This window comes from Spermophilus citellus (genome assembly GCF_964194105.1).
Source record: "Spermophilus citellus genome assembly, contig: SCAFFOLD_122, whole genome shotgun sequence".
Classification (NCBI taxonomy): domain Eukaryota; kingdom Metazoa; phylum Chordata; class Mammalia; order Rodentia; family Sciuridae; genus Spermophilus; species Spermophilus citellus.
In genome coordinates, this window is record NW_027673113.1 from 34,448 (window position 1) to 106,536 (window position 72,089).

The window sequence follows — 72,089 nt, forward strand, 5'->3', positions numbered from 1 at the left end:
ACCTACTTCCTCCAGCCATACCCTTCATATCAGTGGATTAATTCACAGATTAGGTTATACCTCTTGTAATCTAATCATTTTACCTCTGAAAATTCTTGCCTTATCTCATACATGAGATTGTGAGGAGGACACCTCATATTTAAATCATAACAGGCAGGAAGTGCTATGGAAGGCACAGAGATAATTAAAGTCCAATTCCATAATGTAACCACCTCTTTTATGCCTGGTATCTGTGGTAAAGTGCCTTAAAACAAGGCTAACCACAGTTTTCAATTAACATGGCATAAATTCATATTTTTAATCCTATAAATACACATGTGTAATGGAAAAAATATGGAACAATGTATTCTGGTCAAAAATAGTCTCAGTAGCCAAAGAAGCACTGTTCACACTTTATTATCTTTCCTTCCTTTTATCTTTGCATGTTAGAGTTCCTAATTAGTGTAACAGAGCTTATGTTTTTCTGTGGCCTGATTTTCCCCTTCATATTTGTGAGCATTTTCTAGAATATCTTAATATCACCTGGTGATTTGCTTTCCTCCACAGTAGAAGCACAGCTTCTTTGTGTAGACTTTAGTCTTTGCCAGATCAAGATTCAGGGCAGTCTGACTTGGGAGAGGCAGCCATTCTTACCCAGCCTAACAGTAAGGACATCCAGGCCCATCTCAGGTAAACAGCTTGCCTAAGCAGAAAAAAGTCAACAGAAAGAAAAAAAAAAAACAAGCAAGCTCAGGTTATCTCCTCAAGTTGTTTGAAAACCTGGCTCTAAGAGAGTCCATCTAGGATTCCCTTCTATATAGTCTACACAAAACATATAGCATACCACAGCTTCAATATACCCAGCCCAATTTGCCAAGAATGTAAAAGAAAAGTTGTGCATTAAACACTTAATAAAAACAGCAATGAAAACTTTATTCAAGATTACTGCAACAGGGGTTAAGGCTTTTATAGTAGAGGAGAGAGATTGAATTCAACTCTGAGTACAACAGAGATTTAAGTAGAAATGTATAGCCATTGGGGAGGGTTAGGAAGTGGGTGGAAACTTACTACAGGAACTTTGGTATTGAGGTTGGAACTTGGTTAGAGATGAAGCATGGGTGAAGAGGAACTTGGTTAGAGATGAAGCATGGGTGAAGAGAAGCTTGATTGGCTGTCAAGGATGAAGGGGACTTTTCATAAACTGACTTAGCATTCTTAACTTAAATGGGCTCAGCACACCAAGGAGTAGACCTTGTTGAGAAAATGGATCAAAGGAATCTGAGTAGAGTTCACCGCTACGAAGTTGTTCATGGAAATTCCTAATCCTAGAGCCCTTTGGCTCTGCAACTGAGGGTAACTTAACTCCTTTTTCACATTCCTTTCTTTTGGACACTAAGGGAACCATCACTTTATTTGGCAGCTATTTCATGTCCTTGGTTTGATTCAAGGTCAGAGAGAAGGGGATTAGAAGAGGGAAAGGGGGATGCAGGTGGTTGATGGTGGCAAGAGGGAGGGGAAGATTAGCTGGGAACCTACACAGGTGGAGATTTTTGCCCCCCTGGGAAAATACTTTCTTAGTTCTGAATATCAGGGAACTTCCCAGAATTGAGAGCTGGCTTCACATCCTGGGATATCTGAAAATACAGACTGTGAAGTGATCCTACAGAAACTTTCCCCAAGTAAAGTCCTACCATGTTCACATGCATATTTATATAAAGCCATCACCCAGGAGAGAAACCCATTACTGTCCTGTAGAAATGTGGATTGTGTAGTTGATGGTGAAAATCTCTACCTCGGCTTCATTTGGGGATAATTACTGCAACTTTAAAATTCAAGATATATTACCTCCCCAGAACAGGAAGCCTGAGTGTAGACACCAAGTCTTCAGGTGATTAATGATTAGAATCCCCTCAGTTAGCTGTGAGGAGCCGGACGAAATGGAATTAAAATGCTGCATGTTACCTAACATTTACTCAGGTGACTCCTGTACCATTGCCACTTATCATATTCTTTTAGAAATTAGTTACATTTCCAAATATCTGGGAATTTAGGTTTTCCTAAATTGATTGAGTCAAAGTTTCTTTTCTTTTTTTTCCCATTTATCTTAATGATTAATGCTCTATTATTTCCGAGAGTCTGTTTGAACAGTAAGATACAGATACTCACCCATATACCATAATAATGTTGTAGAAATGAATAAAATAATGTAGGTGAGACTCTCAGTGCTGTGGTTAATGCAAAGTGTGCCCTCAGTAATGCTGGTCATGTTTGTCATTATTAGGTGGGATGGACCATTGTGGTTTGGGTCTATTTAGAATTCAGTTTCTGTGATTTTTCTGGCAACACCTCTCATAGTCTTTGGAGTTCTAGGTCTCCCTCACTCTGAGTTCATGTATTGCAGATTGTAATGGAAAGATCACACCTTGGCAAACATAAGTAAGTATAATTAATTACTCATAAGTAATTTAGTTATTTATCAAAATTTTACCTGACACCAGACATTGCTATAAGCACTTTTGTGGATTGTCACAAAATACACTATTGTCAGCCATCATCATGGAGTGCACTGGTGAGGGAGAGGAAAGGTTGCAAAATAATCGAAAATATCATGTTTTAGAGGATACCAAAGCTCATGCCCCTTACCTGGAACAGTCCTGATGCCAGGGCTGTCTGGGTCAGCTCTGCTTCATACCAGAGATACCATTCTCTGCATCTGGGCTCCTCAGTCATTTCCTGGACATCATCCCCATTCAAATAGATAAGGCTAGATTGCTACCATGTGTGTGTTTCAGCTGTCTAGATGGGGATGTAGAGCGTGGAGATTTGCCTTACCTGATATCTTAATTACCAGGTCTGAAAGAGGCCAGCAGAGCTCCCACTACATTCCCTTGGCCAGAATTTAGTCATGCAGACACACCAAATATCCAACACGGTTGGGAAAATGTAGTCCAGTTACCCACAGTCCTCTCCTATGGGTGAAGAAGAGAATAAATTTCCATACGTACTAGGAGTTAAAGGGCTAAAGGGAAAATAAGTAATACAGGTGACCAAGTACTCACTCTATTGCCCAGGATAGATAAAGGGGCTAGAGAGGTAAGGTCACTACAAGGGACATTCTCAATGTCCCATTCATGGACCTAACTCTACTAGAGAGTTCCTGTGTACAGGTCTTTCTCAAACACTCTGCCTGAGAGAGATTTCTAGTCATGGGAACAGGATTAGCCAGCTTGTGATGCCAATGGTTCCAGAGCAAGCATCAACCACAAAAGGACAAGAATTGTTGGATACATGACTCAGTGTTCTCTGGTCCTTAATTACATTGTTCTGAGATGTGTTCCACAAAGTCAGAAGAATCCCCTGGGAATGAGTCTCAATTTCCCACAGTGGAACCTGCTCCTCAATGTATCCTTTATTTTCTATTTTTCATTCTCCCTCTCACTTCTCTATTCCATCACCTACTTCATGGGACTATTTTCCAAATAAAGTGCTCACACCCAAATCCTTTTCTCAGGTTCTGTGTCTGGGCATTGACACTAATAAAGTCATATAGGTTGTAAATGGAGAAACCAGAATTTGAACTTGTCTGGCTGCATCCAAACCTCTCTCTCAACAACTCAGCAAAACTTTCAGCAAATTGGGTTTCATGGTCATCCTCTCTGCTGATGCTGGTTGCAGTGCATGGTGCACAGGGGAGGGAAAGGAAGGGCAGATGGTCAGCCTGGAACATGGGTTTTCTGTGCAACACGTCTGGTACTAGTTACTGTGCCTGCCTCCTTTCATTTAATCCTTCCCCTAACCCTCACATTTCAGCTTAGCTCTTCATCTCTGGATATCCAGAACTCTGTACAGTGCACATTCAGCAAATGATTGTTGAATGAATACATTAAATGGACTAATGATTCATATAAAGCTATTATTATCTCAAAATTTTTAGATGAAGGAAGTTAGTGGGAGAAAAAATTAATAGCATTTCAAGGTAACAGCTAAAAAGGAGCAAGTAGAGTCATTAAATACAATACTTCCTAGTGTTTGTTTTAATCCTGACACTGCTCTGGGAGCTGCACGTGCCATATCTTAGTTTATCATCACAACAACACAGCACAATGAGGTCAATGGTCAGCCTAGGTTTTCAGATAAAACATTGGGGATCAGAGAACCTAAATGACATAGAGAAGATCTCTTGCACCAGTGTGCAAGTCAGCTTTTTGTTGCTGTAACCAAATTACCTGATCAGAACCATTTAAGAGGAGGAAAAGTTTATATGGGCTCATGGTTTCAGAGCTTCTGTCCATGGTCAGCTGACTCTGGGCCTGAGGTGAGGTTGCACTATGGCAGAAGCAAGTGGTAGAGGAAGGCTGCTCACCTCTTGGTATCCAGGAAGCAGAGACCGAACAAGTGAGGCACCAGTGACCCACTTCCTTTAGCCACAGCCTCCCTGCTTATAGTTACTGTCCACTTACTCCATTTGGATTTTTAATACATCAAATGGACTAATCCCCCGATCAGATTACATCTCTCATAATCTAATCATTTCAACCATGATCATTTTGCATTAACACAGAAGCTTTGGGAGAGCATCTCAACTAATAAAAGAGGATTTTGATTTGTGAACAGATCTGTTCATCTCCAATTTCTCTTTCTTTCTTCTGTGATGTGTAATTATAGTCAATAAAAGTAAACACTTAAAAGGTATATTACGTGTCAAGTGCTGCAAATACTTGCTGTTTGTAGATAACTTACTCAACCCTTACTAACAATTCTAATGGCATTGGTACAATAATGTGCCAAATTTTCCACTGGGCTAATACAATATCTCTAATTTATTAATATTGAATTGGATTATCTCCTTAACCTAGGAAATTGATGTTAACTTCTAATCTCCCTTGTTGTCTTTGAGAAGTATATTGTCAGTAAAATTTTAATGAATTAATTATTGAAGTTAATCTTTTTTCTGCATCTGGTAGCTTTTATTATTTTAAGGGTTTTTGATGTTTTGTAGTTTGATTAATAAGATAAAGTTAATTTCTACTTATCTTGTTGAGATTTGTTGTGTTCTTCAGATCAAAAGAATCATAGTTTTGATCCTGTCTGGAAAATTACTAATAATTATTGCTTTTAATATTTGCTCTCTAAAATTCCATTTATCTTTTTCCCCCCTGGAAAATTGAATAGATATGGGCTAAAATTTCTCATTCTATCAGGCATTTAGCATTATCTCTTTTAAAAATTCTTTCTCTTGGTCTCTGTATATTGAGTTGTTGATAATTTCTTCAAATCTAGTTTCTGGTTCATGCATTCTCTTTCAGCTGTATCTATTATGCTATTAACTTAATAAGGTTCAAGTCCAGTGGTTATATTTTGTGTATTTCTTTGTTTCTCTTTTTAAACCTACCTGATTCTTGTTCCTGGCTCATGGTTTCATTTCCTCTTATTTTCTTAAATAGTTGACATATACTTTTTCTTACATTGTATGTGATAAATACCAGGAAATGCACAACAGATGGACTTAATTCTACTGATTCTGGTTTCTGTTGACCCTATCCACGGTAGCATATTATTCAGGTGTTTTATAATCTATAATTCTGGATTTTGAGATAATGTTTACATTGGTCTTCCAGAGTATATTTGCATTTGCCTCTGTCAGTTCTCTGAGAGCTATTAATTTAGGATACCTTTCAATCAATCTATTGAGAGGTAATGCAAATTTAAAGCTCAAACTCACATAAAGGCAAACTTGTTTTACAAATTCTTACCACTTCCTTTTTGTTTCTTCCACTTTCTTAAATACTTGGCTATGAATTTAAAAGAATAATTGCAACATTTTTCTATCATATTTAGGTATTCTGTGGCAAAAAGTATTGATGATACATTTTCTGACTTATGTCTGAAAGCAGTTGAATTCAATGTCATGTTCACTGTACCAGTTTCTCAGCCTACCTTACAGAAACTGAATGCATTTGCCAACTCCTTCAGGCAGCAGTGACAGGTGTATAGATAAGAACTTAGAGTCAGGTGAGGTCAATAGAAAGACAACAGTCCTCCCATTTATCAGTTTTGCCTGAGAAAAGTGGCCACTTTGGAAGCTTTGGAAGCCGCTCCTGGGGTGTATTCATCCATGTGGACAGACTTTACTGCAGCCCATGCAGTGGGTCTCCGTCTTCCCTAACCTGCCAGTCCCAACCCCAGCTGCCTATGACTGACTCTTCTTCTCAGTGCTAAAAAGGAATAATGGCTTGGGTCCTCTTTTCCCCATTATTTCTGCCAGATTAGATGCCATCTCCTTCAGGAAATCTGTCTTACTGTTTTTGACCCAATTGACATCTCTCACTCCTTTCTCTCTGCTTCTGCAACTGGTAATTATTTTACTTGTACCTATCATGCTGTGCCATTATTAATTTCCTTAAATACCTGTCTCTCTTCCCAAACTAGTAATTGTTTGATGACTGGTGTCCTGATATATTCATTTATGTTTACTTAGTCCCTAGTAAGGGTCCTTGAGATATTTCTTCATTAACTAATAACTTCATTAAACATTAATTTATTCATTTAATATTTATTGGACACTATGCCAGGAATCATGCTATGCCAGGGCTATCCAGTAAGATTTAGTGTCCAGAAGTTTTTACTGTGGCATAGAGAATTATTTTTCTAACCTTTTATAGTTCTTTGTTCACACTGCTGATGTAGGGATCATCACTTTATGGGGTGATTAATTGATCATGTGATCATGTCTACAACATGATTGCTATTTCTTTCAGAATAGAGGACAATTTGTTCATTTGTATTTCAATTTATCTAGCACAGGGGTCAGGAAACTATTGGCTGATGATTAAAATGTGTCTTGCTTCCAGCTTTTGAATGGCCTGGGAGCTAAGAATGTATTTTTTTATTTTTAAATGTTTAAAAGAAATCAAAAGAAAACTTCATGATACACTAAAATTAAAACTACATGAAATACAAATTTTACTGCCCATAAACAAAGTTTTATTGGGACATAGCTTCTCAGTCACTCATATATTCTCTATGGTTATCATTTGCACATTAACAGTGGCAGAATTGAGTGGATGCAAAAGAGACTGAGAAGCAAACCTAAAATAATTTTTCTCTTACTGTTTAGAGATAAACACTGCAGACACCTGATCTAGCACATTAACCTTTTTGAACAAATTATGCTGGCGGTGACTCTGGAGGGAATTAAAGTTTGTGGTAGAAGAAGAAGAGGAAATGCCTCATGTTATTGGGATACATAAACTTCACCACGGTACTAGGGGGTCTCTTTAGAGGAAAAGGAAACAATGTACTACCAACCTTTCATCCCCAAAGAAAGACAAGCTTTCTTCTGTTACCACCACCAAATCATTCCAGAAGTGCACTAAAATCATATGACTTGATCACAGAGTCATTTATCATAGCCAAGGGAAGGAAGGAGGCTCTCCTGGGCCAGAGAGCGGATGGCTGAGGTAGTTGGTAGGGAAGAGGAGAAGAGCAGGGCTGTAGAAGAGGGAGGTGGGAACTGACCAGGGGAAGGGAATGGGCGTCTTGGTAGCTGCTCTAGAAATGTGAATCCTGGGCGAGTAACTAGACTTTTAGTTAATATTCAATTTCTTGTTTCAAAAATATTCAGTGATTTTATATTTGATTTTGAAAAGAATTTCAAACTCTTGACCTGACAAAGTCCTTCAAGATCTACTACTTCTTTCAGGGATCCCAGCTGAGCCTTCGCCTCACTGCATCCTCCCTGTGCATGCTCTGAAGGTTGATTCTCCTTCCTGGCTTTTTCTTGAATGAGTCCATTGTCCTCTGTCAGGTCTCAATTCCAACTTCACCTCCCCACTGACAACATTTCCAATCCCCTTTATAGCAAAAAAAAATTGCTTCCTCGTTATTTTCTGCCCCAATAGCCCTTACAGAACTTATTATGGATTTTTAAATTTTATCATAATCTGTTGGCTTACTTGATTTTATAGCTTCCACACTATATAGCAAGTTACACACAAGGACAGAGGCCAACTTTCTTCTTTCAATATTTTATATGCAGCACCAAGCATATTCAGTTATTGAAAATTTATCAAATAACTATGTGTTGGGGAGTTTCCCTAACCTTTAGAATAAAAATATTGATATTGAATAGTACACAGTATATTGGGAAAGATGAGTATTGAGTAGTTGAGAGCAAGAAAATGACTCAGGTTAAGAAGGAGTGATCTGGAACTATATATTATGTGGGAAGATCCTACAGACAATTCTCTTTATTTCAAGTTAGGTCCTGGGTTTGTGGCTGGCCAGTGCTTTCTTTGGCTTTTTCCATGTAAGCAGTTAACTCTTATCTTTGATATGCTTCCTGGGAGTCAGACTTCAGGATGGCACCAGTGCCCCTCACTTTTAGTACTCATGCCCTCGTGCAATCCTAGGTTGAATCAGAATTGGACCTACAACTAACAGAATACTTCAGGGGTGCTGGTGTGTGACAGAAGGCTTTCAGTGTGGCATGTTGGCTTGCTTAATCTGGAGGAAGCCAGGTGGCATGCAATGGGGACATTGAGGCAGCTCTCTAAGAGGTCCACATGGAGAAGAACTGAGGCCTTGACTTTCAGAGAGACAAACTCAAAGTCCTCTTTCCCAAACTCTGAGCAAAAGAAACTGTGAATGATAAAAATGACTATTAAGTTTTTAAGCTCTAATGTTCTGGGGTAATTTGTCATTCAACAATCTGTAAATTGCTGCTCCTTCCCGTGTATATCTAGTTGCCAGGGCTCTAGCCATATAACTTCTTTCTTATCATTCCTCATTTCTTGCATTTCTCTGTAGTCAGCACAAACTACTGTAGTAGTGCCGCATAGGACTTGATTCCTGCCTTTGTTCTGATGAGAGATGCTGATGAATACTTTGTCTCAAAATTCAGATGTTGAGGGGCTGGGGATGTGGCTCAAGTGGTAGCGCGCTCGCCTGGCATGCGTGCGGCCCGGGTTCGAGCCACAGCACCACATACAAACAAAGATGTTGTGTCCGCCGAGAACTAAAAAATAAATGTTAAAATTCTCTCTCTCTCTCTCTCTCTCTCTCTCTCTCTCTCTCTCTCTCTCCCTCTCACTCTCTCTAAAAAAAAATCAGATGTTGAAGCCTGAACCCCTGTTATATGAAATATGAAAGAGATGGCATTTGGAGCTGAGGCCTTGGGAAGTAGTTAGGGATGGATCACATGATGAGGGTAGGGCTGTTATGATTGGCTCAGTGACCATATAAGAATAAGAAGAGAGCTATCACTCTCCAAGGGCAAACACTGAGTGATAACCAATTTGGACTTCTATAACAAAGTACCAGATTAGCAGCTGGCAGCGACAAAGACAGAAGAGACAAGAGACTTTTTACATTGCGATACAACAGTAGAGCACAGGAAGCCAATGGCAGCATTAACAGAGAAGCCAGGGTGAGGAGGCAAACAAAAGCGAAGCTTAGATTTCTTACCTACAGCTGGGCCAAAAGCATACACATGGAGGGAAAGGAGGCAAAAAGTAAATGCCATCACAGGAAGCTACAGGTCTGCATCTAGACCAGGGGAGGTGACACCGGTTGCTTGGCTATTTAAGATGCACAGTGAATGGTTTGTGTGTGGGCATTAGAGATTTGGAAAAAAAAAACGATATGGCATAAAATGGAGAAATTAAAATGTTCTGAATATTTTGCACAACATGGATTCTAAGACTTTATGAATAAATAAATTGCCTAATTCATTTAATATTAGTAAGCAATATGAGGGCCTAAAATCTGATCAGCATTGTGTCATAATTGTATGCGGTCCCATGAGAAATGAATTACTTAAGACACATTAGTTTTGACATAACAGATCCAGATCCAGGGTTTTTTTCTGTTGTGAAACATGAAAAAACACATTGTTCAATTCAACACTATCTAGCTCTAGAGCCCAAGAAAAGGTGTCCATATTTCATGTTTTTGTTGGTTTTGAACTTGGCCAGTTTAAGAAATTTCTTGAATATTTTTGTCAAAAAAGGGGCTTGTTTTCAGGAACAAGATATTGAGTTAGAAATATAAAAAAAACAAGCTCCAAATCCCAAGCTAAAATTAAAACTATAGAATCAATTCTTAAATTATTTAACAATTCCAAGTTCTACTTTCCCAATTCGTAGAACAGTGATTTTAATTTATAATTTAACCTTTCAAAAATTAATCTTTCCAGAAGAATACTCCTCAGTCATGCACTGTGCAATTAGCTGGACAGGGGATGGGCTGAAGTGAAGAACAGTTTTGATGATGAGGGTGAGGACAGAATGACAGCAGTGGCCCTTAAGATTTATGTTATAAATCTATTCCGGAAGAAAAAACAAGAGTTTTCTCTTCTAATAAACCATTAACTACTTACTGTGATATTTTGGTTACTCAGTATATAAATAACGTTTAATAAATCACCTAATGGTGGTCACTTTCCTTACAGTACTTCTTTTTTCTTTCTTCCTTTTTAATTTTTTTTTATTTTTTATTATTTATTTATTTATTTATTTATTTTTGTGGTGCTGGGGATTCAACCCAGGAACTTGTGCATGTGAGGCAAGCACTCTACCAAGTAAGCCATATTCCCAGCCCTCTTCTAATCCAGTTTATGGCCCACTCATCATGTCATCATTTCTCTGCATGATTATTTTCAGATCTCTGGATTTTCTCCATTGACAACATTATGCTCATTTTAACTTCACATAGGTGACAATGCAAACATTGACACCATAATAATTCATGAGCTTTTTCTATGAAGTTTTATTGGTAATACCTATTGGTACCTAAATAGAGTTTACTTTCTTATTGTATGTGTTTGGCATGCAGAGTGAAAAATCTTCAAAGCAAAAAGCAACTTGTGACTCAAATGATTTTTTTTTTAAAGAGAGAGTGAGAGAGGAGAGAGAGAGAGAGAGAGAGAGAGAGAATTTTTTTTAATATTTATTTTTTAGTTCTCGGCGGACACAACATCTTTGTTGGTATGTGGTGCTGGGGATCGAACCAGGGCCGCACGCATGCCAGGTGAGCGCGCTACCGCTTGAGCCACATCCCCAGCCCTCAAATGATTTTTAAACAATGACAACATTATTATATTCCCTGAGCATAGCAGGGTTTCTGTTCCCAGATCTCATGCTCATTAATCAGATTCCAAAATTAAATTTAACACAATATAGTTACATTATAAGAAAATTCCTCCCTAAATGAAGACTTGGATGAAACAGGATACAAAACTCTAGAGTCTGATTTATACTTTCCTATAATTAAAGGCCACTTATGTGCCACTGATTTCAAAATGCAGATGGTTGTTTGATATTTTTGAAATGAGCTCATTTCACATATGCACAAAAACACTACAGTTAAAAGATGAGTTATAAATTTTCCCCATTTAGATATCTTCTCTACTGCCAAACTGTCAAAGTTTCATGGCCCACAAGACCCTGTCCAAGGTTATAATGGTAATATCTTCATGTTTTGTATGTCATGCACTTTCTCTTGAGTTCAATATTTTTCTTGATCCTCTGCCCAAATTAAAGCAATCCAATATTTGTAGTAGTTATAAGTTAAAAAGTCTAAAGGGGTTTCAGTTCCTATGCAGAGACAAACCTCTTAATGGGTAGTAATGGTAGGTTCTTGCATGACAGCTTTCATAAATGTCACATTTTGACTAAGAAGTGGTTTTGCTAAGCTTTGGGTTATTATGATATGTTTTAAAGGAAGAGATCTGATGTAGTTGGGAAAGTCACATTTCTCAGAGGAAGGTGCACTGAATGGAGCCATTCAAGATGGGAGGACATGTGTCAAAGATGTTTAGGATGAGAGCCTGGGAAATAAAAGGTGAGCAGGTAAGACAAAGACAGAAAAAGAAAACAAAAGAATAAGGAATAGCAAAGCTAAAGCCAAAGCAGGGGGACCCCTTCAAACCAACTCAGTATTTACCACCTTATTTAAATTATCATAAGAAAGACATACAAGAACCTGAACATAGCTGTTCTCCAAGCCCAGATTTCATCAGGAAGGGAAAGTATTTATATATATTCATTCATCCATTCTTGGTTTCCATACATAAAAAGGCATAGATAGCAAAATTATGCTTGCAATGCTTGGATCTAATTTGTCTGGTGGAATCAGAGTAGGTTGGTTTATAGAGGTCTCCAAGATTAAGTGGGTTCTTAATCACTTTTCAAAATGATCAGAACAATGACAGAAAAAGAGACCTATTTTTGTCCTAAGACAGTATTAAGTAACAGATTTTAGTGCAAACATTGGGTTTTTACACATATCAAATTAGCCCTCAGGTTATCAGAGTAGCTGTAAGGGCTCCAGAATCTGTGGCCACAGGGTCATGCCAATTATGAGAGGTGTAAGTTTTATTGGTGGAAGGTGAAAGCTTTGTAGCACACCCCTGTACTATAGGTGCATGTTAGATCTATTTCCTATACTTATCCCGTGGTTAATGCAAAATATCAAAGAATGCTCAAATTTTGCCTGCTAAGCAGTATAAACCCTCTATCCATGTAATAGAACAATTAGTGATACAGCATTTCTTCTGAAAACAGTATAACTTTACATGACATAAGGTGCCTTACTCCTATTAAAAAGACCTGAATTACAGAAAATGCAGCGTCAGAGACCCTTAAACAGATCTGAGCTGTTAAAACTGAACTTCATTATTGTATTTAGCAGTTTTTCATCATGAAAGATACTTTCCCATCAAGAAAGGTATTGATAAAAATTTAAATTTCAGTGGTTTTCCAACAAACCCTATGAAAGTTAGCTATATAGAGGTGTGTGCATCTTCAATGTTTAGAGATGTTAGTCTTAGCCACATCTATAGATATTTCAGTCTCTGATTTTCTTAACTATGTATTGGATTTAATGGAAATATAATTAATAAAAATATCCAGCTAAATGGAAATGGTAGCTTTCAACAGACTAGTAGAATCTACTTCTTTATTTTTTTAAAAAATATAATATGGAATTATTTTTCTCCATTAAATATAAGAGATTAAGGAACAAAAAGACAACTATGAATTTTCTTATTCATAGTCACAAATATCAGTCAAACAGATGCTCTGTCAAAATATATAGACCATAAACTTGATGTTGATTTTATAGCAAATTGGTTTAAATTGAGTGGAAGTTTAGCAATTTGGATAGTCATATGAGATTTATCACCCACAGAGACAAAATGTCAGAAAAAGGGTGATGGCTTTGTAAGAGTATCCCAAATGCTCAGTCTCTTCCTGATTTTCATCTTGAAGGACATGGGTCACTAGAAGCAAATACTTGCTGGTAAAAAAATAAACATAGATGAAGTATCTCAAATGTTTAATTACATTTTGGCTATTTAAAAAATTCTCTCTTTTCACATATGTTTTGGTGAGTTGGTTTGTATGGGGAAAATGATTTAAATGGAAATGCTATTGAATTGTGGGATAAGAACTTTCTACATGAAAAATTCTTTTTTGCTGCAGAGCAATGACTTTATAATGGACTCACTTTGCACTGAGCTTGCTGGGTCTTATACTTGATTGTCTGAAACCATCTTAGTTCCTTCCATTATTTACATTACATCTAATTGACAAAACACCTACCAGTTATAGAATAATAGAATGGATTAGTAAATAAATAGGAGCATAGTGCCAATGATGCTTTCAAAGAGACACAGTGATTGATGGCATAATGTTTCCCAGTGTTCATACCTGTGTACTCAGGTGGGCAAAGGCATGTGTAGTTATTGATCCCATCAACACATGTAGAATTATTTTCACAGTCATTGTCTTCACAATCATCAATATTGACTTCACAATTTTCTCCTTCAAAACCATCAGCACAGATACACCTGAATATCAGGGCAGAAAGGCAAAATAAACACAAAAGCAATTCACATCTTTTTGCTGCATTTTAAATCCATGTGATCTAAATATTGAAAAAAAACCATAAATACATTTGTAAATTATAGAGCTCATAAAATTATAAGAATTTGTTTTTTAAAAGTTTTGAAATGCCATGTTGTAAGTATTGATTTAGTGTAATATCAAACAAACCAGAAAACATTAAAAAATAAAACTTATGTTGGCTTCAAGATGGTAAGTGGCTTCAGGGTCTTAAAAACCAATATTTCCAGGTATGATACAGAAATAAAGTTTGACTCCACAATCATAGATATCTTAATCCCAAGTTTTTCTCTAATAGAGTAATTTATGCTTCTTTACTCAGAAATGAGGAGGAACTAATTCTGATTCTTAAAATCATATCATCTCCTACTCTATGTGAAATGTTTAAGATGTCTGGCAACAAAAAAGAAATGTAAAAATTAAGTTTTGTCTTCCTTGCAATTACAAAATATGAACATTTTCTCTAAGACAATAAATGCAATTTACCACATAAAATATTGTATATTTAATCTCAAGTAATATCAGTATGAGCTTTGAGTAAAGTGTAGATGGATAAGAGAAAATTTTGTAACAGAAATGAAGTATTTTTCTTCTATAACATGACAATTCTAACAAGTGTTAGTAGTAGATTAGCATTCTAAAGTGAAATTCTTAATGCCACTTAATGGACTCTTTCATAATTCATGAAGTACATCTGAAGTAATTGTACTGTATGATTAAATAATTCCAGATTTAAAATGTTCACAGCATGATTGTCTATGTATATTGTGGCCTGGAAATGAATCATTAATTTTCTGTTTCAGTGGGACCTACATCTCATCATTGCACACTGTCTGTTAAAGCAATAAGCAAATCATCAGATGAATGCAGGACTTGCATTAAGGGAAGAGTTGGCTATTAATTAGCATAATTGAGCCAACACTTTGTCTTGCCCTAATCTGACTTGATTAATCATATGTGTATGTGCATGTTTTTAAATTTTTGATTTGTAACATCCTAAGCTGAGAACCCTGTGGAGTCTCCATTTGTTTTTAATATTGCAGTATACCTCTGGGAGGGACCAATACATATTGTCCTTATTCTGTTTTTCTTTTTTAAAAGAATGCCCTTGGGTTTGAAAAGGAAAATGCCTGTTTTCTTAGTTATTCTTGCTCCAATACTTCAGACAAAGGAAATCACAGCCTCATTACTTACCAGAATCCATCTTTTTCCCCTTCTTTCAAATGGCAAGTTCCTCCATGTTTACATGGGTTACTGATGCATGCATGAATTGGGACATCACAATCCTGCCCCTGTAGAAGGAATGGCCAAGTTAGGTTGAATACAAATGAGGACATCCACTGCGCACAGAGAAAGCATAGTAGAATTATGAAAAAAAAAGATATGTTTCCAGACTGTGGCTCTCACAACAGCATCTACTTACCTTGAAGCCATAGGGGCAGGTACATCGATAAAAGTCAACTGGATCATTGTTACAGGTGCCATCATTTTTACAGGGATTTGATAAGCAGGGATTACACTTAGCTAGAATGTTGACATCGACAGGACCTAAAAATTAATTGAAAAATATGAGAAAGAGATTTTTTTCAATGTTAGTTCATTTAAAATAATTTCTACTCTTTAATGTAACAGTAAATTTTGGATACGATTATAGGTCATGTATCTATATGTGTTTCCCCAACAAAATGAAACAAGGAATCAGCATAATCAGGTGTTCAAACATGCAACGCATGGCTGTGATAGTTTTGGGTCATATCTGGACTCTGGATTGATAGTTTAGGGGGTTTGTGTCTAATGCTAATGACATCAACATCACAGGGTAAATTCCCTTATGAGTTCAAAGTTTATGTGGATGCATTTCATGGTAACTGCCTACATTTCAGTTTTAGCCAGTTTCATGGAAATGCATACTATTAGTCTCAGAGAGGACCACAAATGTAGTGATGGGATATGAGAGTTTTATGAAAAAGTAGAAATCTATCACTATAATTAAAAGCATAATAGAACACACATTCCCAGATAGCACTAGCTTGGTATTGTTACTTTCACACAGGAGATACAATCTGCGTTCTGTGATCTTGGTGAGGTGTTTGGGTTTTTTGGTTTTGTTTTGTATTGTTTTATGTGTGTGCTAGAGGTTGAAATTTGGGCCTCACACATGCTAAGCCATGCTTTATCACTGGCTATACCCCCAGCCTCACTGCTACTATTATACATATAGAAATAAAGTAAAAATGTAGTCTCCATTACATTCTCCCTTGCATCCTTTTAATTCAGTTTGTTAGTTCTTTAGCACAATAGATGATGGCTGAGATTCACATTTTCTTCTCCAAGAAAAGTAAATATCATTAAAATGACCTGTACTTGCAGTCTCACATTTTTAAGTTTCATGATCCATAGTAGGCCTAGATCAAATGCAACTAGTTTCCCATTATTTGCACTTATTTGATAAATGGCTAATAATGCTGAAAATGAACTGTTCTCCATAAAATTATGTTCCACTGATGCTACTTTTTTACATTTGTAAAAGCTCATTAGCTTTATTTTAAGAAGCTGTTTCTGACTAGGATGATGGAAAAGTAACATCTCTATATATAAAATAGAAATATTTTATAAAAAATTCACTGTATTGTTGTTACCAACAATCTCTTTGTAGCTCTTTATCTTCATTGGAACGAGCAACAGTAAATTCAGTCCTGCATGTTATTACACACTATTCCTAACAAAATGGTTTGGATAATTATTGTGAATATATGTTGAGCATGCCCCCAATCCTTATTATCACTGACATAACCTTCTAATGTAACTTTACCCAAAATACTGTATGACTTCTGCTTATATAAGCTACCTTTCATGAAATTACTCTACAGATTAGGGCATATGTTTGTGAGTTATGCAAATTTACATAGTGGTTGTGGAGTTCATCACCATGGGAAATACCAGTATTTATTCAAATAACATTTTTTTAATTAAAACCCATGAAAAAGAGAGTGCTTTGTGTTGTTTTTCTATTAGCAACACTGAACTGAAAAGGGAAACCTTGAGTTATATTTGCATTGAAATTCCTGTTTCTTTTCAACATTTGGAAATGGATGACAGTTATTGGGATGACAGTGTTAATGGAAAGGGTGGTAACTGCTTCTAGTGATACCTCACTCACTAGGGACCACCATATCAATACCAGTATCCCTTCCACTTTTTTCTTGATAACCAAAACAACTTAGTTCAGTCTCTGTATCAAAATATAGTTTGGAAATTACTGGAATTAATTCTGAAGTGGGCCTCAAGAAGTTCAATTTCTTAATTTCTTACCTCCCCCATTACTTATCAACTAAAGAACAAAAAATTTCACTAATCAGCATATTGGAGAAATTAAAGGTGGGAATTAGTTCAAACAGTTAATTAAATTAGCATAACATCTCACAATAAATGGCTTTGTGTTTGCTAAAATTCTATTTAGAGTCAGTAATAGCAAAAAATTTTCTAATTATTTGGGAGAGAAGAAAGAATGGAACTCAGAACAAAGGTAGGGGATGAAACCTTTGTGAAATGCAAGCAAAACATCAGGTCAGAATGTGCAAGCATGTGAACATTCATCTGGCTGTATCCCAAGACCTTGAGGAAAAATGTTTTTTGGTCTTACTGTGCTTTCAAACTTGGTAAGTCTATGACTGAGTAGAAGAATTGAGGGCTGGCAGTTTTCAAGTTCATCCTGTGCAATGAGATGCCTTTCAAAAGTTAAATTTAAGTATTTAGATAAGAAGCTAGAGATAGTGTTGGGAGGGGGATATGGATATACCTTGAAGAACTTAATAAGTCAATAGGTAACAAAACTGCTGGGATGAAGGAATCTTTGTCCATTTTACCAGAGAATCAATAATTTTCTTTCGTAGATGTCCACTGAACCAAATGACTAATAAGCAATATCTAATTTGTCCATTTTTTCCTAGGAACAAATTTAATTTCCTACGTTACAAATTAAGCTGAATTATTTTCATATTGAGAATTTGTACATGTATATGAAAGAAGATTTTTGTCTCTTTGTATAAATATTCAGTGTAGTTGAAAAATCAGGGTAATAAGCATTTTCACATTGAAAGGCTACTCTGAGAATTTGTTAAACATGCTGAACTGTTTTGGGGGCACTGGTTTGGGGAACACAGTAAAATTTTGAGTTCTAACTTCAGTTAGTAAAACAGACTTCTAGAGCTGGCATTCTATTTGCTCCTCCTTTCTGATAGTTTTCTTTAAAATCAGTTCTTCAAAGATAATTTATTTCTATTACTTGAATTTGAATTGAGGAATGCAAAAGATGTTTGTAGGTTGTATAAATTCCAAATGTACATAGCAGAATTCTTTTGTATCTCCAAATACTTACAATGATGTGTGTGGTTTTTTTGTGTATATATATATATATATATGTATATGTATACACACACACACACACACACACACACACACACACACACACAAACACAAGGACTCCAGGGATGGTTGAAATATTTGAAAACTATAGGAACTATTAAGAACATCATAGGAATGGAAGTGGTTATCAAGACATAATTAACTTCTGGTGTACCAGAACCCAGGGTTAATGATTTTCATATTGTTTAGGAATATGATCATGATTTGGAAATTGGAAATTTGGTGTGAACAGCCATTAAAAGTAACAGAATAACTTGAGGAAGCAGGGGAGGTTCTTTTGGTTCTGGCATTGCTGCTTGGAAAGGAAATGTAATTTTCAAGCCTTTTCCCTTTATAAAGCTAACTGTTTCCAAGAACTGTTCAAATATTGTCAACAAATTAGTTCTTGTGCAATGGGCACCATGGAGAAGAAATCTCATTTCCAGAAGATGGTTGTGTACTAGTGTTGCTGAAATGAATACGGCTGGAGTAGGGTACCTGGATTGATGTAATAGTTGGTCCTGACTTAAGAAAGCATGTAACATCAGCTCCATGGATATAAGTGTGCTTAGTTTAATAATTCAAAGGGAAATGAGAAGAAGGTTTGGTTCACAGTCTGTTTCTGCCAATTACTTTAATCTTTAATGAATGAACTGCTGGACTTCAAATCCATTAAGGTTTGTGGGCAGACTTGCTTACTTGACTCAAATCACTAGCTATGCACCTAACACCAATATTGCTACCCACTGAGAGTTGTATATCACTATGATTTATTGCTAAAAGCTCCAAACAAAAATTTCTAACCATGCTCCTGACTCTCCCTTAATTCTGGCATCCCCCAGAAACATGAATCCAACAACATAATTCTCTAGCTTTGCCCTTAGTGCAGTCTGATGTAGAACAAAGACAAAAAGACATATGTAGAGAATATTTGATGTTGGTCATAATGAGCCAAAAGGAGACTTTTATTCAAGACCAGTGAGTCTATGTTTCACTTGCTATTACTGCATTTCTTAAGCATTAACAGCAGAGATATATTTGTTAACATTCCATTGTTATTTATCAAATAATTATTGAGGATCTACTTTTTGCCAGGCACCAGGTTATGTTTGGGAGGATCAAGGCCAAAAAAAATGCCTGAGTTCCTGGAAAAACTTACTGTTCAGCAGTCAAGACACACATGTATCAATTAGAGAAAGAATGTGGAAAATGAGAAGGCAATCTTACAATACGTGTTTTTAGATTCTACAGACCATTAAGGCAAAGGAATCCACAAAGTGAATGGAAGGATGCGTTTGAAGTTCATAATGAAAGTCATGGCTAGATAGTTGAGCAACAGACTGAATTCAATCAAGAATGTAATAGGGCCAAGGACAGAATTACACATGTCTACATTAAAGACTGTGTTAAAAAGGAGATGTTGGCAATCGGAACAAAGAAAGAGGAAACTATAATGTATATAAAGGAGCTGTAGCCACCATTGCCTAAAATGAAGAGAGAGCCAATGGTAACTGAAAAGAAGCCATTGAATTTAGAAACATGGAAGTTGTTGGTGTCCTCATAATAGCTTCAGTTGAGAGATACAGATGGGCACCAGATGATGGGGGTTAAAATTCTGTGAATTTGCATTGCATAAAAGGTTACATGTGACTCCTTTAGGATTACTGGGCTTGATCATTAACTCCAGTTTAAATGTGATCTTAGACCAATAAATGAACTTCTTATGTTTAAACATAAAAGAACAATACTTATTTTATGGAATTATATCAAAGAGAATATGGATGTGAAATGTTCAAAACTGAATGTATAATTGTTGGTTTTCTTGACCCTATTAAAACAAACGTCAGTTAAAAATTTCCCAGTTCAAAATCTTAAAACATATAATAAAAAATAGTCCCTGTTTATTTTTTAAAGAGTGGTGCTTTTGATATATAACTATATAACTATATACTTTTGATAGATAATTATATATATAAAACTATATACTATATATATAATCTGAATTTAGCTAATGTATACATTATAATCCCCCCAAAATAATGCTATTTAAAAATTAAAACAATATATTAATGATCCTAAATCTGAAACTGTAAAATTCTAAATAATGTTTCAAAATAGTGAATTTCCCATTACTTCTAGTTTGGGGTAAATTAGTTAATCATCTTCATACTTAGTTAATAACTAAAGATAATATCAATCAACAATTTTGAGACACAAACCAAGTTTGTAAAAAATCCCCCCAAAAGGAAGAAGTTGCCCTTGCTTAAAATTAGTAGTATTTCAATGTTGTTGCTGAGGGGTGGTCAAATTTCTACTAGGAGTTCCCAAATCTACAGGATTCTTAATGTATATAATTAGGACAAGAGATCAGCCAGTGGGTGGCAAAATGTTAATTATTTTAGGATTTCAAAAGTTTCCAGGTTCTTGACACTCAAGCTGACTCCTACAAATGAAGTAATTACATTTTTTAGCAGCGTTTCTGTGTGTTTATTCGATCCCATAGCTGTCAGACACCTGTCTACCTGGGTCTCCACCTCTGTTCCATTTCTAATTTCACTTCTACTTGGCTTCCTGTGACAATGTCCTGATGGCTTCATGGACACGGCAATGTCACTACCATTTCATATTTGTGTGGTTCAAGTAGATATCACTAATATATAATATGTATTTCTATCACCAAAATTCCAAATTATTTTAGAATTATCTACTTAAACATATATACTAATAAAATATAAACTCCAAGAAGATAGAGGTTTATATTCTATGTTGCATAATGCTGTATTCTTACAACCTCAGAACTGTGTTTGGCATATAGTAGGAACTGTAATATTTATTAAATGAATGAAGGTATATATCATTAATTTCAAATAGAATGCTCACTCCCAAGCATGCTTAAGTGTTCAAGAAATGTTTATAAATGAAAAACAAACAAACAAACAAACAAAACCACCTGGAGTTTAGTTAAAGTGTAGCTAAATCATCCTAAACTAGGAGTCTTAACAGGAATATTGGAAATTAGCAAATTTCAAGTTGCATGATAAATTTGTTAATGAAAATCAGGAGAGACAAAAACTTCTATTTTCTTATAGAATGACCGATCGCTCTAATGTCATCTGAAGGTGAAGAGAAGAGGTGGTCATCTGGGATACAGAGGTAATGACCACCTATTTTCCACTCAAGAATGCTCTTGTCTGGGTATTAATTAAATATGCTCTGATCATCTGTTTCATTCTGTTCCTTATTTTTGTTGTATATCAAAAAATATGGCATTGTACAAAAAAGAAAGTACTCTGAAAAACTGAATAAGTTCTTATTGAAATAATTCCTCAAAATAATTGCATAGATTTTTATTGCAGAATAAAATTACTATTTTAAAATTTAGTTTTATAAACTTGGCTTCAAATAAAGAATATTATCTTTATGCTGTAATTTAAAATTGTATACTGACAAACCTTAATATTGGGAGATTTTGTACTTACATGCATTCCATGAATAAAATAAAAAAGATTCACACTGCTCTAACAATAGGAAAATTAAATTAAAATATGAAAACATTCTATTATAAAATAGATAAAGGAACATCACTTTATTGCTCTCAAGTTCCTAAAGCATGCATGTTCAACAGCACAGGACTCAGGAGACATCCCTGAGTGAATTATTTTGATTAATAGATTTGAATACCTTGCGTTCTACTAACCCATTTCTTATAAGTAAATATTTCTAGCAAACATCTGAGAATAGTTCATAATTTTCATTTTCTCAGTATGATTCCATAGTAGGCATCAATCTTATTGAGACTGATACACTGTTCTGAACATATTTTTTATAGAAAATTACAAAGTAAATTTCAACAACATGCTGTGAGTCAGAGATTCAGGGTTCAAAGTCTGTCTTCCTTTACTCAGATTTTGATATATTATTAGTCACCCTACATGCAATATTTTCCTCTCTAAAATGGGGAAATGACAGTTCTCACATAGGAATAATGTCAAGATTAAATGATAAAAATGTAGGTAACGTGCTCAGCATAATGCAATAACTGAGAAAGGAAGTGATCATTTATTATTAGTATCAGTAGTGATAGCAGTAGTAATATTGGCAAAGATCCAGTCTAAATTGTCATAATTCTTGAGCTAGCAGAGAAATAATAAGAAAAGGAAATTTCACAATATTTTGACAAATATTGAGACAAATGCAAAAAACATTTTTTCAGTGCTTGCTATCACTCTAAAATTATATTAAGGTATAGAAAATTGAATTAAATTCTTGTCTGCTAAATGCAATTGCATGACATGTGTTGAGTTTTGAATGTTTGCACTGTTGCAAACTGTCCTGTATCCATGCTTTTAGCTATTTAACAGATAACTTCAAATATGCATAAATTATTGATTTGGTAATATAGTGAATATTAAACTAATCTGCCAAAGTTCAGCTGAGAGACCTAGGACTTTCTATTATCTGTCAATTAACAAATCCCAGCTCTGTTTCCTGGGGGCACTGAAACAGGTACAAAACTTTCCCACAATGCAGCTCTGCTCCTGCAGTTCTGCCCACCAGGTGCACCATCCTCACAATGGTCTATCTGTCCCAACTACTGGTTTATACATCTTTGCATCATGAAATCTTCTACAGCCTGGACATTACCATGATTTATTCCTTTGAGCATTTACAGCAATTACTACTATAATTTTGTAGCCATGAGTCATATGTGGATAGTTAAGTTTAGATTTAAATGAAATGAAAACTTCAATTCACCAATCACATTAGCCACATGTTAATTTTCTCAATAACCACATGTGGCTGGGGGCTACCATACTAGCTAGTGCAGATGGAGAACATTTTCACATCTGCAGAAAGTTGTAGTGAATAGTACAGATAAGAATTTATCTTCTGCAAGGCTATTTCCACTCAGGCTATACTAAGTATGTGAGATGCTACAGTCATGAAATGAAGAACGAAAAGGTCAAATAAATTAAATAAACATTTAGTTAAATTTGCATATATATTAAGCATGTACTGAATGTCTGAGATCATTTAATAAATTAATGCAAACTATAACGTTCCAGGGTGGACTATAAGTATATAGCTCTTCAAAATTGTGTTATAACATCCCCCAACTCATCCCACAAAAATAACAACAGAAACATCTGCAGGGAATTATCAACTTAAGAAAGAATAAGCACCAGGATTCTTCAAAAAGAAATGTGGGTTCACCTGAGCAGAGAGGTGTAACAGAACTAGGTTGCAATTTCTCAACTTCCCCATGTAATCTGCCCCATAATATTCCCTCAAACAAGATTTCATGTTTCACCTTCAATAGTAATTTCTGCCTCACATTGCCAAAGAATGGTATACCTCTCTGTTCACCGGAAACTAACCTTGGCCATTGCCACAAAGAAACATCTGGGATTACAAAAGAACAATTTAAACAGTTCAAAATCATTGTCACTTGTAAAGTTTCTTGCAATCAATGCACCTAACCTCTTAAGAGGCATTGCAATAAGATTTACCTTGTTTTTCATAATGATATTAAAGCATATATAAATAATTATATCATTTCAATTAATGGTGCACCAGTATTAATGACAACAACTCAATTCAGAGGAAAATGTAAGCATTTATAGACTTTTGATGGTGGGAAACTTAAAAACTTGAAATCATATTGTACCAAAGTGTCAGAATTTTCTGAGGTACTGGAATAGAAATTCAAAGAGAATTTCTAGTTCTAGGAAGAAGAACAATAAAATATGCGAATGGTTATCTTGCTTTTATTTCTTTTAGACTTAGTTGTGGCACTTACATTCTACCCAATACATTTAAAAAGAACACCCAAAGAGGTTTGTTTTAAAATGCTAACATTTGGAATGTTCTGCAAGTTATGATGGTTTTGCAAACATATTTAGGTATGAAAAAAGCATTAGATGCTAATTTTAAAATGTTAGGTGGGTGTGATTTTTGAAAATTCCTTCTTTATCAATAAACCATTTTTTTTGTTGGAGTTCTGAAATCTTGGAATACATGCATCACTAACCCATATTGTGTGTTTACTGTGAGATATGTAACCTGAACATATCCAAACATTTAATCCTATCAAAACTTTTTAAGGCTGATACTGTCATCTTTGCTTACTCATGAGGAAACCGAGGCACAGATTTGTTAAGTGATTAAACTAAGGTTTTCTAACTGTTGGGAAATGAAGCCAGGATTTACCCCTGACCAGGCTGAGGTTCAAACGTATGCTGTTATCTACTTACAGCACAATGTTTACTCCCCAAACATTCTTTTCCTGCATAAATGTTCAAGTGTTAAAAAATTATTTTCCCAGCTAGGTTTGCAAGACTTGGAAGTGAATACCATACCATAAACTTCTTCATGTTTCATAATACAAGGATTTAGTTTTAAACATAAAACAAGCTTATTCAATGTTTGCTGACTATAGATTTAGAAGTTTCAAGAATTTTTATCCTCTATATAATAATTTCAAGCAGTCCTCTTAAAACATCTACAATTTGTGAATAATAGCTACCTTCTATCCCATTTTTGGTAAGGAACCTAAGCTCATATATAAGATTGTCAAAAATCAAAATACATGAAACAAATTTATAGTAGTTGTCTCTAAGACTTGTGATAATGGTTAATCTTATTTCTGTTTCTCATTGTAGTTTTCTATTTAGAGTTTAAAGTGTTCCTACTTAGATTTGAATTTGTTCATATATTACTTTTGTAATAATGGAATAAAGTAATATTTGTTATGAAGACACTATTTGGAACTCACAAATACATCAAAGGGAAAAGAACGAACAGAATGCGAAGGATCAAGACGTGGGAACATCCACACAGGGAGTCTGTGGCACATGAGGTGGGTCAGAAGGTTTGGCTGACCCCTTGAGGGGTTTCTTCTTACCTGGTATCAGGAAGCCACAGGGCCCTGGCAACCCTAAGAGCAGGGCACATGCTCAAACAAGGCAAAGGCAGAACATTTTACTTGTTAGAGACTATGAAAGGAATTTCCAGAAATTGTGCTTCTATCTAAATCCTCTAGAAAACTTAGTCATTTCTGCAATGTATCTGAAAATGCTAGTTCTTTAGTTGGGCATTTGAGTAACAGTTCTTTCTTGTCCAAGAACAGAGATAGAAAAAGTCATCATTTACTGGGCTTATCAACTAGAACTTAGAAGTCTAGCTGAATTTTTCTTTTTGAATTAAAAGTGATTTTAAAAAAAGATGTGCAAATATTTAAAAACCATACCTTGACATGTAAATTTTTTGGAGGGAGTTGTGAGTAACAGTTTATCTGCCATTTCTCCAGGACCAGCACAGCGAGCAATTCCAGGTTCCTTATACTCTGACTTCACCCAGTTGGAGAGCCACTGCATGTTACAATCACAGTAAAGAGGGTTGGCTCCAATTGCTCTGGAAAAACAACACCACAAAAGCACACACATACACACAGTATGGAAGCATTGTTATTTCCTAAGGGAACAGAATTCAAAGTGATGCTCAGTAGAAAATCCCAATAGCCTTATTGATGATAACACTTTAGAATAAAATGGAGACTTTGGGGAGTCCCAATTTTCCTGAACCATGAGCATCTGGGGGATTTAGTGAGTAGTCACTAATGTTAACACTTACCTGAGCTTCACAAAGCCTCCCATACTTTCAGAGACAAGGTTGATGTTGGATATAAGTACACTCTAAAGGCATCCTGCATTTACTAATTATTTACTATGAACTCAAATCCCTATGAAAGGTTCCAAGGACTCAATGAATGAATAAGGCATCATTCTTAACTCCAAAGAACTCCTTGTGCTGAGGAGATGAGCAAATAGTCAGGCACAAATAATTTTCATTTGAAAATTATTTATCACTGCTATTGTAGAAGTATTCTCAAGAAGCCTACAAACAGAGACTACTATTTTTTTTTTGGGGGGGGGAGCTAATGGTTTGAGACAGTCTAACCTACTTGAGACAGATGGAGTTAAGTAGATGGGAAAGGTTGGAAGGATAATTCAGGTGAGGGTAAGTGTCAACACACAGAGGTACTAAATGGCATGAAATAATCAAGATACATAAAGCTAGTCTAACAGAGCTGGATTGGACCATCTGTCATTTCACAAAGTCTTTCATTTTAGGACTTTGGTTCTGACTCACATCAGGAGTTGTAGTGATAGAAAAGTAATTAAGATAATAGCTGATTTTTATTACACTATACTGTCTATAGGAGCTGGGTTATGCCATCTGTACCAATTGCACCATCTTATTTTAAGTGGTAATTTCTATTAAGTCAATAACATTGGAATTACTTCACAGGTTAAGAAACTGAATGAAAAGTTAATTAGTTTGTTCAAAGTTTTGCGAAACTTGGGCACAAGTAGAAGATACATAAAGCAGCATTTAAAAACTGATTAATTCTGATTTACAATTAATTTCTGATTATTGATATTTCTAGGTCTGGAGTTCAAGCATATTGATCTTATTCTTTTTGTCAGAATCTCTACGACATACTTAAAATCATCTTTTATATTATAGCAATTTTAATGCCCGACTTCAACCAAGAATTGGAATATAGTAACTCTTTTCTTCCTATATATGTCAGATGCAAGTCCTTCTAAATTAAAAATGAGCAAAATCATGTTTTTGAACCATTTCATCTCATTTTCACTGACATTCACCAAATCCTTGCTATGACAGGAGACGAAGCAGGAAAAGGGAATGGAGCAGAGGTTTTTATGATCTCAGCCAGAAAAGACAAATGCATGAATGAAATACAAGAGAGGATAGGGCACATGACAGAGAAGGCTCAAACTGCACTCCTTGTGGGAGGGAGAGGCTCACACAAAGACAAGGTTCTGCTCAGCTCAAGCAGCACACTGCCTGTGTAGCTATTTTTGATTCATGACCCTAACTCCAGCAGCAATGTCCACTTCCCCCTTTTTGATGTGTTCTCTGCCACACTGGGTGGCAATCCTATCCCCTGAGCTAAGGGATTCATTCATTATATCTCATGCAGATGGAAACCACGGAGTTTGTGATACTGACTTTGAGGTAGGTCTGAGGGCTTAAAGATTAAAAAAAAATAAAATAAAAATAATTTGGAGGTTTTGCCTCCTGGTACCTAATAGTCCAGTGGAAGGAATATGAACAGTAGAGAGCAGTCTGACAGATGGATTAAAAACTCACACTGATAACAGCCCCATAAAAGCAAAAAAAAAATATTGACTATTGGATCCTAATCTCCAAACATCCCTCTTTCCCAGTTTTCTAACTTTCTTATCTTATTGAAATTTTGGAGATTTGGAGGGTAGTGCAAAACTATGGGGGGGAACATGGTAGGCGAACTTCTAGGGAATTGAGGCCCAATTGACATCCATATTTAGATGGGAGTAGGTTGACTTACCAGGTGATATCAAATTCAACATCATCAAAGGACTTTCTGGAACCTTGCAGTGATCCCTGCACTTCTTAAGTTTGTCAAGTTATTATACCCACTAAAAATAGAACCCACTAAAAATAGAACACTGGAATTCTACACAAATGAGTTTTGTGAACCCTAGTTATCACATATGTTTTAATTGCTTTACTCTGCTTTCAAGAAACATGGACCTAAATATGGGCTGTTATGAATGTTAGCACAAAGAACAATTCAACATTAGCATGGTTATTTACCACTACCTGATTATAAAGTCAGTTTGAACCATGCCAACTTATTTATTTATTTATTTATCTATTTATTTTTTTTGGCATGATGCCATATTAAAAGCTAGGTAAAAAATGAGTTCAGTTTGGACAAACTAGGGAAGGCTTTTTGAAAGATGTAATGCTTGGGATGTGACTCAGAACAGTAGGGCTGGACCAGGCCAAGTTCAAGGGAAGCTAATACTCTAGAATCAGAAAGCAAAGGGAAGAGAAAAAAAGGCTCCTTGGGTTAGAGAGCCATGTCTGTAGAATACACACTTTAGGTAGCAAAGAAAACTCAACTAATTGAGGGTAAAAACCAAGGGTAAATTAAAGCTGTCTTGTAGTGGGCATCATATCCAGGTTGAAAATCTTTACATTTTCTTTAAAGATGAAACCAGTCACATTTTACAATGTTTCAATAAAAGTAGCGGTAAGAGGGCTGTTCCAAACTCAGGGGTAGTCTGAACCTTCACCCAAATTCATGAACTAGGTACTCACAAGTGTGATAATGCTGAAAGATCATTGAAAGCACCTTCAGGCACAACAGAAATGTCATTTCCATGTAGAGAACTGAAAGCAAGAGAAATTAAGATCAAATTTCCTACATTTCAGAAAGTTCAGATCCATGAATGTATGAGGCTTTGGTTTATAATAAGCATTTTAGCTTGTTGAAAAAATAGATTATCCTGCAACTGATTATCCATTTGGAAAAGCAAAGGTGGTTTCTACCTTACATCTTGTACACATTATAAATCCCAGATTGAAGACTTAAGCATACAAATAAAACTAACAATGCTGGGGCTGGGGATGTGGCTCAAGTGGTAGCGCGCTCGCCTGGCATGCGTGCGGCCCGGGTTCAATCCTCAGCACCACATACCAACAAAGATGTTGTGTCATCCGAGAACTAAAAAATAAATATTAAAAAAAAATTCAAAAAAAAAAAACTAACAATGCTTTAAAACAAATCACACTCCATTATACAATCATGGGACAGGAAAGGCTTTAAAAAATGATATATACCCCAAACCAGAAAGGAAATGAGTAGCAAATTTTTATAATATAAAAATACATCCCTGAGGTAAAAGATTCCATTTATAAAACAGAATGGGAAATATTTGCAAAATTATCAGATGCATGGTTAATTCCTTTATAAAAAGACCTAAAAAGTACAGTCTAAGTAGTAAGTACATAATGACATCTACATTAATACTGAAAAAACAAAGTACCTAGTGGGAAATGGGGAAATGATATGATCAGGCTTCATTAGAATAAGAAGCACAAATTCTCAGTAAACAAACAGAATATACTCAAATGCTTTAGTAATTAGAAATGCAAATTGAAACAGGAATGGAAAACAATTTTCAATCTGTCACATAGAGAAAAATAAAAGGATTAATAGTATTCAGTGTTTGCAAGAGTGCTTAGAATAAGGTACTCTACTAAGCAGTTGATGAAAACATAAATTTGTAAATCAAGATAATCTTGCATTGCAGACAGCTTGACAGTTACTTTTGATATTTTCTCTAACTACCTGACAGCACCTTCCCATCCTAAGTCATTGCTAAAATGCCACAATGCCTGCACCAAGGTGAATGCACAGAATGTTCACCAGAGTATTGTATAGAATAATGAAAATTCACAATTAAAACAAATGATAGTGAAGACGATGATGATTACCTAGGTTATGTTTCCTCAACCTATGGAATACTCAGTCCTAGTTAAACAGTCGAGTAATCTCTAGGTATTATAGAATAGAAACATTCTAAAGCACATGTTACATAAAAATAGCTAATGGCAGAACAAGAAAAGATCCTCTTCATGATTTTTAAAAGTTATATAGCTGTGGGGAGAAATATAATAAGACATAAAAACAAATGTTTATAAAGAAAGACCAGATGGGCACCTCAAGCTGTTTTAACTGTTAATTAGGAGGAAGGGGAGTGGGAGTGATGTTTTATTTTATATAAAGTACATTTTTGTAGTAAAAAAATGTATTCATGCACTATGAGATTTCTAAATAAAATAAGTTTATGGCTTCAGAAATTAATTGGAGCTATATAAAATGCCCATTTTAATGTTATTTCTTATCAAGCAAATGGCTATGTAGCAACAAGTATTACCAAAGAGAAAGTCATGCTGTTCCCATCAAAGGTATAGAAATTTTTCTTTCCAAACTTATGGTAAATCCTAATGCATCTATCCTGACATAGCCAAGTATCAATAAAACAGTAAAAATCATTAAGAAGACAGCTCAAACCTCAGACCATAGGGTAGAGAATTATTTGTTGAAGCCAGGATACTTACAGTAACCTAAGAGACTTCAATCCATCGAAGGTTCTCGAAGGAATACATCTCAGATGGTTGTAACTGAGAATTCTGAAAGTATACAAAAGCCTTTTTACTTTATCCAGGAATCCAATAATGCCCCAATGTCATATTTTAAATAAAGCAGTTAAGAAATTAATTCTTTGAGTATTTTATAAATCGAGGATATTTACACATGATATACATTATCTTTGTGTTGTCTCTCTAACATGACCTCAAATACTTCCCTCTGTCCGCCCTTCCCTCAACCATTATCTCCCTAAGATCATTCCAGAGGCTAGTGGTAAGGATCCCCACAACCCTCCCACAAGCATGCTAAATTACTCTTTTTTGTTCCCCTGAGACCCCAGCATTTTCTGTAAAATCTGCTCTTGTTTGAGGCGTGGCCTGTTTCTCAGAATGAAATTGATATTCCTTGAGTACAGAGATGCTTTCCATTCACGAGGATGGCCAGCATGGGGTAAATGTATTTTTGTCCCATGACATAATGAATACACAGTACCACACTTTCACACTCACAGGGTAAGAAGCTGGGTCATGTTGCTGAAGCTTTGATTGGAAAGGGTGCTTATTCTGTTGTTACTTAAGTCTCTAAAGGAAAAATAAAATAAAAAAGACACAGAGTCTTATGAACCAAGATAGAAATATTATTGATCTTAGACAAGGCTCTGCCTGTTAATAGTCATACCAGTATTGTTAGCATTTTAATACTATCTGAAAATCATAAAACACTGGATTACTCTCTGGGGTAAATTGCAACCTTATTTATATTTATTTGCATCCTGTACTGTTCAAATCAGTTGTGAATACATTTTGTGTCAGCCAATGAAGCATGAGCACAATGGCCAGTCTCATTTGGAACAGAAGCTTGAGAAGGAGTTTTTCCCACATTCCTCTGTGACTGTTTCCATAGACTTGGGCTGTTCTCTTCTACAGAGAGCTTTCTTGGAGGTGACACACAAGAGACGTACCTTACCAGTGAAGAATAAACCTTTGATCTTGAAAGTCCCATCAGATACACATACTACATCCTCACACATGTTCACTGATACAGATATTCAAATTTGATAACTAAAAGGACCCTAACTTCATCACATTCACAATATCATCATTAAAAACACCTGTGCTTCTGCTCGTATCTAAGTCACACACTAGTCCTCAATAAATATTTATTTAATGAATTATAAGTGAAAGAGAGTTGCTGAATTTTTACCAGTGATAAATGGCTATTTATAAGTATAGTTGGTACTATGCATCATAACTTATATGAATTTAATTTTATTCTCATTACATATTTATCTTTATTTATATATTCACTATATATCTAAACATTATGTGCATGCACTATTTTTTTTTTCTGAAGCAAAATCCAAAACATGAAAAAATGGAAGATTCAGAAAAAAGGAGGATGAACTTTTACTTTGTTAAAATATATAAATATCAATAAAATTTTGATATTGGATTTGACTTATATAATTTGAAAATGGTAGGAATCTTATAGGAGCCTTATAATCTGTATTTTCAGCTGCTTAAATACCACGCCTAAATTTAAAAACAAATGTATCTAATTTACCAAAAGATATTTGTATAATCAGTCACTGGTAAAGCCATTTCTGGGTTCATAAATCTAATTTCTCATTTCTAACTAGTTTAAAATAATTACATGCTGTCCCTCAAATGATCCGAATCTAGTAAAGTGATCCTTTGGAAATTGAAGCAAGTTTACTTTTTTTTTTTAAATAGAATAAAACACATGCAACTGGTTCTTGCTTTCAAATAAATAACTAGAAACAGAACAGGGCACATTAGAAGATGGTCTTTGATCTTTAACCATTTGTCATTGATATAGTCTATACTACATTTAGAATGTTTGATTTTGCATATTTTATAAAAAACTGAAAGAGATGTTCTGCATGTTAACTCACCTCAGTGTATCTAGATAAAGTCTACACTGGGATATGCAATGTTTTCTGCTCTTATAGATTCCTAGAAGTCACTAATTAGTAATAAACCTTCTTATTCCAGGAACACTAGCAGTCTTCCTCTGAAACTAGCTTTTATACTTGAAAATGAAATAGACTTGAACTAATAAGGTTTTTTCCATTAACAACTATTATCTTTCTTGCTGATTTTTCTGTGCTCCGAAAAACTCTATCCATTACCAAAAAGGCTACTACTCTAAAATGTGACATTATACAAGATTGTATATATTATAATATATATTGTGCATATAACCAGATCAAAATGATTATATATTTAAATATCTTCTTACGTTTATAATTATAGTTAGAAAAATTGTTTACATTAATGAATGAAAGACATTACTTTTGGAGGACAGCAAACTAAATTTAAAAAACTTTAATATTTTGAAATTTATTCTTAGAATCTCAGTATCTTTGTTCAGTTTTCTTAAATCTTACATAAATATATATGGGTTTTATAAATTAAATTTTAATACTTTTAACCTATAACTTACTTTACAATGCTTTACATAAGAAACTTAAACCTAATAAACTAAATTTATAATGTATTTTCATTAAAGTTATTATGTACCATCTTTTGCTCAAAGTCAAGACTAAAGACATTGTTTTACTTCTTTTTCTTTCAACTTGTCTTATAAAAAGCCATTACTATAAAAGAAGTATTCAGTTTTACTGTTTCTATAATATTTTGACTATTTATATTTTATTGTGTTCATGCTTCTTTGAATAGAAGGGAAAATTCTTCCAAGACATTCTATTTCCTGATTTATATTCAATGAAGATGTAGCTAGTGACCCAGGACCACAGTGATCAAGGAGGAGGGAAGCAGGTAACTGTAAACAATTTATGTTATCTGAAAGGTTCACTGAATCTTCTACCCATCCCCACTTTTATAAAATAGAATAAGTTAAAGATGGAGAAATTATGTTACTTACATAAGTGTTAAATGTTTGTAGTTAGAGAGTTCCTTGGGAACCAGTGTAAATTGATTCCCATCCAGATATCTACAAACAAAGACAAAATATTACCTTCTTATAAAGTAACAGGTGTGAATTATAAAATAAGTGAAGGGTATTTTAACAGAGGTAAGGAACCATTTGGCAGTCTTTTTCCCTTAATATGTTTACCCCATTCTGGAATCATTATTGAAGAGAAGTAAGGAGAAAAAAACACAGTTGTCCAATCTAACAGAATTCTCTGTGGATCATTTAGGCTAAATCATAAAACCAAGAACAACTTGTGCACCCAGTGCTTTGTGGCTAATCTAGCAAAGAAGGTGAGCATCCAATCAAGAGTTGGTAATAAGGTTCATGCAGTGCATTAGATTTTAATTGGCCTCCAGTTTACTTTCATTTATGTGGCAACAATGCCATGAAATTCAGCAACTAGTAACAAAACCCAGCTGCTGTGGCCAATATTACATTCTTCACTGCCTACTTATATATTAATGCACTTAAACACGTGAAAATAAAATGGGCAGTTTTAAGGAGCTATTTGAGTATTTGGAATTAATCATGCTTAAATTAGAAATATTTTTAGAATAGTTTTTACCACTATATATTTGCTTATTGATAATAATTTAGGTTTCTTAGAATATTGTGACACTGATTCAGTATATAAATACAGAAAATATATCTGAAAGTACAAGAGAAGTAATCAAATGTAAGTACATTTTCTCTTTCTTGTTAGAGCCAGAAGAAGAATCAGAAAATAGGCTTTCAGTTAAATGACAAGACACAAACATAAAATAATGCAGAAGTTATAACTATGATATCACAAAAAGAAAAGTACATTCATCTCCTCCTTTCCTAGAATTAAGATGGTGGAGGGTACAGTTGACTTCTACCAACTTGGGCCACTTGGCCATGATTCTGTCACATCAAATGTTTCTGTCACATCAGGAAAGTGGCCTTCCTATCCAGTGTAGTAGCCAGTCTTGAGATTCCATTTAAAAGTTGGAATTTTCCTGGATATACAATTTGAGAAGTTGCCTATGCTACCAATCCATCTTTAATATTTCAAAATGAAAACATTTATATAAAAGGGATGAGTTGTCTAAACATGTAATGGATGTGTGATTCACAGTTGGAACATGTTATGCCTCCTGATACTTGCTCAAATGACTTCATATTTTTGACTCCTTCCTTTCTGTCTTTTAGCTAAGTTTTCCTGGTGTCCACTAGAGGGAAGCATCGTTCCATTTACTTCATCATGCTGCTTTTACTCCAGGAAATGTCACAGCAGGACAAAAGGACTCAGAATATGAAAGTTTACATGTAAACAATCTAAGGAGAAGTTAAATGGAACTGATTAAAAGTGATGGATAACATTTGTTCAGGCTTGTCCACCAATATATACTTATTTTGCCAAGTTATTTAACAATTTAATAAAATAGACATATGAGCGATTTCTAATATATGCATATATGTGATTAGAATGAAGGGTCTTGCTGACTTGGCGAAGTTCTAAGGAGAAGCTCTCTGGGAGGTAAAAGTTGAATTCTAAGAGGTGAGTTAATATTCTCATCTCAATAACCAGCTTTGTCTAGAGAAAAAATACCACTTTTTAATAATTTGTTCACTTTTTAATAATACTGGTTCGCAGTTCCGTAAGGATAAAAATAAAACACAGGCAAAATGGCTCAACTGGAGTTATATCAAACAGACTGAAGATTCAACTTATGGCAGAAACATAGATGGTATAGACAGGGAGAATCAAGCAGGTTTTCAATGGAGCTTGATATAGAAATTAAAGAATATCTGAAACCATTTGATGGGATGGGGGCCAAAGGCCATTTAAAATTGTCTAAAGAAAGATCTAGCATCAAAAGTGATCTGAGTGTTATGCTCCTCCCTGGACTGTTCCTAAAATTGAGGCTTTGTGTACAGAACACTTTTTAGGCATGTAGCCCCCACCCGCCCCAGAGGGAGGTCTATGGGGCCCATGTGGTCTTTAGAAATAAAAACATACTAAAACAAGGGTGAAGTATTTAATTACACACATATAAAGCAGTGCTTACAGCTAATTAACTACTGTGGTTGGTAGTAAAAGAACACTCGACAGCAGTTCAAAGATAAAAAGGATGTTGTGAGCACATGTGCTCAGATCGTGCCTGTGTCCTCTAAATGTGCCACTCAAGACGAAAGTAGAATCCGTGAACAGGACATGATTCGAAAATAAGTTCCTTCTTTATGTTGTACGTTTCCAAAAGTTTATCAGAGCTGCCCATTTGTAATGCTCACATGCCTCTGCATGAATTTCCAGGTACAGTTCTACACTAATTATATGTACATTTAAATCATTACTGGTTCACAGTTCCATAAGGATAAAAATAAAAGAGGCAAAATGGCTCATTTGGATTTATATCAAGCATTTGCACACAAAATTTTAGTTTAGAGATAAAAAAATTGGAATGAAGGGAGCAGGCAGGCATCATTATTCCAGCAGCACAGTCCCTGGTTTATTCTATTCTGCATATGTAGCAAGGATGCAGCCAGGCAAGTATGGGCAGAAAGTCTGAAGTAGGAAGGTCTAGGTATGCGGAAATTAGACATGTAATTTGTATTTATATATTGATTATGGAAATGTCAGGGATAACTGGCCTTGCATCCTTTAGGATCTAACAGTCTTTGATTTAGGAACAAAACATCAAATGCCTCTTTTTATGGGCAAATGTTATGTCTGTTACTGCTACCTCTCAGATAATTATTTATCTTACATGTGAGATGCTGTTGCAGGGGTTATACAGGTGAAGAAGAATTAACCATATGGAATATCCTAGACACTGTAAATAAATTAACTTTAAGCATTTCCAAAAGTGCATTCAATGCAACATTTCTCCTGTAAAATGCTTAATGTATAAAGGATATAGGGCTGGATAAATGTGGGAGTTACCCAATATTTTACCATTCTCACTTGGAGCTTAATGCTGAACCTCAGCATAATAAAGGCACTGAGACATTCTACTGTGGAAAAGGGAAAACACATCCAACCAGCAATTCCCAATTACAGGTTTACAGTTTTGCATGATAATTATTAACCATTTTTAGAAATAATTTTCAAACAGGATTCTAAAGATTCTTGTTTGATCTTCATTTTCCTTGGTGTGTAAATCATTAATTGTGAGGGAAAGGGAAAGATGGGTGCTACTTACAACTCTGTGACATCTCTTGGAATACCTTTGGGCAAGACCTTCAAGCCCTTGTTGCTACATGGGACCACTGTATCCAAGCAAGTACATTCCGTAGGACAGCGAGAGAGTGGGGAACAGCTGTTGTCATCATTTCCTAAATGAACAGAGGAAAGAGCCAGATTTGTGGTTCTGGAGGCCTAAAAGGGCTTTTATGCCATTCAATTGACAAACACAAGGGTCTGGAGTCATATGATGACTTATGCATAGAGCAATAACTATTTACAAATTGATACCACACATTCTATATGCCATTGTGTTTAGATTGCCTAGGGCAGAAGTTCAGAAAATAGCTCACAATTTGTATTACTAATATAACCATATTTGTTCAGCTATTTGGACTTTATTTTTATAATTAGGGCATATAAATGGACTGAGTTATGGAAAAAAAAACTATACATAGACATTCGTGAAGAGACATAAAGGGGCAGCTTAACTTAAAATGATAAGGAAAAACTGCTTGGGTTCCTCACTTTGAAAAACAGAGCTCAAATTAGTTCTCTGTTCACTGGTAATAATAATAGAATCTGCTCTCCCTACCTTAAGTGCTATTACAAGAATCAATTGCAATAATAGAGCATTAAAAGTGAAAACTATTACTTTTGTCAGATTTACGAGAACTTCTACTTTATAAGTCAATTGCTTTTCTCATTTGAAAATGGTAGTTCCTAAAAGAGATGCCAAGGATAATAAAGAAAAGTTAAAATGAAGTTATATAAATAGTATCAATCACAAGTTGGAAAGTAGAAAATCTTCTAAAACACTCAGAAACTCACATCAAGAGAACTCAGATGTGAGAGGGCAAATCCGAGAAAAGAAGTATCCTGCTGCCAAAACAAAATAAACAACAAGCAAAGCAAAAGATGCACAGTCGTCACATGTTGCAGAGCCACGGTCTGCTGCACATTCAGGCACTGGTGCATGGATGGGCATGGGAATGCCCGGGACCAAAGATGGCAAGAGTCTCTTACCATCATCACAAGTGAAGTCCTGAATGGCCACGTCCTGAATGGGGATTTCTTTGAGGAAGTATGGTTTCTGGCACCGAGGATTTCCAGTTACAATTCTTTTCTTCCTGAGCCACTCTCCCAACCAAGCCAGGTAGCAGTTACAGTTAAAAGGATTGGCCAAGAGGTTTCTAAGCACCATACAAAAAATGCACAGTTTAATTTAGGATTTCATTGTCTTCTCAAAACCCCATGCCATATCTCCCTTCGGGTTTCTGCTGGAACAATTCCTTGTTAGTCTTGTTTTCACATCCCGCATTCACTCACAATACCATTTGACATATGCTATGCATATTTTTACTTAAATATTTATGTCTAAAATTTAAACAATAACAACACTTGCAGAAAAGAGAATTCTTCAAATAATTTTCATGTATAAAAGAGAGTGAAGGCAGCAATTTGGAGTTTATGCAGTGGGTCCTGATAGATATCTCATTTAGAAATAGTTTAAACTTGTCAGAAATCTGACTTACTGTCAAACTTCCCTGCACTGATAATGCAGTAATTTAATATAAAGATGAAGGCTGATTACCTTATATTATTGAGTTTAACCTGACAACAGCTATTTCATTAATTTGTCATCTCAAGATTCCCATCTCTTATTTGCTCCAGAGAATAGGTTTCCTATCTAAACTGACAGCTGAGTTGATTAAATGCCAGTTATAAAAATGAATTTACTTCTACAAATCTCAATACTTTTGGCATCTCACCACTTCAGCACAAACCTATTGACAATCCCATTATTTATAAACATGCCATCTTTAATATGCACAAATTAGTCACTCCATGTAAAATGTCAAGTTTTATGTGGAAAAAGGATTAAGTACTTTATTGATGGATGGATGTTTCCCTCAAATGACTTCTTCAGTGATTTGAGGTATGTTAAACCTCCTTCCCCATGCCCTCTGTCTTTATTCCCCTCCTATTGAGTTAGGTTAGCATATTTGGAGAACAGCATTTCCAGGAAATCATCAGGTATAATTCATAATTCCTAGCACTGTTTTTCAGACACTGATATACCAAAGGCCTGAAATATATTCTTTGGAGTTTTTTTTTTTTTTTTTTTTGACATTTTCCAAGTTCTGTGTATAGACCTACAATTTTTTTTTATTTTCAAACTGTCTACATAAAATACACTCTTGCACAGACTCAACCTATTTCTTCAATATTTTCCTAATATTATAGTAAATGTCCTCTAGTGAACAGGTTTTATTGTTGGTCTGGTTATCTTAATGTATCTCTTGTCATCATGAATGATTCTTTTGAGCACAGTTTGTTGGCAATAGCCTATCAATTCTGTTTTTATGAGACATATACTGAAAATACTTCAATGTGAGAAAAATGAGTGAAAATACTTCAACATGAGAACACTGAGAAAAAATATAAAATTTCATTTATTTGCAAATGTTGTCAAGTTGCAATATTTTTAAAGTTTAGAAATTAATTTTCATATTGATCCCATTATTTAAAAAAGGACAGAAAATATTGAATATGTTTTTAATTTAATGTAATATTTATAAAAATTAAATTTAACATGAACAAATGTGTCCTTTTTAAATATCTAAGTCCTTGATCACATTTTTATGAAATGTTTAATAATATGCTAAATGCTATTAATAAAAGTAAGAAATATAATATGCTGAGTTGATAACACATAAATAAAGATGCTCTTTTCATACTCACAGAGTAGATAAAGAATGGAGAGTATCGAATGCCCCTGGTGCAATCGTAGTAATCTGATTGTCATATAAAGAAAGCAAACGCACAGAACTGAGTCCTATGAAACTGTCGTTCCCCACACAGCTTATTCGTTTACTTCTCAACATCCTGAGGGAAAAAAGGAGGACATTGTTATGGAGATACAGCATCAGACAATCAATTTTGCCTAATTGAGAATCAAAATAATCTCTCTTTAAAAATATGTAGCATTCATTAGTATTTTTTGAATGTTCTCTTGCCATTAGAAATCGTGATGCACTGAGAACAACCAGCAAGAGTAAAATTTTCAGAGTCATCAATGATTAAATTCATTTGCAAAAGGCAGGTGAGCTTGTACAGATTTACTATTCCGTGATGAGGGTTGAAACATTTTCTTTTTGATGTTATAATTATGTTTGCATGATTACATAATGTCCTAATTCACCTACAGCTCTCTGAGTCCTTGAAGTGCTGTGATTTGTGTATTCATGGTAGTATGACATTTGAGGTTGAGCAGAAAGGAGGGAGAAAAGAATCAATAGCCATTGCAGATGAGGAACTGAGGGCATCCAGGGACTCAGATAGTGAGTCAATGTCAAACAGTGGCTGGGGAGCCAGACACCACTGAGTATCCATAATGCTTGCACAGACTGTTTTATTTATGAATATGTGTTCATTGTCTCAAGCTCAGAACTAAAAACGAGGCAAGAGTAACGACCCAGTTGTCCACAATGAAGTTTAAATAGGTTTACCCTGGAAAAACTATGACCATTTATTTTTAGGTATTTTCATTAATAGGATTAACACTGTTGTCATTTCCTCATCACTGCTAAAGACCTAGCTTATTTCAGAAATCTTTATTAAACTATTTATCTGTGGGGCTTCAAAAGGAGACATATTTTTTAAAGTTTTCTAAAAATCTTGGTTGAATATGCATAGTTGCTATAAATCAGATTCAGAATTCCTGTGCAATCAATGTATTCATTAATTTTTCTAAACATAAGTTAATCACTCTACTAGATGACCTCAGAAAATAAGAGAGGCAAAACCAAATGAACAACCAAAATTCCAGATCAACCTCTAATTAATAAGAATTACACACCTTTGCCTTGTGCTATGTCACTGATTATAATAAAGGATGATGCCTTCCTCATCAAAGCCTTGTCTTAAGTTAAGAAACAAATGCACAATGGAAAAGTATCCCCAGAAGCACTTTTCCTTGTCATATAAGAGAAAGCACTTGGTCTTAGTCTTATTCAGAGTCATGGACCCGAGGAGAAGTTGGAAAAAATTTTACTCTCTGTTGCTGGAAAAATCTGTAAGCACACATGTGCACCAAATTTAGCCCAAAATGTCAAGGAATTCAAAGATTTGCTGAAATAGGTACATGTATAACGAGTCCTAAAGAGCTGGGAAGTCTAGGATAAATTTGGATGTGTTGTCAAATCTTTAGAGCTCTAAGCTGAAAAAGCCCACAAGCAAGAATAGATTGTTGCAGATAAATGACTCTACTTTACTTTGTGCAGCATAGGTGGATTCAGGAAAGAGTCAGTGGGTGCCTGAATCAGGCACTGAAACATAAGAAGCACAAACACAGCCATAGAAGTAAAATGAAAGAAAAAAGGTGAATTTAGACAGCTCCTCTTAGGGAGAGTCCTGTGAATGTCACTAGACGGAAGAAATACCTTGATAAGCATTTTTTGAGAGGTGTTATGGACTGAATTTCTGCTTTTCATCCATAGCAACATGTATCCTCAGATTAGAAATTACTTGAGCTCTGCTCTAGTCATCGTCCCCATATTCAGTTCCCTGTGTTCTCCCCACTGCTGCTTTGCTTAAAGAAAAAAAATTGTCACATTTAATTTCTCATCTCATACACACACACACCACTGCACTTTGGTTTTTATCTTCCAATCTAATCAATATTTGAAATCAGACCTTGATCAGCCTCCTTCAAAAATTCTTTCTCAACACACCTTTACCTACTATTCTTCACCAAAACACAATATAAGCCATTTTTCTTAGATTGATTTATATTTCTTTCATGAACTCTTCCTCCAAACATTCACTGATGACTTCAAGCAATGCTTTTATCTTTTTTCTCTCAACCCCTATAGTACTTATTATCTTGTTTATAAATCAGAATACTGTGTATATTAATTCAGTACCTTCTAGCATACTTTTGTTTTTTCATTTTTAACTCTGTCTGATTGATTCATAATAGAATAATCATACCCACTTCTAACACCGCAATTCATCTGTACATTTTTTATGGATATCTTCTAGCAGTTATCAGTTGAATATCTGTAGAATGATATGCTATCTTCCCATAGCATGTTACTATTTTGAAATATCTTTCACATATCTTATTTTTCTAATAACAACAAATAAAACCAAGAGACTATCATATTTATTTTATAAAAATGAGAAGAAAAGCTCAGTGAAGTTGATGGATTCATTCATGTCCACAAATGCAAACAACAACAACAACAACAACAACAACTCCAAAAATACTCCAGAGACTCTAATTGTGAATTCATCTGAAGGCATGTATAATACAGTCTTTAAATTTGGGAAAACTCATGCATGCAAAAGGAAAATGACTTTAAATATTCTTTCCTCATAGCAATTGGCTACCATCTCACTTTTTCCCCTCTTAATCTTTTATCTTGTTTATAAGGCTAAATGAAGAGGACATATGAAAAGTCCCCCATGACTTTCTCTACTTCTAAATATATATATATATATATATATATATATATATATATATATATATATATGAAAGGCTTCTGTATATTTGGATTATCCGAACATTTTGACAAAGACTATTAAAAGCCACTGTTTTAAAAACTTAGACATAATATTCCTGTAAGATTGCAAAATACATTCCCAAGGGACAGCAACTCTAGCCACTGCTATATTTGACAATAACACAATGAAAGCATGAGTAGATGCTACCCAGTGCTTACATTGTTCTAACCAGACAGTGACAGATTTGAGCATCCTTCCTCACTGAATCTACCTCGAGTCCTCCAAGCCCTGACTGGCGAAGATAAAAAGAGGGCAAGTGAAATCCCTTTAACGTGAGTGCTCATAAAATCCTGGGGTCATGATTTTAATGGCTATATTCCTTTATACCTACAAGCTGTAGTTTTCTGTCTTTACCTGTACATTTAGAAAGTACAAGTTTAATACAAAACCCATTTATATCCAGGAGAAGATGTAAAGGCAGAAATCAGTAGCTTCGTAAACAGTCATCTTCCTTGACAGGGAAAAACATCTGTCTCACTTTTGCTACTGGAAAAATAGTACTGGATCACTCCAAGGAGAATTCTGAATATAAGTTCATTCTTGAAAAAGTGCCTGCCCTGTTTATTACTTGCTAAAAAATATTGGATTGCTGATAGTTAATCTCAGCACACAGGGGTTCCCCCCACTATAGTTCAAACTAGCGTAAAAGCTAAGAAGATATTTTATGTCCTAGCATTCATAGTCAACTGAAAACCATCATTTCAAAAGACTAATATGGCAATTTAAAATTTATAAAGATATATATCGACAATATTAGAATTGTGATTGAGATCTTAAATCTGATATATACCTTAAGAGCAATAAGCACTTAGAAAACATTTCAACACAAGAAACCAGATTAAAGATTTATCAAAGAAAAATACAGACATATACTCTTCTTTTTTTATTTTAAAAGAACATATACACGTTCTTTCATGAAACAAACAGGAAGACATAATTTTCTCATTTTCAAACTTTTGACATTTAATCGAAAAACTCTAGAAAACTTGTAGGTTATATGTATCTCTTACAAGAAAATATTATCTACTCCACCCTGAATAAAACAGTTCAGATTCTGAATTTCCAGTGAATACCAATACCAACTGCAAAAGAATTGGCTGTAGGTGGCTGGCAGAAAAGGGGAAGAAAATATGTTGTAAATATATTTTTATCAAATTGTTTCATTAGTTTTCAATGAATTTGATAATGACTTCAGTTTCCAGACATCTTCCAAATGAGAATCTTTTCAAATAGCAAGAATTCAACGTTTCCTGAGCTAGGATTTAGAAATTTATGTAATATATATTTAGCTTCAAAAACAGATGTTACTGAAAAAAATTTAAATATGTATACTTACAAATTTTTAATGTCAACTGCCCCACGGAAAGCCTTCCTCGGAATTGCCTGAATTTGGTTTTCACTCAGATCACTAAAAATAATGACAAAAAAGAGATAAAGAACAAATTATAAAATATAACTTTAAAATTATTTTCACCAAATGTTTGAGGAGTGATAGGATATCAGGGGGAAAAAAACGACTTGAAAATATCATTATTACATGCACAGCAATACTTTCCAATACAAATGTTTTACATTTCTAATACAAACTAAAGGTTAGACTAAGAGTAGTTTGTTGAGGTATACCTCCAGATCTTTAATTTTTATAATAAATTATAAAATATGATACTTTAATTGAAATCTTGCTTCAGTTATGAAAAATAAAATATTCCTTTAAAATAAATGATCAGGGCTGGGGATGTGGCTCAAGCGGTAGCGCGCTCGCCTGGCATGCGTGCGGCCCGGGTTCGATCCTCAGCACCACATACCAACAAAGATGTTGTGTCCGCCGAGAACTAAAAAATAAATATTAAAAAAAAATCTCTCTCTCTCTCCTCTCTCATTCTCTCTTTAAAAAAAATAAATAAATGATCAATTTTTTATAACTCAGTTTTTGGTGTTTGGAAGTTTTAGTACTTCCTAGTGCTCCAACATCAGTGATATAACTTACAAAGAACATAGGAAAGATGCTCACTTTTGCTTCCTCCATCCGGAAGGTGGATACCAAGTGATACACCCTGGACAGGATGATTAAGTTTTCATAGCACTTTAAGTAATCTTGCAAATGGAACATGGCAGCACCAGCCCAATGATAAAATGAAGTTGTACATGAAATATTTATAGTAGGTTGATTTAAAACCTTCTTTAAATAATTATAGCCATAAACATAGTCTGTCTATATTTGCATTTTAATTTAATTGAAAAATACATTTGAATCAAGGAAAAAAGCACTCTGTGAGTTGGAATGAGAACTTTGCAAAACTCACTCAAAAGCTCACAAGGTGGATCATTATTTTTCTTTAAAGAGTTCAGAGGCAATGTTAACAATTCCCATACTATTATTAGCCTTAATGAGTACGGTAAAAATACACATGCAAAAAAAAATGCCACTGAAAACAGAAAATTAACTTCTAGCTTTAAATAACATTAGCAGAGAACAGAGACTTGGCATAATAGATACATTATTAATATAACAATGAGGGTTCTACAATTATCTTTAAATTTCTAAGAATCACTAATTCTCACAAACAGAAATAAAGCTACTGACCACAGTGCATAGCAGACAGAAACAGAGCCCTCTTCTAATATGTGGAAGCACATGGACTGATTCATCCACATCCTGTCCTCCAAAGCTGCTTATGACCAGACCTGTCAACCACACACTTGTAGCCAGGCAAAGAAGGGAGCTAATTGGCAGACACAGAGATTTAGTGTGTAGTCTTGACCTCATTAGCACCAAGTTTTTAACTGAAATTTGCATTTATATCTTGATAGCTTCACTGTTCAAATAAAAATGTTTGCTAAGCAATCTGTAAAGGAGTAAATGTTAATCTCCTTAAAGAGAGAAGGTATTCAGCCAAAAGGAAAAAAAAAGAAACTCATATTTAGGTTCAAGGAGTAAATTTACAATATGTGCTTCTATGGGAGGTAAAGCAGCCATCCATTTCCTAAGTGACACAGCTAGTTACTGTTTTCAATAGTTTAGTACATCCCTAAGAGTAATAACACTTCATTTCCTTAAAAATTGCTTATTTCTCCAGCTTGTCATTGATTCAGACTGACTGACTTCCTTTTTTAAATTACATTTAGTTAAAAATATTTAACAGGACATATTTAAAAGATTTGATGGCAGAAACAGTGTTCAAAGGAGACTAGGAGCAAAGAGAAAGCAAAGAGAAATTAGAGGAAGAAAAATCAGAAGGTAATAAGGAATGAAGGGGAAGAAAAGAATTTAAATTAATATAAATCTATAACGCTTTCTGATAACTACTCATAGCATTTTGACTATTGTTGATCCAGCCAAGTCCCTGGTTTCTTTTTGTTGTTGTTTTACAAGGTTTTATTAAAATATTTTGCTAAGGTGACTTGTACGAACCAAAGAAAGAACTAAAAACCATTTCAAAGATTTAATTCATAGTCATTTCTCATGTTTCTATATTTCCAGGCTTTGATGCTTTTTCTGTTTCAAATCAATTACTTTATATTCATTCTTCCAGCACACATATTTCAGTTATAACAAAAGAACAGCAACGAGAAACTTGTTCTAATTAGTTATACATGACAGTAGAATGCATTGTGACACATTGTACACAAATGGAGCACAATTTCTCATTCCTCTGGTTGCACGTGGTGCAGTCACACCAATCTTGTAATCATACGTGTATGTAGGGTAATAAAGTCTGTGTTTTCTAATCCCCCTCCCCCCCCCCACACACACCACTTCTTAGAGGAAGAATACTTCAGAGAGCAAGAAGGTGAATAAAAATGGTAGAGGTGTTTGCTTCAGAGGTGGCCTGCTCCCAGCCTGAGGCCACTGCATTTCCCACCTGCAGCCTCAGCTTGGTTGTTTCCAGGCACAGTCTTACCCTGGAGTCATGTTCTCAACTGGGGTCCTGGGGGGTGGGAGGAAAGTTAGGGAATGGCTTTAGGTTGTTCACTGAGGAACACTGAAATTTAGTGAGAACATTGTTTCTTCTGAATTTGATTTCAGACTTTTTAAAGATTACCTTTGGCAGAATCCCAGGGCAATGGAATTACTTTCTCTGGCTAATATTTACCAATCTTTCCTTTTTTTTCCAAGATTGTGAGAGCCTGTCAGTCTCAAAGCTGATTCTTTTAAGTTTAATGTTTTATGTGTGGCTACCCCCTGAGTAGACCATGCTATGGGCTCTCAGCTTGAGAGGCAATTTTAGTTTGAGATCTATCTATCTATCTATCTATCTATCTATCTATCTATCAACACAACATGTAGTTTGAGAACAAGGAAGATGTCCATGGTAAGTAAAGTGTGACTGGTGTCTGAGAAAGATGATCGAGGAGGTCAGAGAGGCAATAGTTACTGGAGGGTAGTTGACTAAAGCCACCTTCAAAATAAAAGGAATTCTTATTTGAAACATGTTTAAAAATGATTTTGCTCAACAATTCTCAGCCTCCAGTCTAGGGGAGGGGTTTATACATTGTAAGTGGGAGAAATCCAAAGAGAAAGGTAGCATTCTAGAGCCAGTGAGGGCGTAGGCTTCAGGCCAAGCATGGTGGTGCATGCTGGTAATCCCATCAATTCAGGAGGGTGAAGCAGGAGGATCACAGGTTCAACACCAGGTTCAGCAACTTAGTAGTCCTAAGTAACTTAGTGAGATACTGTCTCAGGATAAAAAATAAAAATGACTGGGACCATAGCTCAGTGGGAAAGCACCTTTCAGTTCAATATCCAGTACCATAAGTAAATAAATAAATATAAATAAAAGCACAGACTTAGACACAGTTGATGAATCCTAAGCATTTACTAATCAAGTGATCTACAGAAATGCTTACCTTCCATGTGCCTCCACTACTTCATCTGTAAAATGGAACAATAATGGTGCCTATTTCATAAAATCGTTGGGTGCATTCAATAAGTTCATACTTTTAAACTGTGCTAAAATTACCTGGCTCATAACCAGCCCCACAGAGGTGTTGGTTACATGCATGTTACAAATATCCTACTTGGAGACCCAGCTATTTGCCCCCAATCTCATCTTCTCCATTCCTTGAAGATCACTGTAGGCACCAGGAGACATACTAATAGGAGAGTATTGTTCTGTGAATTGTGTAAAATGAGTAAAATAAGTCAGAACTACTGAGTCTGCGAGATGGAGCTGCCAAGGGAGGAGTTCGTAATTATATCACCAGGCAATAGAGTGTAAAAATTTGTTTCAGAGGAAAGAAATGGCTTGATTGGAGTTGATTTTTAGGAAGATTAATCTGCAAATTGAATTTTACAGTAGGCAGGGAAAACATAAAAGAGGTGGTATCAAGCAGCGTCTCAGAGAGTTGGCAGGGCTCCCATGCACAAGGCAATATCTTTCAGAGAACTTCAGGAAATAAAGTTGGGAGTTGGGCTTAGTTCCAAATGTAAGGTCGTCACTGTAAGTTGAGGTGACTGTCATCTCAGGTAGAGCTGGGAACCACTGCAGTTTTCTGAGTAATAGAATCATAAAATGGAAAGTGTAGAAAAGATCAGGGTGCTAGCGATGCAGAAATTGGGAGGGTAGAGCATGAAGATGAGGGGTCTATGTGGGTTTTGTTAAGAGGTTATTGCCAGTGCTCATTCATGATATGGGATTTTCCACAGAAATTTTAAGATACTGAAGAACATGAACATAAAAGCCTGGTTTATTTGTTTTCTGAGGTGACGAGTAATTTTTAAAAAGTTGCAAAGAATGTCCCATTCTGAAGGTAATCTCCACAGGAAAAATGAATGAGGGTGAAGGAAAGCAGCTAGAAATAGGGAAGAATTTAGATTCTTCATATTTGACATGTTGGGAAGATACTGACCTTATAAACCACATCTGAGAAGTGGTCCTCATGGCCAGTTGTGAAACCCTGGCGTTTCTAATTTTAGACCATCTCTTTTCTAGTACCTTTCACCAAAATACATCAACAATGTATACATTCAAGCTCCTTCTTCCCATTCTCTACTGCCATGGTCGGTCACTATGAGAACTTCTATCAACCTTCATCAGCACTTTCATAGATGGCAGAGATTCCAATCTGATCCTACTGCCAAGATGTATAATCCCTTCCAGTGACCTCCCACAAGAGTATCACTGTTATATTTTAAAACCAAATTGTATCAAATCAGTTCCGCCTGAAGTCTTACTTATTGTATTTGCAGAGACACTAACCTTATATTCTCCTATACTCTACTTCCAATCACCAGTGAATTCTCTTCAGCAAATATACAGAATTTGACTTTCTTGCACCTCTTCTCCCCACATCATCTCCTAAGGCTTAATAGCCATCAACAACCCTCTGCTCCTGCTCTTGCCTTGTTATAAACATGTATTATGTCTTCTCTGATCAAAACTGTTTATAGATGTCTTGCCTCTCTACAAAGGAAAGCTCAAATCAACACTAAAGTCTAAAGTCTGCAAGTTCCACAATAAGCTGGTTGACACATCATTTTGACCTTATCTCTCTCTACTCCCACCCCCTCACCCCCACCTACTTTGCTCCAGCTACACTGGCCCCCGTGTGGTTTCTTGAAACATCATTCATTTTCTTACTTCAGGACATTTCTTGACAATTGCTGGGCCATTTCAGTCCTTCACTCATGAATCTCTTTAATTATATCCTATGAAAAGATAAATATGGCAATGTTGCCAAGACAGTTATTGTCGAAGTTAAACACAGAATTTTATTTGATAGCATCATACAAATAGAGCACCATACAGGGAAATGTTTTTCTCACAAACATCGCACTTCTGAATTTAAAATGTGTCTCTAGTGTGAGAGTGTTTTCTTGTTGAAAATGTAGCTTAGAGATAGTTTTGCTTAAGTCAGGACTTTTGAATGTATTCAAGAGAAATTATTCTGGCTAGTACAAAGAAAAAACTTAAGAAAAAAAATTATCTTACATGATTAACGTAAGAAAATCCTATTGGAAAGATTCATCAGGAAGGAGGGTGGGAAATGTGGTTCAGTCTATGTACATACCCTTGGGAGGCTAATGCCTGTGAATACCTCTCTATGTGCCAGACACATTAATTAATGCAATACTTAAAATAGCATTATGGGATAATATCTATTACAATCCCTGTTTGACAGATGAGGAAACTGAGGCAGAGTTTTTAACTGTAAAGTATTAAATAGTGGGGATAGAATGACAAACCAGGTCATACATAAAAACTTCTTCAGATGTCGTTTCTGCCTCCTGGTATCCTTGTAGTTTTTCCCCTCAGCATCATCATTATGAGGAAAATGAGTTCCAAATAGCCCATTACTTTGAAATAGTTGTTTCATATTTAAATATCGACTATAGACCACGTCTTATGTGCACATGCCATCTTAGGGGAGACTGGGAAGCAAGTATCTTGCCTTTGATGGTGAGACTCACAGAAAAATACATTTCTTCAAGCTAGAATGGGAATACAGATGCTTAGCAGGAATAGTCATAGCAATTAACAGCTAATAATCTTGGATGAAAAAAATCTAAACCCTACTTAAAGACTACCAAGGCGATTGGAAAAAATTGCTACTGTGGATAACCTTAATTGATTACAAATGTAAGTGGTTTTGTTTTTAGGAGATACCATTTTGATTTCCATCGTAAGCATAAATGGCTTCTAATCAGCTGAAAGAGAAACTGCAGGGAATAATCGCAGGCTTTCGATGGGTTCTGTCGAGAGCTAATTCTATGGGACTTCCACTCTAAAGCATATAATTTCTTTCAATGTGAAGTTCAAAGTGAGATGGTGTAGGAAGTGAGCAGACAAAGGGAACTGAGAGAAACTGAGAGGGTGAAGGAGGTTTTAGCTGTAGAAGGCCTCTGCCCTGGTCCAGGCACTGCGTCACAACTTCAAGTTTCTTAATCTTGGCACTAGAATAAAGTCCTCCGCAGAGGAGTTTTTTCAAGTCCAAAAATATGACACTTCAGAGCTCTAACCATACTTCTCTTTTTATGTCTGCGGGATTTACAGTGTTTGCAGATGGAAGTAATTTAATACCGTGGTGATCTTTCATCCGGCCTGTTTCCTTTCAGTGACCTTATGTTTACTATAAGAAAACACCAACAAGGTGTCTGATTTCTTCATGGAAAAATGGCAACTATTTAAAACAAAAGGATTTTGTCCAACCGAATCATAAGTCTTTCACTGTTTCTGTAATTTAACAAAAAAGGCTCATTTGTTCTGTGAGGAGTGTTTGCCTGCGAGACAAGGCCAGTTTGACTTTCTCATAAAAAATGCATTTTGGGGAGGTGGGGGTAGATAGCAGGAGAATAGAAAGTCACTGTTCTATCTATGGCAAAAGAAACAAATCTTTTAATATCCATGGCTTTGCTTCAAACTGTCCATAAGTTATCATTTCGAAAGAAAGCTCTAGAATTCTTCCTAGCATTTCCAGGGATGCTTTGAAAATAATAGCAGGTTCTTTGTGCCCTTCACACATCTCTGCTAAAGCATGTGTGGTTCCTGCTGATTTTAAACCCCTTCTTACTCCAGAAAGCAGACTGTTCCTGGGATGAGAAAAGTTGCTGGTGACCACAGTAACACACCTTTCCAGGGAATCTTCCCATTGACATTTAATAGGTTGAATCATAAATAATGGAATAAACTCTTTCAGCAGAAGACCAGAAGCTGCAACTGAAACTCTCAGGAAATGGATAACAGCTGTCTTTAAGGTGCTGAGATGCAAGATGTGTTCCTATATTGGAGGGAATTTTTCTGTTAAGGGAGAGAACTTGAATCTGTTGTATCCATTCTGTTCCTACTGTGGGTCAGGGAGATGAAAACACAGAATACTCTTGTGAGTGCAAGACCACATCCAAACACATATTGTAGACTCTTATATAGAATGTAGAATTGGTCTCTACACAGCAATCGCTTATTCAAGAATTATTTTCATATATGTATTTTGATAATCCTGAGTGGATCTATTAATAGGATGAAATGTACTTTCTAACACATCAGTTGTGTGTTGACTACCTTATACATGTCAAACGGCTCTTGTCCTTGGAAGTAGAAGAGGGAACAAATCACACTGGAGACACAGACAAATAAGAAACAACGTGTAAAACAGGTACCTGAAGGTTGACTAGTAGTACAAAGTGGGAAAAACAACAAGAAGGTACAAGGCATAGCTTAGGAAAGAACTTCAGTGTAAAGAAATCATGGTGTACTGGGGAACTGAAATTGCTTCAGCATGTTGGTGTCTGGCCAAAGACCATGTTTATTTCATTCAGCATTCAAAAATCTCTATTTTTTAAAAATTTCTGTGATATGGCAGGAAGTGTTCCAGGTGTTTGGGGTGGGATTATGAGCAAAGCAGAGGAGCAATGTTCCTGGTCATTGTGGAGCATATTCTGCAATCCATTCTCACTGTTTCTCTTCCCTTCTATTTTCTTATCATGGAGAGGTGAAAATACAAAAGACAGGACAAACCTACCGTCTTAAGGTTTTGTAGTGCTAGCAAACTCCTTACATTAAATTTGTTTCAATGGATGTGTGGCTTCAATAAAATATAATGGGATCCCTAAAATGTACAAAGTACTGATCTACATCCAGGCAATAAAAATACTAAGTTGAAATGTAGAATTCATGCTATCCTAATGAAATTCTTTGAATTATTTTTTGGTTATTGACAAGCTGAATCAAAATTTTATGGAAAGGAAAAACACTAGAGGGGTCAATATGATAGTTATGGAAAAGGTGAAGTCAGAGAACTGACACTTGACTTGAAGATTTACTCTAAAGCTAAAGTAGTTAAGAAAGCGTGGTATTGGTGGAAAATAGGGAAATCAATAGAAAAAAATAGGGAACCCAGAAATAGACCCCCCTCACACGTAATCACCTGCTCTTTGACACAGGAGCATAAATAATCCAAAGGAGAAATCAAAACACCAAAGGTGGGTACTAGAACAATTGCACATCCACATGCAGAAAATAAGTCTAGGCACAGACTTCAAATTTTCACAAAAATCCTCTCAAGTGGATCACAAACCTAAATGTAAAATGCCAAGCTATAGACTTCCTAGGAAATCATATTGGAGAAAATTTATGTTATCATGGGTTTGGTGATTACTTTTAAAAATACAGCATCAAAATCATGGTCAATGCAAAAAAACTTGATGAGTTTGATTTCATTAAAATTAAAACATTTGCATCTATGAAAGGCAATCTTAAAAGAATGAAAAAACAAGCCAGACTAGTGGTGAAATCTTTGCAAAACTGGTGTATATTCTAAAAGGCTGTTATCTAAAATATGCAAAGAACTCAAGAAGAAGAAAACAAACTCCTAAATTAAAAAATGGGCAAAAGATCTGAACAGATGCCTCATCATTGAAGATATGCAAATAAGACCATCAACATCATATGCCAACATCATATGTCTTTAAGTAATTGTAAATTAAAACAGCAATAAGATGCCACTGCATACCTATAAGAATGGCAAAAATCCAAAACACAGAAGTCGTTGAATGCTAGTGAGGGTCTGAGCAACAGGGACTCTCATTTCTTGTTGGTGAGAATTCAAAATGGTCTAGCTATTTTGAGGACAGCTTCGTAGTTTCTTACAAAACTAAACATACTCTTGCCATGCAATCCATCAATAACAGTCCTTGTCAGTGACTCAAATGAGTTGAAAATTTATATTCACATAAAAACCTGCACACAAATGTTTATAGGAATTTTAATTTTAATCATAATTGCCAATTCTTGAAAGCAACCAAGATGTCCTTCAGTAGGTGAATGGAAAAATTTACTGTGCATTTAACAATGAAATATTAATCATTGCTATAAAGATATGATATAATCTATGCTTGTACAATTTCATCAAAATGTATTTTACTGTCATCTATAACTAGAAAGAACTAATAAAAATAAAAATAATAAAAAATAATAAAAACAATAATTAAACTAAAAGGAATGAGCTATCAAGCCATAAAAAGACATGGAAGAAACTTAAATGCAGGTTGTTAAGTGAAAAATGCCAATCTGAAAAGGGTTTCATATTATATGACTTCAACTATATGACATTCTGGAAAAGGCACAAAGAAATTTGAAACAGTAAAAATATCACCAATAGGCAGAAGGTAGAGGAAGGAGGAAGAAATGAAAAGGTAGAGTAAGGAAGAATTTTAGAGCAGTAAGGTATGCTATGTGATAACTGTATGGGTGAAAACATGTCATATATTTGTTAAAATCCAGATAAGGCATGAGACAAGAAGTAAACCTTTATCAAACTATAAAATGTGGTTCATAATTATATGCTGTGTTAGTTCTTCAACTGTATTATATGTATTTCAGTGGAGGAGATGGTGGGGTGCTGTGCTTTTGGATGGAAATTGTGAATTGTGTGGCTTTCACTCATTTTTCCTGAGACCTACAATCACCCTAAAATCTAAATATATTAAAAAAGAAAGCAGTTAGTAAATAATTCCCTTTTATGTTGGAGTGCTCCAGTTGAGACAGGAAAATTATTTAACTATCTTTTTTACCTACCTATCATCTATTTAACTGTCTGAATCATGATTTGTGTTATAACAGAGAAATTAAGAAAATTCAATGCCAACCCAGGAGGCATTGGTCAAGATTAATTTTTGTGTCTTTTGTGGGTAAATATGTTTTGAAAAAAAAGAGCTAAGAATAATCAGTGTCCTTTGTTTTGAACCATGAAGGATCAACTGGAGCCCATGAGGTTGAAACACAGTAGAAAGCAGAGAAATATACTGCAAAGTGAAGGGCACCAAAGTGCATTTGGAGGGTGATCAGAACGTGACATCCATGGGGGGAAGACCTAAAGGATGAATTGATAGCTAGTCAGGAGCCTCAAGGTCTAATCGGGGTGCCTTGATAAGCCCTTGCAAACTCCACAAGGTGAGTTTCACCCATTGATTTTACCAGAATGCACTGTGAGCAGGGAAACATGCTAAAAGGCCTGAGTCTGGAGGTTAGCAGGCTTTGCCCAGAGATCAGAGAGCCTGAGTAGAATTATGAAGGGGTTGTTGCAGGTGCCACCCAGGGGAGATTCTTGGGGATGCTTTCTCAGGTACAAGGAACACTTCTCTCCACACCCAAACCTCCATACTTCACGAAGAGCCTGGTCCTTCTGGAGAGCTGGCATGCTGTGTCTAGAAGTTACTGCCAAAAGGCACTTTTTCCTCAGATATTCCAGGACTGAAAATAAACAAGAAATTGCAAAATGGTCTGTCTTCTAAAAGGCCATGATGATACTGCCATACCAGTGGAAGTGTCTATACCATGGTTTTCCACAGTGGTGGCTCACACAAATTTAGATCTTAGAAAACATCACTTCTGCAGTAAACATTTACTTGGATTCAAATAATATAAAATGCTTGTCTCCCGCACTGACATATGTGAGTGTTGGGAACAGGTCAGTGAAGAGACTCCACTCCTGTGGAAATGATCCTGCAGGAGAGGATTTGAGAGAGGAAAGTGTGAAAAGCATGGAGAAGAAATGTGAAGGACCCCTTTGAATGCTGCTCTACCCCATGAGATGGACGGAAAATTGATGAGGTCTTTTAATTCTTGCCATCAAGGATGGATAAGGCAGTTGGTTGTCTCCTGATATGACATGGGCACCTTCCACTTATATGAATATTAACATCTAATAAACATTCTCTATGTGTCACCTGTTTTAATCTGATTACCCTAGTTTGACAAGGAGGTATGACATTGAGATACCAAATAGTTCAGAAATTTGCCAAATGTGATCCAACAAATAACACATAGCATCAGCATTGAAATAGAAACTCCCAACTCCAAAGCCATAGTCACTTTTAGATATGCACCTGAGGTTGCTTGTTCTGCATCATAGACAGTTTAGAAGCATTTCTGTGGTTGGCCCATTTTGCTAAATATTTAATCGGGTATTAATTATTTTAGGATGTTTCCTTGAAACGATTCCACTTATAGGTTTTATTAATTGTTGCACACCCACACATTCAATCAATAATTCAGAAAACATTTACTTGGATTCAAATAATATAAAATGCTTGTCTCCCTCACTGCATTGTCAGTTTCAGCTGTCAAACACAATGTATAAATAGCATGTAGTGAAGCATCTGGCATGTATTAATGCTTAATAAATATTCTTGCATACATTAGTTTCCTCTTGCAAGGTGGTTTTTTTAGAAGCTATGTAGATGCCAGGCAACAATAAAGAGCCTGTGGTTTCTTTCTCTGTATGTCAGAAACATTGAGACCACAAAAGAGGCAAGATGCAGCAGATAAAATCTGTCATTCTGTTAGATAGACCGCGTTTGAGGATCTGACTTCAGCTTCATCCCTTTTCCTGACCCATAGCCTTTATCTCATCTGTTTTTCTTCCATGCCTGTTTCCATGGTAAACTTTTTCTTTCTTTCTTTTCATGGTTTGCTGTTGCATCAGCTATAGCTGCCCTTTACAAATCACCTCTTACCTTCGCTTCTGGTATTCTCTCCTGCTTGTTCCACTTTGGCTCAATGCACCTGACCCTAGGAGGCTTCCTAGTATCTTGGACTCTTTTCTGAGAACAACTGGCATTTTTAAATAGGGGACATAAAGATGAATGTCACAACCTTCTTGTGTGTGATTTAATAATGCAAATGCAGAGTGCTCAGGTGTTTGCATTTGATTTTAAATACATATTTAAAAATAATTTCAGGGATCACAGAGAAGGAAATATCTATACAGTTACATCTGATTTTAATGACAATAATATTATGTTCATTTAAGTTGAGTTCTCTAAGCAAGCAGAACCTTGCTTTTAAAATATTTTCAGCAAGCAGGGTTTCATGTAGTAAGTGTTGCTTATATTAATAGTAGTTAGTTTTGAAACAAAGAAAAATGGTTGGAATTTTATAAAAGTTATTTTAAAGTTGCTTATAATTTATAAGGAAGGCCAATTTCTATTTAGCATATAATTATTCAAATGACCAAATGAAATGTGATTAATGAGAGCTGTTTCTTTTTGTAAAAGTACCAGAAATCTAAAATCTAAATGTTTAGTCCATTTCTGATTTAGAAAACATATTCCAGGGCTGAGGATGTGGCTCAAGCGGTAGCGCGCTCACCTGGCATGCGTGCGGCCCGGGTTGGATCCAATCCTCAGCACCACATACAAACAAAGATGTTGTATCCGCCAAAAACTAAAAAAATAATAATAATAATAATAAATATCAAAAAATTCTCTCTCTCTCTCTCTCTCTCTCTCTCTCTCTCTCTCTCTAAAAAAACATATTCCAGTATTATAAATTATTTGGATAAAATAATATGTATATATATATTTTTTATTCCTCTGGGAAGCCAGGCCACTATGAGAAGAAAACATTCTGTGGCCCTCAGCTCCAGAAAGTCAGTGGACTCCTCTGGCAGGGCATGAAGGAGTCTGATCCTTGGTCTAATTAAGGAGACTCTCTCTGGGACTCTGCTCAGAAATCAAAGTGAAGGCTTGCCTTGTTTCCCCACAGCAATGGGGAAATCCACTTCAAATCAGCAACATCCCCTTGACTGGAACATTTGCAGACGTGGATGCAAGAAGAGCAAGCTCAATGAGGAGACTCCTGAGATGACAGTTAGTGAATTGGCATCCACCCATCCTAAGCTTTTTGGCCTGAGGAGGCCTATTCCCTCCCATGAGGATAGAGTCAGAGCCATATGGTCCAAAACCCAGGTGGCTCTCCTCCCTGGTTTGTGGATTCCCTGAGCCTCATTCCCCAAACCTGAGGCTTGCTAGTATTTTTATTGAGGTGGAAACATGCAATCATGGTTTTAAAGCTGGGAGGAAGGAAGACATGAGAGTCAGTCCCACCAACAGGGGCCTTGTATCTTCTATATGTTAAGTGTCAGCTATGAAATCAGAAAAGGAGGTGCTATACCCACTCTGAGTCCCCACACAGAAGGGGCTTCTGGTTTCATGCCTCCTTCTGGGCTAAGTAGGTCTGACACTCTACCTGCTTGTAGGGAAAATAGGAGCAGAGATCTTTTGTTAATGGAGTATTGTCGCGACCCCCTTGCCCGCAAGGAAGACGCAACACCGGGAATCTTCTTACAGCTGTTTATTCAGGCTCTGCAGAGTTCTTCCTCCCCCGGAAGCCCCTCCCAGCCTTAATAAAGTATCCGAACACCCAATGTGAAGCTGCCACGTGGAGCTTTCTCATAGGGTGTCAAAGAACCAAGTGCCAACTCTCCCAAAGAAGGAGTTGTTTGTCACAGACCACAACGAGGCCGGCGCCATCTTGTAATGGCGACCGGTCTGAAGAAACGGCTCACCACAGTTCCCCCTTTTGTTTTCTAAAAACAACACAGGCGAGAGTAGAGGTCCTATCCCACTGTGCAGAAGTGGCTGCATAGTATGGCTCAGCACATACTTATATATTTCTTGCAGATAGAATGGAAAGTTACCAGTAGGCGGGAGCAAGGGCGGGGGGAGACAGAAAGTTCTTGTTAACTCATACCAAGCCTTCAACCAGGAACCTTATCGGACCCAAGCAGGTCAAGACGTTCCCACATGACCGTTATAGGCTGAATAATATGAAAACAGACACCACAAGTCCTTCAAGGCCTGGTGAGCTGCCTCAAGGCCTTGTGAGCTGGCCTCTTTGACGTGCACAACAAGAAACCAGGGCTGGATCCAAGCCCTGGGGGCCGGGGGGAGTCCGTGCCAGCAGTTCCCCCTCTTTTGTTTGTGGCACGTCAAAGGGAATCAAGTAGCCCCTGTCTTAGGTCGTTCACTGCCCTTACAGTGCTTACCCGTCTCTGGGGAGGCCCCATTCCCCTGTCTTAGGTTGCAGTGTAAGCGTGAAAGTTGCCCGTCTCTGGGTACTACAAGATCAGCTCATTGTTGCCAAGGCATTAAGTGGTAGCGATCCAGCCAGTCATTATTAGGTCTTTAATTGGTTCCGGTTCAACAGGGCATAGAGTCAGAGGAGAGGAATAATAAAAATAAGGAAGAAAAGGGGGCAAAAGGAGAAAGGCATGAAGCAGGAATCATTGTAGAAAAATCATCTTCGAATTGGTCGGAGACAAACTTCAGTAAGATCATCTTTGGTTTGTAGGCGTTGATAATGGACCTGTATTGGCTTAGAAGTCAGAATGTTAATTTGGTCTTTAATAAATTGTGTCATTCTCTTGACAAGGCAGGGGCCTACAGCAGCTACAAGAAGGAGACCGAAAAGCGGTCCCATTACAGTGGACATCAAAGGAGTCAGCCATGGGGTATTTTTAAACCATTGTTCAAACCATCCTTGTTGTGCTTCAAACTCCTTTTGTCTTTTAGCCAATCTTTCCGTGACCTTTTCTATAGTTTTAGGATTACCCCAGTGTGATCTGCATAAGCATAACACTGTTCCTATAAAGCTATACATAGTTCTCCTTCCCTTACGAACAATAAATCTAGTCCCCTCCTATTTTGTAACACAACTTTTGAGAGGGAGGTGAGGGACTTTTCCAAGGCGGTAATTGATTTGGCCATGGCTGTTAAATCCTCATTCATAGCCATTTGTAGATTTAGTAATTGACCTCCCTGGACATAGGTGGCTGTCCCTGTTCCTATTCCGGTTGCTATTCTGCCTATGCCCAGTAGGAGGGCAATAGTCATAGTTATGGGTTCTCTGGGGAGCCGAGTATGTCCCTCAAGGCGTCCCAGGACGTAGTCTGACCCATGATAAGATATCCTCGGCCATAGTTGTACCAACACACAGAAATCAGTAGTTGTATTTAAGACTGCCATGGAAACACAGGGAGTTAACCCAGTATTGCAAGCAAAATAGGACCCTTTGGGACCCCACAAATAATCAGATTGAGATTGATTTATTGGTCGGGTGATGTTGCAGAAATGTTGGCGTGAAAGCGGCACCTTTCCCAAGCAAACCCCTTGCCCCATGACCTCCGTGATAGTCAACTTATAGCTGGGCAGAGAATAACATTTAGGATCTGCAGTGGTATTAGAGGATAAATTAGACAGTATCGTTACCCCCTCATAATAGGGCGGCCTGGAGGTCAAGTATAGCCAGCAATCTTGGGTCCTGTTAGGATTAGTGGCATTGAGAGCGAAGAAGGCTCCTTGGACCAAATTAAGAAGGCGATCTCCAGTTCCAGGGTATATGGGCTCAGGGGCATAATCAAAGGTTTGATAGCCCATAGTTTTTGTTTGACCGCTGGGGGAAGGTTTTACTGTTGGGGCTATGGGCTGCTTGGGTCCAGATGGGGCCTTTTGGTCTCCGAGCACCTGATTAGGTCCTATTAGACTTCCAGTAGGCTGTTCTGTGGTCAATTTGAGCCGAAAAAGCAGGCCAGGATTGTACAGTCCGGGGGTGTAAATACTCAGCCCCCAGAGATATCCTTAAGTCCAATCTGGTTGTTGTCTTCCATTGGAAGTAAACTGAATAGTAATATTTGTTTGCCAGAAATGGGCATAGTCATTCCTAGGTGAATTCTTAAGTCAATACCCATTACTAGAGGTTTCACATCCCCAGGAGGCACAATAATAGGCCTTAGGTCCCTGGCAGCATCTATATATTTTCCCCTCCTTTATTTTTTGTAGATAAATTTTTAAATGTTGATGGGCTCGTTCCACAATAGCTTGTCCCTGGGGGTTATAAGGAATACCTGTTTTGTGTTCAATCTCCCATTGGGTGCAGAACCGTTGAATTGTTTGGCTTATATATGTGGGTCCATTGTCTGTTTTGAGACAACGTGGACTGCCCATGCAAGAGAAAGCTTTTAAGAGATGTCCAATAACATCTTTGGCCTTTTCTCCAGTGTGTAATGTAACAAAGATATAGCCAAAGTATGTATCAATAGAAACATGTACAAAAGACAGCTTACCAAAACTAGGGAAGTGGGTAACATCAGTTTGTCAGATATCATTGGGGTGTAAGCCTCTAGGATTAACACCCAAACTGGGGAAATGAAGAAATGGAGCACATACTGGGCACAGGGAGACAATTTGTAAAGCTTGATCACGCGAGCATCCTGTGCGGAAGCGTAAAGATTGTGAATTTAGATGGAATTTAGCATGGAGTTGTGAGGCCTCATCATACTTGGTTATAGTGTATACTAGGCCCATATTATGAGTGGCAGCATCTGCTTTAGCATTACCTTCCGCCAGAGGCCCAGGAAGCTCCGAGTGTCCTCGGATATGTCCAATGAATAAAGGATCTCGTCTAGCCCAAACAAGGAGCTGAACCGTTTGTAATTGTTCCATGATAGTGGATTGCCTGCCAATATAAGGGGCTGTTTTAATAACTGAGGCTAACTTAGCAACATAGAGACTATCAGTATACACATTAAGTGGGATGGAATTGTATAGTTTAAGGGCCATAATTAGAGCCTCAACTTCTGATCTTTGGGCAGACAGTTTAGGAACAGGGTGTCAAATTACTGGAGATCCATCAAAAACAACAGCAAACCCCCCTTTTTGCTCCGTCTGTATAAACAGTTTGAGCTCCCGAAATAGGCTCTCTTTTAATAATTTTAGGAAAAATGATAGGACATCTCTTAAGGCCTTCTAGAAGTTTATGTCGGGGAAAGTGATTATCAATTTTACCTTTGAAAGTACAAAGAAAAAGACACCAAAGATCATGTTTTTGTTGTAATTTTAAAATCATATCTTGGGTATAAGGTTGAATGAGAATGTCAAGAGTCTTTTTAAATAGTGCATCACCCAAATATTTGGCTTTCCAGAGCAGATTTATCACCAGTTCATAAAAGGGAGTTATCACCCGAGAGTTAGAAGCAGGTAAATGGACCCAATAGATGGGACTAGTCTGTCAAAACACTCCAGTAGGAGTTAATTTTGATGGCAGGATTATAAATGATAGGGGTATAGAATAATCTATCTGGGTAACCTGCATCTCTTGTAAGGCTGTTTCTATTAACCTGAGTGCCTTCAAGGCTTTTGGAGTAGGTTTTCGCAGGGAGGTGGGTGAGGGGCCTCCTCTCAAAAGGTCATACAGGGGTTTAAGTTAGTAGTTTAATATACTTAATGTTTAATCAACAATGTGAATTTATTTACCAAAATTAATCCCTATCTTAAACAGTAAGAATTGTTAGGCAACAAGGATCTTTCTGTAAAGAAATAAACTCACATTCCAATAGGTGTTTGTCATGTCAAAATATGGACAAAATTTTAGCTCACATTAGTATGGTTAAATTAGGAAAATAAACTGAAATATCTTTAAGTTAATTATAGTCAGTTTAGTATATGAAATTTTTTCTCTCTTTTTTGTTTAGATAACAATATAAAAATCTTTTTACTTAGGGAAATGAATAGAAAGACCTTATTTTACCCAAAGATGATTTCTTTCTTCTTCTTAGGATCCATGTGTGCTTTGTGTTTGTTGGAACATCTTGTTCTTTAAAAAAAAATACACTTTGGAACAATTTCTGAAAACCTTAGGATCCATAAACAAATTATTATACTTTGATAAGAAATATCAATGAAAATATAGTTAAAACCCTTAGATATTTTGTAGAAATAATTATAATAATTTATCATCTTATGAGTTTAAACAGTAACTTTGAGAAGGAGAAACTACGTGATTGCATTTTCACTTAAAAGCAAATTTACAGTAAACACATTTATCTCAAATATCTGTAACTGAAAAGGCAGAGTATCTGATAAATGTAAATATAAAACATAAATTATGGGTTTTCTGTTGAAGAAAAACAATTAGGCAAATATATATTAATTAATCAATTAGGCATGTGCTAATTAATTTATAGATTAACAAATATAGGTTATTTAAATATCTAAAAAATATATATTAAGAATAAGAACTTAACTTATAATTGTATTAACTTTATGTAACCACGTGGTCTTAAAATATTTGGATCCATGTTAATTTATTTTTAACTAGGAGTGCACTCTTCTATGTGACGTCACTTGATGTACTGAAATAAGATCCTTGAGTATACATTTTTATTTTTATAGTTAGCAATTAGAATAAGGATTTTTTGGTCATCACAGGAACCTTGCCGGCTTGTTCCTGTGGCAAGCAAATGCATCCTCATAACTTCCAAAATTAAAAGTAAAATATAAAGAAGCATATTTGATATCTCTCATCAATAGAACATTATTTAGTAACACAACTACAGAGAAAAGTCAGGTTATTTAACTTGGAACTAGCTTAAATTTAGGACTGTAACATAGAAAGCTGTGGAATTAAATTTTGTCTGAAAAAGATATCTTTTGTTAGCATTGATAGGCAGGCATGTTTCAAAAATATAGGCTCTGAGTAGCTCCGGTAGAAATCTGAAACACAGCAAAACAGGTCAGTGGCTGGAAGGCGGGACTAGAAGTCCTGTCTGAGTGACTGTGGAAGAACCAATCGGCAGCCCCCAAAAGTGTGGGAGGTGGGACCAGGAAGCCGCTCTTCTGGCTAGGCACCCCATGGTTACCATGGTGATGCAAGCAACATGGAGTCCGCTGCTCATTTTGGAGGCAAAAGTTCCCCAAGGTTTCCTAGCCGATTGCATTTTGTTTGATTTTGTCTGCATTTTTCCCCGCCTGGCCAAGATCTTACTGCGGTAGCAGCTTGTTCTGTCTCTGGACCGCCCCGTACACTCTGGCTTCCGGGGCCCGGGGTGGGCCCCTGTTCCCGTTTCCCGGCTGCAGTGGGCGTCCCTGAGCATCAAACTTGGAATTACGCTCGCTGCTGTAGCTATCTGAGCATAGACCCCAGGACCATAATTAATTTGCTGATTTATGATAGCATATTGTCCTGAGCCTGTTAAAATTTCAAGGTTACACTGTGGGAAGCCGGCGTCCTGATTGACTCAGGCTAGCTCACGACACCTCTCTTGATTTTCACTTGTCCACAACAACAACAACAACAACAACAAAAAAAATCCCTCCGGACAATACAGCCCTGCAAAGTTGTTGCCAGTCACTAGGTGTCAGCTGATTGGCAGAGAAAAACTCGAAGAGAGTCAATGTAAAGGGGGCATGGGGTCTGTAATTAGTAATTGCCTCCTTTAGTTGTTTAATGTCCTTAAAGGCTAAAGAAACATACACTCTGGCCGGCTGTCCATCGGCATCCAGGTTTTCAATTACTGGAAAAGTTTGGGATATCTTAGGCTGCCACTGAACACCCCCCCTGCCTTCTGGGGTTGTCCTCGTTCCAATCGGGGTTATAAGGAGGGAGCGCAACAGGGATCGGGGCCGTAGATGCTTTAAATCTTGACTTCTTCATTCGACCCTCCAGTTCCTCTATCTCCCTTTCCAGTTCCTCCTCCTGCCAGCTGTTACCATGGAGCCCAGTTAGTAACTCCCTTATCTTAGAAATGTACTCAGCACTGTGAAGCCCAGCTCAAGGCCAGAGGCCTTGTTACATATTTGTGTGAAAAACTAGTAAGGGAGTGTCTAGCGCCTGGAGTGCTGATCTTTTCAGACAGTAGCCAAATAAAACAGGACACAGCAACAAAAGAAACACAGAAAACAAAAGTGAAAGTACACAGTGCAGCTGCAATAAAATATGAGGCTCTCTCTTTCTTAGGAGAGGAGCTGATTCCGCTTTGGTCGCGATCCCACTAACCGGGACTATCAGGTCCCGCCCACCGGGACTATCGGGTCCCACTCACCGGGACTGTGGGGTCCCACTTACCGGGACTGTTCAGTGCACCACCTCTGACGACTTGCAAGTTTTGATTTTCCCGGGTCTCGGCACCACTTGTCGCGACCCCCTTGCCCGCAAGGAAGACGCAACACCGGGAATCTTCTTACAGCTGTTTATTCAGGCTCTGCAGAGTTCTTCCTCCCCCGGAAGCCCCTCCCAGCCTTAATAAAGTATCCGAACACCCAATGTGAAGCTGCCACGTGGAGCTTTCTCATAGGGTGTCAAAGAACCAAGTGCCAACTCTCCCAAAGAAGGAGTTGTTTGTCACAGACCACAACGAGGCCGGCGCCATCTTGTAATGGCGACCGGTCTGAAGAAACGGCTCACCACAGAGTATTATGGATAATTAAAGAGCACTGGATTTGAAGTCCCCTGACACTGTTTAATATCTGTTTAAACCACTTACAATTGATGTCTTTGCACAAACCTAATTAATTAAACATGTTTCAACACTGGATATGTTTTCCTCTGATTGTGAGTTTAAGGATACTACTATAAATGAGACATGATCACTCTCTAGAGTATGTTTTCCACCTGAGTTTAACATTGTATCATCTGCAAAAATGTGATAATAATAATTTCTGCCCTTTTTAAATCATGGAGCTATTTGAATAATCAAATTTGATAATAAACATGAAAAAATATATTTATTTGTAAAAGATTGTACAAATATGTACAGTAGATTTATATCTTTTATTATGTTCAATAACTTTTTTAAAGTGTGGTGTACCTAAAACATAACCCAAGTATAAAAGTAAACAAAAAACAAAAACAAATTTAGAACTTTCAGACCATTGGTTTGTTCCTTACCATCAAGGTTCTTCAAGTGAGGTCCCTGGACCTGTAACATCAAATTCTCTGAACATTTATCAGAAATGAAAATTCCCAAGCATCATTAAACCTCATGAATCAGGAACTCTGAGGGGGAAGGCAGAACATGGGGTTTTAACAAGTCCTTTACCCAGTTAGGTTGCAAGCCACAGTTAAAAGAACCATTGTGGAAGACAATTGTTTTTCCCTAGTATGGTCATCATGTCTTTCCAAGATACCATTTAGGGCAGCAATGTTTCAAAGATATGTTCAAGTGTAGAGTTTGGTTCTGATAAGAGACAGAGATGTAAGGCAAATCTGATGTCTACAAAAGATAACTTCATATCTCTTCCTTTCTCACTAGTCAATAAGTTCACTCACCAGATATTTATGAAACACACATTAGGTGCCAAGCATGGCTTTCAAGTCTTTTTCTTTGCTCTGTTTCCCACATGGTTCTGCTTTTGCAAACGACACTATATGCTTTAAAAAACTAAAAAGTAGAATATTATTTTGACATTTCTCTTGAAATCCAGTAGATGACTTATTCACTTTCTACTCAGAGATACCTTTTCTTAGTCCCCTGGCCCTGACTAGTTTTTATTCTCCTTTTTCCTTCAATAAAAAGCCCGGGAAGGCAATGGGGTTAATATGCTGATGTATTTTCCTCGTGCACATGAAGACCTCATTACAAACCCTCCATGGAAAGTGCGTCTTTGTTTTACTGCAGTCCCACAATAACCTGGTGACCCTGAGGAGGCAATTCTAGCTTGAAAGCTAAAATATCGTACTGCCTGCCAAAAGCAAGAGGGACCTGCACTTTGGGATTTGGGGAGATTTTATGTATTTAGAGAAACATTCCATTGATTATACCTTCTTCAGAGACTAGAACTAAGGCATTCAGGCACAGCTGTACATTGGGAAGCTGCTGGGGTTGATTCTTCATGTTCAATTAATTGGTCCCACATAAGCCTTTCGGAGAGGAAGTTTTCAGAGTAGTTGCTGGAACATTTGAGCTGAGCTGCAAGAGTTCATTTTGTTCTGATCATTTTGTCATTTCTCCTCATTCTCTGCTAGGGAGCTAATTTGGGGAAAATAAGTTGAAGGGTTCTTTGCCCCACTTTTTCTTTATCTGTATCCCCATGTCTTTTCTGATTCCTCTCTCTGAATTTCTCAGTCCTTTTATGAAGGAGAATGATAACCCAAGGTAGCTAATATACACTGAGGTGATCCTGACCTAATATGTTCTCCTCTTAGACTGTCAGGATCATTCATTAAAATACTTTCATACAGTGGCCACTTATTAAGATATGTGGATAAACTCTTTTATATTTTATATGAAGAAATAAAGATCTATGCAAAAATATAAATACAATCAATATCTGCTATCTTCATAAATGAATGTGGAAAATATTTTGCTTTGAGAAATCAAACAGTTTTCTGACTGCCCCTACAATAACATTAAAAGGAAGAGCAACAGAAAGAATAATGAGGATTTAATAGTAAATGTGTTATTGCTGAAAAGTAAATCACTTTATTTCTCACAATCTGCCATTTTCTTACTATTCTCATATTTCTGATATTTCCAGATGCTTGTTTCATCTGAAAATGAATATCATTAACAAATGCTTGCTATGCATTGTTCTAGATGCTTTTCAACTATTGACTATGTTACACTATCCCTATGATGGTGAATTTTGTGTGTCAACTTGTTTGGGTTACTGGTTGCCCAGACATATAACCAAACATTCTGTATGTGCCTATGAGGGTGTTTCTGGTTGATATGAATGTTTACATCCATAGACCTAGTAAGATTCTTAATGTGTGTATGTGTGTGGGGGGATAATGCAATTAATGGAAGACCTGAAAATAATAGAAGCAGACCCAAGGGAAACTCCTTCCTGCCTGTGTGTGTGTGTGTGTGTGTGCGCGCGCGCACTCATGTCCTCTTCCCTCTCTTCCCTGTTACATAGCCACTATCAATAGCTGCATTTTAAAAATGGGGAAATGTACTGAGAAGTTGAGTGTTTTTTCTATGGTTATTAAAAAAAAAAAACTATTCATGGGCTGGGGATGTGGCTCAAGTGGTAGCGCGCTCACCTGGCATGCGTGCGGCCCGGGTTCGATCCTCAGCACCACATACCAACAAAGATGTTGTGTCCGCCGAGAACTTAAAAAAATAAAATATTAAAAATTCTCTCACTCTCTCTCCTCTCTCACTCTCTCTTTAAAAAAAAAAAAAAAACTATTCACAGATTCCTTAATACTCTTCAACAGGTAGGGCTTAATTCCTCTCCTTGAATTTGGGCTGAACTTGGTGGTTAATTCCCAATGAGTAATATGCTGAAGATATGATGCAGATCCCTTTCATAATTAAGTTGTAAAACCAAGATGACTTCTGTCTTGGACTCTCTTTCTCACTCAGATCCCTTGCAATAGGGAAAGCAAGTAACCAAATGTCTATGAGCAGCTCTACATAAAGACCCACACACTAGGGAACTGAAATCCACCCATAGCCACAGCAGTTAGCCTAGATTCCCAGATCCCTTCAGATAATCTCAATCTTAGGAGAGACTCCAGAAAAACAAGCTAGGTAAGCCTTTCTTAAATTGTTGAACTTCAGAAGTGGTGTGTAATAAATGTTGCCTTTTTAAGCTGCTAAATTCAGAATAATTTGTTACATATCAATAGATCCATTTGCTAAAGCTCACATGGTTTACAATGTCCAAATCAGGATGCAAATTCTGTGTTTTCTGCAGTCTGTAATTTTAACCAGAACCTCCTGTTGCCTCTTTTTGTTGACACAGTCTCACAGACCACGAACCAATCCTTACCATCCCATTTCCACCTAACCCTGATAAGGCAGGAGGCCATTGCCTCTGAACTTCACTTCAAATAGTTCCTCCAATTGGGTTTCATGATCTTCCTGACAAAAAATAAGTAAGTAAGTAAGTAAATAAATAAATAAATAATCAAAGAAACACAATTCAAAATTAATTAATTCCTTCCTTCCTTCCTTCCTTCCTTCCTTCCTTCCTTCCTTCCTTTCTTTCTTCTTAATGAACCTCTCATCTAACCTGACTTTACACATAAGGGACAGAGGCTCAGTTGTGCCCTATTCCAAGGGACAGCCTGGAGGAGAGTCAAAAGCTTGTCATTCTTCTTTTCTTAGTATAAAATAACGTTTTAGGAGATGCGGTATAATTAATTGAGGTCTCTGCTTAATTGAGATCTCATTTAATAACTGTCTAATATTTTCAAGGAGTACTGAGAGTGTGACATAACAGAGCCAACTTCCCCAGAGACACTTCTGATGACAGTGTGAGAAGCTTCCTGATGGGTTGCAATTCCCCAGGCATCCAGTTCTGCTCACCTCCAAGCCTTTGCTCAGCACTGCTATCCCGGCATTCTCTGGCTCAAGAAGAGACACAGAATATGTCAAATTCTCTGGCTGCCTCCCTTTTAACCTTCAAGACTTAGGTACACAATCATTGTCATATAGGTGGCTTCTTGTTATTATCATTTTTACCTACCATTCTCCCTCCTAGGCTCCACTAGCAATTTAGGTGGCCTAATTCCAACTTAAAGCTTGTATTTTGGGGAAAAAATATGAATGTTAGTTTTAGTCAAGCTTGTGATATATACTAACTGTGTGTCCCTGGGTAATCTTCCAGTCCCTTTATACCTGGATCTTCTATCAGAGATGACGCCATTTGAGGATTGATTGGTTATATAATTGAGAATGGTGCCTGGCACTTAAAAGATCCTGCATAGTTATGTAAGCTATGATTTTTATCATTTTAAGTGCGTATCACAATGTATATAGAATTTACAAGTACTCTGTTTTAGAATAGATGCTTTTTAAATGAATGAATATAATTCTGCTAAGTCTCTTTTTGTCTTTTTTAACAGTGATGATGATGCCCTGGAATTGAGAGTAATTATTTTTTTTCACTTACCCATATTGCCATTTTATTTAAAATATATCCCCTACTAAATTCCTCATATTTATTTTTATCCAATCCTCTTGCCAAGATTTTAGGTCTTAACCTTTGAGTCATAATAACCTCCCCCATTTCTCTCTCTTCCACCTGTTTAAAGCATTTTTTAAGTTACGCACATTATATCTTTTGCATAACTGGAATATGAATTTCAGTAATTCATATTACTCACTTTCCTTCATTCTAAGGGCATCAGTGTAAATCTGGAATTCACTTTCTCTAATTCTCTTGTTTCATTCACCTCTAGTGATTCACAGCTTTTCCTACACCTGTCCCTACCACCTAACTCTTTTCCATGTATGTTTTTATTACTGTCAGCTAAAAATACTTGAGTGTCTGCTTATGTCTTAAAAATGGGAAATTTCACGTATGTGTCACAGACTGAGTGAAGATGCTTGTCTGGTTTTTACCTTATTCATTTTCTCTACTCCACTGTAATGAAATGGTTGATGCTTTTCATAATGTGCCCACCCACACTCTTCCCCCTCCAGGTTTGCTCCAAGCTCTTCCCTTTCCTGAGAAAGCCCTTTTGCACCAGTTTTGTTTCTGGAGGTAATGTCTTGAAAAGACCACTTTAAGGCCCCTGGCCCCGTGACCTTTCCTAATCGTCTTCCCTTTCTCATGTCCCGATGCCCTGGTTTCTGCTTCTTTCTCCGTGACTCTGCAAACCTGGTTTTCAGAACTGCTGTTCTGTCTCTGTCCTAAAATTCTGTCTCCTTCCCTTGCAAATGTGTAAGCTTCTTGTATTTTAAGCACCTTGATAATTGTCTCCCTGCTGAAGCTAAACACAGTGCTTTGTATTGACTAAAACTCAGATCCTAAATCGAATTGCATTATATAACCATTTTCAATGCTTGGTAATGTAAATATAGTTAGAATTATTTTGTGTGAACTTAAAATTGTTTTATTTCTCATAAAGATTGGGGAAGTGACAGCACTGTTGGTGTTTAGGCATTTCTAGCATAAATATCTTTATCTAAAAATCATTACAATACAGAGAAATTACCATTGTATATGTTATGGATAGAAATCACTGCCTACCTGCCTCCTAGTTACTGCAAGACAGAAACTAGCCAACTCAAAATGGACTTTTAACAAGACACTTCCCTGTAATGATAATTGCTTTGGGCCCCAAACTGACTTATTTACTAGCTTTTCAATTTGGAAGTCATTTCTTTTTAGGACCTAAAGGGTTTTTGCACAGCCTGGGGAATCACACAGCCGTCTTTAATTAGAAAAAGGCCAAGATACTCAACATCAGCTAAGATTTGTGACATTTGTGATGGGGCTGGGGTTAGGTGAGGAGAAATTGTGGGTGACGGAGGAGAAAATTATTCATGTTTTACTTTACTTAAGATTTTCCTGAGTCAGTGGAAGGAAGAAAAAAACAAAGTATTCTCATTTGTGTTTGCTAAACACCAGCCCCCAGCCAGATTCTATGAAATGTAATGGCATCTCTATCATTAGTGCAGACTATCGTAGAAAATGCTCTCTGCACAGTTTCAGGAAACTGAAAACTGTTCAAATGAGGAACAAACTTGGGAAATAAAATAAATGTTTTCAAGTACACATTTTTAATTATTTTTTTTTAAATTGAAGTTTGCATCCACGTTTGGTCCAATAATTCTTAACCTTAATAAAAACGGCATGTTGCAGAATTCCCACCAGAAAGTTCAGAGGTATCTGGAACACAGAGGACAGGTTTGGCTCACAACACAAAAGGCCCTTGACTCCCAGAGGCAATATTTTTCTTTGAAAATTATTATGTCCTTCAAATTTTGTTAATAAATCTGTTTGAAGTAAAAATGTTAGCTGGGGAGTACATGCCATTGCTAGCTAGAAAATAAAAATGGTGCCTAAATTTGTCTACAAACCTGGAGTTAGTCCTTTCTTCTTCTCAGTGTGTGTACTACAGTGATACAAAAGGCAACATGGAAGAAATCTGAAGCCCTGAAAAATGTCAAGTCATCTTTGAAAAGCAAGTTTCTTTCTTTCTTTTTTTTTCTTTTTTTTATTTAAAATGTTGAGGATTGTGAAGTCAGCAAAACAATTTCAGTTAGAAAAGAACCTTAACCCAAACACAGATGTTTAAAAAAAAATAAAGGAAATAGAATTCTCCCCAAGTGTCTCTAGAGACCTGGGAATATTATCAAGGACTGAAATAATTAATTGCTACTAAAGGACACATTTCTCAAATATCATTACATCCAATCTACAATTTCTTTACCCTCTATATTTAATAGCCAATTAAGATGCAAAAAAGTGCCTGTTAAATAATATCACAACCTTATGAAGAAACAACCTTATGAAAGTTAATACAGTTGCTCTTTCTGAGTTTTTTTTTTTTTTGTAACAAAGGGATTTTAGCATTGATAACTCTCTTTTAGATGCAGTAGAAAATGAAATACATCACTTCCACATGTGTCTGTATCACACAAAATGTATTTGGATTTAAGGGCATCTTAAAATAATAATTCAACTTTACGAAATTGTCACATCAGGAGAAAATTGCTTGCCTTAGGAAAGAATTCTCTCAATCAATTGCTACTGTGTCTCTAAACAGTATGTTCCTTACTGCTTTTAGTAGGTTATTTTAAGATAAAAAAAATTATGGAGGCCAATGAAAGCATAACTAAGGATAATGTAATGCAGTTATTATTTGTGTGTGTTTCACTGTAGCTAATCGTGTGAGCACTATTTATTTTGTCTTATGGTGTATGGTGCATTAGTAGTGGACAAATTTTATTCCTACAGAAATTTTTCTGTAAGGCTAATAAAGTTTCCATTTTTTAAAGACTGATACCATACACACAAATACACACACCTCCACACATGGACATTACAATTCATTCACCCATTGGTGTACAGTTGGGTTATTGCTAACTTGAAGTAATAATGAATAAAGCTGTTAAGAAAATTGTATAGATATTTATAAAGACTTACAATTTCATTTTTTGTTCTATCTACCATCACATTGGTGGATGTCTAAGAGAGAAATTTCTGAAATTTGCAGAAATTTTATGTTTAAATTTATAAGAAACACTTAAGGTAGTTCTTACATTCTCCAAAGTATCTTTCATATTTTATACTCTCCTTCCAGTGCATAATAATTTCCGTGCTACACAACCTTGCCAAGACTTGCTCTGTTGGTGTTTCTAATTTTAACCCTCCAGTGAATAAATCAACACCTCCTGTTTTGATTTGCATTTCCCTAAAAACTAATATTGTTGAATATTTTTTCATGTGATTAGAGTCACAGGAAATTATCCAGTTATGTTTCTTTGGTGATCACATCTTTTGTTCATTTTAAAAATTGGGTTTCTTTTTAATCATGAATTGTTCATATAATAAGTATAAATTATCTTGGAAAAATGATGCACAAATATTTTCTCCCATTGTGTGGTTTGGCAGTTTATCTATGAATTTTCTTCAAAGTTTTTCAAAACAGATTGTTTTTAAATTTTATGGAATAAATTTTATTATATATTTATTTATAGCTACTACTCTTGAATCTCTGTCTAAACAAACCTGGTTTCCACATAACCATAATGATTTTCCTTCATGTCTTTTGAAAACACTTTTATAGTTTCAAATTTTGTGCTTAGAGATATGATCATTTGTTGAAAAGATTTTCTTTTACTTACTGAATTATTTTGGTGCTTTTGAAAA

The 72,089-nt window shown here is 36.2% G+C and overlaps 1 long non-coding RNA gene across 1 annotated transcript; it reads right to left on the minus strand.

Annotated features, from left to right (window-relative positions):
• Positions 1-13,697: 13,697 nt before the first annotated feature.
• Positions 13,698-25,582, minus strand: LOC308640103. The gene is made up of 4 exons (XR_014020173.1): positions 25,537-25,582; positions 15,307-15,431; positions 15,078-15,175; positions 13,698-13,828 (listed from the first exon to the last, which is right to left on the minus strand). It is a non-coding gene; the product is annotated as an uncharacterized lncRNA (long non-coding RNA).
• Between the last annotated feature and the right edge of the window lie 46,507 nt (positions 25,583-72,089).